This window comes from Neovison vison, chromosome 11 (assembly GCF_020171115.1).
Source record: "Neovison vison isolate M4711 chromosome 11, ASM_NN_V1, whole genome shotgun sequence".
NCBI classification, from domain to species: Eukaryota; Metazoa; Chordata; class Mammalia; order Carnivora; family Mustelidae; genus Neogale; species Neogale vison.
In genome coordinates, this window is record NC_058101.1 from 135,141,702 (window position 1) to 135,213,790 (window position 72,089).

General features: G+C 41.4%; 1 protein-coding gene across 1 annotated transcript; it reads right to left on the reverse strand.

The window, feature by feature from the left end:
* Positions 1-1,873: 1,873 nt before the first annotated feature.
* On the reverse strand, positions 1,874-30,871 carry TMEM192 (transmembrane protein 192). The gene is made up of 6 exons (XM_044224795.1): positions 30,643-30,871; positions 23,858-24,004; positions 16,246-16,510; positions 10,994-11,128; positions 4,057-4,159; positions 1,874-3,744 (listed from the first exon to the last, which is right to left on the reverse strand). Exons 1-6 carry the CDS (start codon positions 30,667-30,669, stop codon positions 3,606-3,608), a joined length of 816 nt encoding a protein of 271 aa, XP_044080730.1. The 5' UTR covers positions 30,670-30,871; the 3' UTR covers positions 1,874-3,605.
* Positions 30,872-72,089: the final 41,218 nt, after the last annotated feature.

Genomic DNA, 72,089 nt, shown 5'->3' on the forward strand with positions numbered 1-72,089 from the left:
CAAACAGAAACTGAGGACTATCCTGGTATATAAAGGAGTATTATGTTTGTTAAGAAAAAAACTATCCCAGAAGAAAAATAAGCAAAAGACCTGATCCATATATATCACAAAGGCCTGATAAAAGGCCAGAGAAATAGGGAGGAAAATGCTCAATGTCATTAGTATTGAAAGGAAATTCAAGGAAATGTAATGAGAAACAATGATGTATTTTAATCCATCAGATGGGCTAGAATGAAATAGACTGATAATACCTACAATGGGTGAGAACACAGGACTGCAAAGCAGTATTGGTACAATTCCTTGGCAGTGGGATTTCAAATTATTTTTTTCCTTATAATTTTCAACAGTGCTCTTCTAAAAAACGAGCTTTTAGCTTTTAAGTCATGATGCTACTGTCATCTGAAATCCCCAAGTTATAGAAATACATATTATACATATATACATTGACTTTCAATGTAACTGTGCCTGCCCTAGTTCAGAGCCAACTCTTTCTGCCACCTAGCTTTCCTCCTCCTTGTACTGTAATTGGATCCTCCTGAAAATAAAACCCACTCTGTAACTTCCTTGCTTGAAACTCTTCAGTGGATCCCATTTCAGGGGACCCCTCACATAGCATCAGGGCACCCTCCTAGATCTGAGACTATCCAGGTCTCCTCCCATGTCCTCCCTCATACTTTTTTTTTTTAAAGATTTTATTTACTTATTTGACAGAGATCACAAGTAGGCAGACAGGCAGGCAGAGAGCTAGGAAGGGAAGCAGGCTCCCTGTTGAGCAGAGAGCGGATGTGGGGCTGGTTCCCAGGATGCTGGGATCATGACCTGAGCTGAAGGCAGAGGCTTTAACCCACAGAGCCATCCAGGTGCCCCACTCCCTCATTCTTTTGGTTCAGACTTGACACAGTGCTGGTAACCTTTGTAGCTGCCTTGCTTGACTCATTGATTTGCCTGGAGTTCCTACAGTCCCTTCCCTACTATGGTACTGGAAGTTCCAGTTCCTTGGGCTGACAGCCATTATTTCACTTAGCACAGAGCCTAGAAATCCTAGTCCCCTCCTTCTTCCTTACAAACCAGGGTCATCTTAATTTTTTATCTGCTGTACTAGCACACCACCTGCCTGGTGAATAGCATTTAAAATGCTTTGTTCATTACTCTGTTTTCCTGGTTTTGATACCTTGTTTCATTTTTCTTATTGTTTGATATTTTCATTATTGAGTTTAGAAAAGTCTTTGTGGTTCTATAGACAGCAAGCAGAATCTGAGTATGCCAAAGTTCATCCTATAAACACTAGAAACTGACTATAGACTCCAAGTGAACTTAAAACTAAGAATCATCTCCTACTGGTGTTTTCCTTATTTATTTATTAATTTATTTTAAAAAAGATTTTATTTATTTATTTGACGGAGATCACAAGTAGGCAGAGAGACAGGCGGTGGTTGGGGAGTCTGCTCCCCACTGAGCAGAGAGCCCAATGCAGGCCTCAATTCTAGGACCTGAGCCAAAGGCAGAGGCTTAACCCACTGAGCCACCTAGGTACCCTGGTGTTTTCCTTTTTAAAAGGAAAATAGCTGAAGGCTGTTGTGGGGAGGTCATTGAGAGGACATGACTGCCAGTTCACCCACGAACTGGACTTGGGCCATCAGAGGCTGCTCACCCCCTCCCCTGTCCTTGGAATGTATGTTCTGCCCACCGCTGGCACAATGGGAGCTGGCCTAAGGACACAGATTTGAGACAGCGGTATGCTGTTGACAGCTCTGGATGGTCTACGTGACTGAACCCAGTTAAGGCCTCCTTATACACTTTGAAGATTCTGGCGGGCGGATGCAGGGATCTGCTCACCTTGTGGGCACCCCAGACAAGCCTTGTAACAAACAAGTCAGTTTCTTTGTTTATTAAGCAGTCTGGAGGGGTCTGCCCTTTCTTTGGTCTCTCCCAGCCCTCCATGTACAAGGGCCAGTTTCAGATTATACCCAGGAAAGCTCTCGAGGAGTTTGCAGACCAACAAAAGCAGTTTACAGATTCTTCCAGAACACAGAGACAGATTTCCGGAGAAGGCAATGGCTTTGAGATATACTTATTAAAAAGGAAGGAAAGAGAAAAAAAAAAAAAGAAGAAGGGAGAAAATAAGTTAGGAAACTTGGATATGATCTGAATTTTTAAAAATGCTATTTGGCTTTAGTTTGTGAATGTTGCCATTTTGGGGCCTCAAGGGGACTGACTATGGGTGACACACCATCATTTTTCTCTTGACAGAGAACTTTTAGAATGTCCCAGCAGTGACTAGATCTAAAGGAAACTGGTGTTCGTCCTCCTAAGTACCTGGATGTGATGAAATCAATACAGCCCCTGCCAAATAGTTGTGTATAGTGTATGGATTTTCAAATGAGATCTTGATTATTCAGTTAATGGACCAACACACATGATTGCAAATGGCCCCTCCCCTCAATTAAGCTTTCTAGGGCAGAGCATAAAGATGCCAATGCAAATGGATGAATTAAAGGGGCAAACTAGGAAAACTGGGGAAATAATGCCCTTTACTCATAAAAATGCTTCATTTCACCTGGAGAATTAGATATGATTAATATCTATATGTAAGCTTATGTGACATTTTAGTCTCATAATTTTAAAGTATAATCCAAGGTGGGCCTAGCTGGCTCATTTGGAAGAGCATGTGACTCTTGATCTCTGGGTTGTGAGTTCGAGCCTCACATTGGGTGTAGAGATTATTCAAATAAATAAAACTTAAGAAAGCATAATTCAAGGCTAAAAAAGATGTTTTTTGGATCAACTTAAAGCCAAAGAACATACCTTTCTTGATCTAATCAAGGTATAGTCAATACTGAAACACATGGCAACTTCTTGAAGAGGGATTAAAATAAGGGGAATGTTCTCAAGTTTTCTCTGAAGTATTTCCGCTATTGCCAGTGGAAGGTGCTGCTGACGTAACAAGCAACACTGGTCAGTCTGACACTGGTCCAGGTGATCTTGATTATCTTATTTCTGGAGAATGGAAAACTCTGGGAGTTTGCATAGTCAACCACCTACTGAGACTGGTCGTATAAAGAGGATGTTCTCCCTAAGAGCTACAGAGGCCAAGCTGTCATCCCCACAAGCACACAAGCACTTCGAGTACATGATGAGGCTCTGCAGGGGAAAACAACATTAACCACAAAAAAATAATGACTTCTCTCATCAGTTTAAGAGTGGAGAAAACTTACTTGATCAAACCCTTGTTTCAACTAGATCATCGCGTCAGATTACCTCCATATACATAGCCAAATTATTACCGGGTTCTAATCTTGGGCAGGAAGAGTCGTTTAAACTACACCTTTGATGTTAGGATAAACCAGACAGTTAAACAACTTCAAAATGTGCAAAAACAGACGTTCTCCTCGAGATATCCAGGCTCTATGAAATACTTTTCAAGTGACCCAAAAGTCTCACCTACTAAAGAGCCATGCAGGTGAGAGCAATATTAAAGTTTCCAACCAAAACTGTCAAATGTTATCTGGCAAAAACTGGCATTCCTGAGAAGAGCTTGTCAGGTCATCGATCAGTCTTAGATTCCTCTGCATTCCTCTGCAACCACTCTCGGGACCTTGAGCAGCTCACAGGTGACCAGGCGGAGAGTCAAGGTCAGAGGAAGTGAAAGTCAACAAGCGCTTACTCAACAGGGCATTGTGTCGCTTCAGGTAGGCAATTATGTCTCCTTGCTTTTCAACGATCTCTTCTAGGCTTGAAATAGGCCTGCGAAGAATCAACATATTCACCAATACTCGCTGTCTCTTTCCAAATGGGTCCCCTCCCAGTTTCCAGTACAGCATATTGTATCTGGGACTTTTTCTTAAGATGCTGTAAGCCAAGGTAATATTCCAAAATGAGGTTCTTTCATCAGACTTGGTTTTATCCAGGGGAATGGGAGCAAGCAAATCAAACTTAAATCTAAGGCACATATGCATAATCATAAATTCCAAGCATAAGAATGTTTCCTAGATTTTCAAGGCAGGGGAGCCTCATAATTCTCTTTCTCTAGTCTTTCATTCCCCACCCGAAGCTTACCTGAATCCAGTCTCCGAGGTAATATTGCTGGGGTAAGCATAGATTTTTTCTTCTTCAAGTACATCAGGTTGTGGTTTGGCTTTATTAAATTTTCGAATTTTCACTGAAATAATAAAGTCATTATAGTCAGGTTACCTAATTATGAAAAAAACCTTTTACGTCCATTTTTTCAAATTATAATAATTGGCTATGCTTTTCAAGTAAGTTAATATGGACGAAAATGCTTCATAAAGTGAAAAAACAGGTTTGTTTATTGAAAATCTGTGAGCAGGCCTGAACTAAACACTGGACTACAGAGAGTGTCATTATTACTGGTCATAATAACAGCTATGATTTTTTGGAAAATTTAAAAGAGAGAAGGCACAGGTGAACTATTGTGCATGGACAGCCTCATCCAGTTCTCAGAACTACCCCCTGAAGCAGATGCCCTTATGACCTCTACTTTCTACAATAAAGTGAAGCCCAGAGAAGTTAAATAAGTAGCCAGGTTTCCAGTCCAGGAACCATGACTTTTTTCCAACCACCTCCACTGTTGATACTATCCTATAGAAAGAGCTACTAGTTCAGGGAAAAATACAGATCATCAGTCTACATTCCAAGACAGTATGAAAAGAACCAAAATCGAAACTTGCATGAGGAGCTTGTGGCAGCCCTGGAAAGCAGCCCCTTAATTCAGCAGAACTGGGATGGGAGGGATGATCATGGAGGAGGATGGAAGGGCTTGAGTCCAGTCTTGGGGGAAACAGGAAAACTAACTGCATGGACTAGGGGAGGAGAGAAGAAGGGTGATTTAGGTGTGGGAAGAGCCTGAACAAATACTTAGACCTTGAGAAGGGGTGTGTGTGTGTGTGTATGAGGGGGTGGAAAGGTAGGCAGGCAAGACATGAGTGACTGCCAAGGCATTGATATTTTGTCCTGAGAGTAAATGGGAGTCACTGAAAGGAGCTCACCATCACCCCTGAAGGGCAGGGATGAATAGGGCCAACTCATGGTAGACCTTTTCTTTTCTTTCCTTTTTTTTTTTTTTAAAGATTTTTTTATTTATTTGACAGAGAGAGATCACAAGTAGGCAGAAAGGCAGGCAGAGAGAGACAGATGGTGGGGCTCGATCCCATGACCCTGATACCATAACCTGAGCCGAAGGCAGAGGCCTAACCCATTGAGCCACCCAGGCACCCCTCATGGAAGGTCTTTTATGCCACACCAAGACTTCAGAAAACTCTGAACAGGGAAATTGTTAATGATAAGAGTTACTTCTGAATACAATTACATTGGCAGAAGGAAGGAATACAAAGTTAAGAGAACAAGGAAGGGACAGCAGTAGCAAGCCTATTGGAATTATCCACACAGGATGTGATGAGTGTCTAATTGAGGCAGTGACAGTGACAGAGGGGAGGAGACAGATATGGGAGACAGGTCAACTGAACAGGATTGATGACTGAGGGAGGGGAGAGAGTAAGGGGGAAGAAAGGATCCAGGATGACAAAAAGGTTTTGAATTGAGCAGGAGCTGCAGGCTGATGCTCTTAGCTGAGGGAGGGGAGGAGGGACGGGATAGGGGAAGGTTTGGAAGAAGAGGCAGATGTTCAGGTCACTTCTGTCTTGGTACACTGGAACACCAGGATGGAAATGATCACTGAGCAGATGAATATAAAGGTCTGGGTGGCTCTCTTCACCTGAGTACTGTCTACTAGTGTGGGGACAGTAACTTTCAGTAGGTAGAGAAAAAGGATGTGGGAAAGCTGACACCCACTAATAGTAAAGAGATGGGAAGAATCTGTTAAAAGGAATGAAAATGAATCTCTAGAGAGGGAGGAGAACCGGGAAAGAGCAGTCACTGCCAGGAAGGTGAAGACATGGAGAGGACCCAGGGGACGCAGCAGTTTGGAGGCCACCGATGAACTTGGCAGCTTGTGAGGGTAAGTGATGTTATGGACTGAATCGTGTTCCCTGAAAATTGACATGCTGAAGCCCTCACCCCGAAGTAATGGTCTTTGGAGATAGGGCCTCCAGTGAGGTATTTAACATTAAATGAGGTAATAAGGGTGGGGCCCTGATCGGACAGGAGAAATACCAGGATGTGCTTGCACAGAGCACAGGGCCATGTGAAGACACCCACAGAAGGCAGCTCAGGAAGGGAGGCTCAGGAGAAACCAAGCCTGTCCATGCCTTGACCTTGGACTGGCCAGCCTCCAGAAGTGTAAGAAAATGAATCTGTGTGGCTTCAGCCACCTAGTCCAGGTACTGCAAGGGGGGGAAGTCAGTGGCAAAGAGGCGCAGAAGCAGACAGGGTGAAGGCCACTCCATCTCTCAGGGGTGACAGCAATTGGGGCAGTTTGCAACCTGGACAGCAGTTAACTGGGCTGGGCTCTCCCCTTCCTGAACAATAACTCTGGGACCAGGCTGACATGAGTTGTCTCCCCCAGAGATGGCAACCAGGGGGGAGAAAGCCAGGGGAGAAGGAGGCAGTGACTGTCAACCCCGAATGAACATTAGAATTACACCAAATAGATGAGAGTATCTGCCATGGGAATGGGCCGGTGGGGGGACAGGTCAGACCCCGGCATTACATTTTGTAAAAGCTCCACATGTCATTCTTTCCTTTTTCATAACAAGTTTTCAGATATAATTCACGTATCATGCATTCACCCATTGGAAGTATACAAGTCAATGGTTCAGTATTTCAGAGCACTAGGCAATCACCTCCACAGTCAATTTTAGAACACATTCATACCCCCAAAGAGAAACCCAGTATCCATTAGTGGTCATTCTCCATTTGCCCCCTGCCCTCTGGCTCTAGGTAACTGCTCATCTATTTCCTCTCTCTGTACATGTGCCTGTTCTGGGCATTGCATATCCATGGGCTCGTACATAGACTGTCTTCGCAATGACTGGTTCTACTTAGCATAATGTTTTCAAGGTTCATCCACATTGCAGCACATACTAGTACATCAGTCCATGTAGTCATTCCATTTTAGGGCTGAGTAATATTCTGTTGTATAGACTGAACACATTTTGTTTATCTATCCATCAGTTTATCCTAACATCAATTAGATGTTTTCCCCTTTGGGCTATTATAAGCAGCACTTCTTTGAACAACTGTGTATGTGTTTTTGTGGAAATGTCTTGGATATATATGCAGAGTCATGAGACACTGTTTCTCCTTTTGTGGAGCTTCCAGGCTCCTCATGTGATTCGAATGTGCACTTTCAGCTGAGAATTAGGCTCAAGAAGTTGGAGTGAAGAGGTTAAAAGTGAGAAAGTTGTGTGTGGGGGGGCTAGTGGCTCAGTCAGTTAAGCAGCTGTCTTCGGCTCAGGTCATGATCCCAGGGTCCTTGGATTGAGTCCCACATCCGGCTCCCTGCCGCAGGGAGTCTACCTCTCCCTCTGCCTGCTGCTCCCCGTGCTTGTGCTCTCTCTCTCACTCTTATTCTATCTCAAATAAATAGATTAAATAAAATTTAAAAAGTGAGAAAGTTGGGAGATGTGCAGAGGGTCCACCAGGAAGGACCAGGAGGAAGCACACAGTATGCCGCCAGAAGAACCAAGCGTGTACCTAGATGCCTTTGACTTTCAGGTACAGCAAGGAAGTTGGAAATGAGAAGCACCTTCTGGCTTTGAATGGCACTGGCACAAAATCTGATGTGCTCTAGCTTGCAGGTTAGAGGAGACAGACTGAGTCACGGAGCTCCCTCCAACAGGTCAGGGAGAGCACTCAACAGAGCAGACTAGGGAGCCCCATTGAGGCAGGCAGAAAACCAGAAAAACCAAAGGCTTGAAGCTAGTGAGGGGTAAGCTTCCAGGAGGTAAACTGTGTCCAAGGTCATCCAGTAAAGATGAAGGCTGAGAACTGAACCTGTTATGTGACATCTACCAGTGAATCTGAGCTGTTCAGTGTTTACATCTTAGTTTTCTAAAATGGTATTTCCCCCAAATAATCCCTGAATAAAGAAAGAAGCTTAGAAAAAAATGTAAGTTTCTTGAACTGGGGGACAGGAAATAACAGCTAGATAGTATTAAAGTAAAAGGGGACAGAAATAAAAGACACACCACAGTCTGACAAAATAAAAAGGTCTTGGGCACCTGGGTGGCTCAGTAGGTTAAGGTCTGCCTTCCATTCAGGTCATGATCCCAGGGTCCTGGGATGGAGCCCCACACTGAGCCCTGCATCAAGCCTCGCACTGGGCTCGGTAAGCCTGCTTCTCCTTCTCTCTCTGCTGCTCCCCCTGCTGTGTTCTCTCTCTTGGGTCAAATAAAAAAATAAAACCTTAAAAAAAAAAAAAAACCCTACAGTATATTTAAGGAAACATTGTAATTTAGTAAGTTAAGCTTACTCTTGAGGATGAGGTAAAACACTCATACTTTAATCTTCTAAAAAAAATTAAGTATTTGCAGAAACCCTAAGTTTATAATTAAAATTATCATAAACCTTTCCTATCTAAACCATCTATTTACTTTGAGAGTGTGAATTACCAATTATCAGGTTTTCTTACAGTAGGAAGCATATTCATTTGAGATTTAACAAGATAGTTTTTTTTTTAAAACATTTCATTTATTTATTTGACAGAGAGAGAGATCACAAGTAGGCAGAGAGGCAGGCAGAGAGGGGGAAGCAGGCTCCCCGCTGAGCAGATACCGACGTGGAACTTGATCCCAGGACCCTGAGATCATAACCCGAGCTGAAGGCACAGGCTTAACCCACTGAGCCACCCAGGCACCCCAACAAGATAGTTTTTTAATGGTGTTTTTATTCAGATAAAAATTTAAAAATTAATATAAGTAAAGAAGAAATATGCTACAAAGTCTTTGAGTATAGAATAAAGCAATTCTTTTTAATTAGAAGGCAATATATTAAAATAAATGGAAAAGAATAAAATAAAACCCTTTTTGTTTAATTTCAGGTGTCATGTAACTATTTGTGTCCAACTGTAAAAATGAGTTCCTGTCAGGATTCTTGGAATATCTGTTTTCTTTAACTCTTAAACACTCTCAGGATTTTGTTTTGTTTTTTTATCTCTTAGATGTCCTATTTATAATTAATTATAGATGCTACAGCAAATCCTTTAAAATCCTTTAAAAATAGTACAGTAAGTCCTAGAGAAATAAATCTTGGACTACATTTTAACAGTATTAGTTTCCCTTATTTACATGATTGACATTCACATGATCTTTGGAATATTGTTGTTACCTCCTTCTATGTCACAGAGCATTCTATAGATCTTTACTACAAAAAGGCCTGCACCCCTTGTAGTAAATAAAAGTTGTAGAGTACTAAATAACAGAGTAAGTGAATTCTCTATTCAGACCTAAACTATAACCTTATTTATAGCATCTGACAGACATATAGACTGGAACTGATCTCAATCAAAAAGGTAATTCAGTATTCATTTGTCATATGGATCACTCTACTGAAATAGCAAGCTGTTTCTTATATATTGAAAAACTAATCTTACTTTAAAACTAGTCTCATTCTGGGGGCCTGGGTGGCTCAGTTGGTTAAGGGACTGCCTTTAGCTCAGGTCATGATCCTGGAGTCCCAGGATCAAGTCCTGCATTGGATTCCCTGCTCAGCCGGAAGCCTGCTTCTCTTTCTGTCTGCCCCACCCTCCTTTTGTGTGATTTCTCTCTCTCTCTCAAATAAATAAATAAAATCTTAAAAAAACAAAACAAAACTAGTTTCATTCTTTTCTAGCAAGTTAAGTGGGTGATATACATTTATTTTTTTAAAAAGAGGTACAAAACGTAATCCTATCCATAATTTGGCTCATTGTTAGCTAATAATTATAGAAACATTTATAAAGATCAATCAATAATGTGACATTCACATTTACAAAGTAGTAATACCATTCATATTCTAAATAATCTCCTGTTGGCCTAAGGAGATGCACAGAAAAAAAAAAAATCAGTAAAGTGAAACATAAGCTGAGACCTGTGTGACTTTGCCCTTCTTGGCAAAAAGAAATGACCTTTTTTCAAAATGAATACACAAGATATTTTATTATCACAAAATAACTGTTAAGCAGTGCCAGAAAATTAGCTACTATTTTGGACAGATTTTACTGCATGTCAATATTGCAGCAGGAATGAAACCTAGATTTTTCCAGGGCTTGCATTTTTTTCTGTTAAAAATATTCTTCCAACTGTTTTTCACATTAATATATCTAAAGCTTTTTTTTTTTTTTTTTTAAGATTGTTTATTTTAGAGGAAGAGTACGCGCAGGGGGAGAGAGAGAGAGAGAGAGAATCCTCTAGCAGATGATTCCCCACTGAGCACAGAGCCTGATGTGGGGCTTGATCCCAGGATTCTGAAATCCTAACCTGAGCTGAAATCAAGAATCAGCCACTTAACCAACTGAGCCACGCAGGCACCCCTCTAAAGTAAAGCTTCCTTTAATTTTAACCCCTGAGAGTTCTGAGAAAGAGAGAGAGACACAGAGAGACAAATAGATCAATCCTCAGACAGCTCTAAATTTAGAAAATGAATTCCTAAATGGTTTATCCTAAAGCAAGTCTAGGCTAAATGCAGTTTTGCACACATAATTTATTTACTCACTTATTTTGTATTTTGTCATTTTGAATTTAAATGCCAGACTTACATCTCAGTTGCCTTTGAAGAAGCAAATGTCTGTGGGTCTTTTCAATTTTTTTGTTTTTGGTCTTTTTTAAAGATAAGGTGTCACTTGACTTGACAAAAATTAGGTTTTTGTATTGTTTTGTTTTGTTTTTGACAAAAATTAGTTTATGACACAAATTTAGAAGCATCACTGGTGTGTCGCTGTTGGTTTTCCATGTGATCAGCAATGAAAAGTACAGGTGCTCAACAGGCTCCCAGCCGCTAGGAAAACCTTGCCGCAAAGATAATGGCCACGCTTCCCATGATCAGGGATGAAACGACCAGTTAATGGTCTTTGGCCCAGCAGTCTCGCTGTAATTCTCACCTGTGTAAATGAGCAGACAGGTCAGGGAACAGATCAGTTCCAGGCCCAGGATGGCCAGGATGAGGTCAAGATACAGCCTGCTGGGCTCCGGGAAGGAGTGCTGCACGCACAGCACGAGGAGGAGAGCTGTGCTGCCTGCAGAGGACAGAGAAGTGCAGGGTTAGCAGAGCCCAGATGGGGTCCACAAGGCAGGCGCACACCCAGGCCCTGTTATATGGAGCAGTGAAGGGAGCATTGGTAAAAACCCCGAACTGCTGCTTTCTAGAGGGAAAAACCCCCAATGCAACTAAGAGTTAATGATGCCCCCCCAATACAATTACATAAGAATCTGGATTTTCTTAAAAACCAAGTTATGATTTTTTGTTCTCTACAATTATTAATAATGACATTGCATGAAGTCCCATATGCATTTAAAAAGGGATGCAGGGGGCGCCTGGGTGGGTCAGTGGGTTAAGCTGCTGCCTTCAGCTCAGGTCATGATCTCAGGGTCCTGGGATCGAGTCCCGCATCGGGCTCTCTGCTCGGCAGGGAGCCTGCTTCCTCCTCTCTCTCTGCCTACTTGTGATCTCTGTCTGTCAAATAAATAAATAAAATCTTTAAAAAAAAAGGGGGGGGGATGCAGGGATGCCTGGGTGGCTCAGCTGGTTGAGCGTTTGACTCTTGATTTTGGATCAGGTCATGGTCTCAGGGTCATGGGATCCAGCCTCTTGTTGGGCTTCGCGCTCAGTAGGGAGTCTGCTTGTCCCTCACCCTCTGCTCCTCCCCCTACTCTCTCTTTCTCAAATAAATAAATACATAAGGATGAAGTTTCTGGAAATTTGCATTACGCCAGTTCTTCTGAACCCAGAGGCACTTGAGGGCCATGGTTGCCCATCCTGGTCACATAATGTACCAGCAGAAAACTGCACAGAAGTTAAGAATGTTGCAGTTATGTGGACCACCTGGCTGGACATCTGGGACATGCTGCTGACTATGGACAAATGACCTGACACAGCTGCTCCTCAACTTCTTTGTCTGAAAAATGGGAACAACAGTACCTTCCTCACAGTGCTCTTGTGAGGAATGAATGAAATTAATACGTGAAAAATACTTAGAATGGTGCTTGGACACTATATGATAAATATGAACTGTTCCCCCCCCAACACACACACTTAGCATATCTATTATTTGGTTTTAAAGATCATTAGCCTTGTTTTGTATTTTCATTTTGAAGAATACAGCGCAGAAGAAAAGTAAACTTCTGGAGCAAAGAGGCTGGGTCTTGGCATCATGTAAGGTATGACTGTGAGTTTGCCACAGGGACTTGCTTGGAGGAAGGGTTGTAGGGCATTGTGCCTGGGATTTTTAAAGATTACACAAAACCAAAATCAGTAGTAGTAGTTTTATTATTTATTTATTTATTTAAAAAAAAGATTTATTTATTTATTTATTTGACAGAGAGAGAGAGAGAGGGAGAGATCACAAGTAGGCAGAGAGGCAGGCAGAGAGAGAGAGGAAGGGAAGCAGGCTCCCTGCTGAGCAGAGAGCCCGACGTGGGACTCGATCCCAGGACCCTGAGATCACGACCCGAGCCGAAGGCAGCGGCTTAACCCACTGAGCCACCCAGGCGCCCCAGTAGTTTTATTTTTAAAGAGTTTCTTTATTTGGGGACGCCTGGGTGGCTCAGTTGGTTGGACAACTGCCTTCGGCTCAGGGTGTGATCCTGGAGTCCCGGGATCGAGTCCCACATCAGGCTCCCAGCTCCATGGGGAGTCTGCTTCGCTCTCTGACCTTCTCCTCGCTCATGCTCTCTCTCACTGTCTCTCTCTCTCAAATAAATAAATAAAATCTTTAAAAAAAAAAAAAAAGAGTTTCTTTATTTGTCAGAGGGAGAGAGCACACACAAGCAGGGGGAATGGCAGGCAGAGGGAGAAACACGCCCTGCCGAGCAGGGAGCCCCGGCGGGACTTGATCCCCAAACCCTGGGATCATGACCTGAGCTGAAGGCAGAAGCTTATACCTACTAGGTACTGTTAGTTCACTTCCTCCTGCAACAGAGTTTGTGTGGGAAATATTATTTCCCCGATTTTATAGAGAAAAGGTATCAGGATGAAGTTAATCACTAGCCCACAATACTATCACATGCCACAGAAACAATGGTCACACTCATCTGAATAGCTGGATGTTCTACACCCTCATGGATTTACCTCTTTATTCTTCATATAAGATAAAATACTTAAAAGTAGAAACAAGGTCAATACCTGCCCCAATCTCTTTGATCTTCTGGGTCCTTATATGAGCAACATAAAAGTCATGCCATCTGCAATTAAAAGTAAGGGTCTAATTGCTTAGAAATATTAAAGGTCATATGTTAGCAAGAATTTGAAAGTGAGCAGAAAGGTAAGGATCAAACAACCCTTGGTGGGCCTCAAAAGTACTATTTCCAGAGCAATCACTTAAGAGACTGAACATTACTTTGGTTATAATGCATATACGATCTTGGGGGCACCTGGGTGGCTCAGTGGGTTGGGCCGCTGCCTTTGGCTCAGGTCATGATCTCAGAGTCCTGGGATTGAGCCCCACATCGGGCTCTCTGCTCAGCGGGGAGCCTGCTTCCTCCTCTCTTTCTGCCTGCCTCTCTGCCTGCTTGTGATCTCCGTCTTTCAAATAAATAAAATCTTTTTAAAAAAAAAGGCATATATGGTCTTTAAGTTAATGGGTTTTTGCTTTTATCTTCAGTGGGTGGGAGGAAAGGTTACAGTGACATCTTCTGGCCAAAATCAAGTATTACATATTAGCGCAGAACATAACAAGCCAAGCTCTTCCTCAAGGAAGAGGTAAAAATGTACCCCCTCCACCCCACAGTGAGTCAAAAACAGCCATCTCTATAAAATGCTTCTCTGTTATCACATGGCCCTGCAGCTGCCACTGAGAACATCACAGAGTAGAGAACTCGCACCTGCCCTTTAAGAAAATGTATTAATAGAACACAGAAGAAAAAAAAATTTAAATTCTGTAGAGCTGTTTTTCTGGGGGAAAAAATTATCTTCAAATCTGGTTTCAAAATGTATAAGTATTTATTCTGGACTCAATCCGAAAACAAGGTTCTCTAAAAAGGAAGGAGCTTTGAACACCAAGGCAAAAATGCCTAAAGAAGTTCAATTTAATTCCATTCAGCCTTTTTAAGATGTTTGCAAAATCAACAAAGTGCGTACTAATGCAGCTAAGTCCTGTGCAAACTTTCCAACCTTTTGTTTTCCATTTTGGATAATGCATTTTATTATATCACAGTCTCTCACTAAAAGAAACACTGAACTTCATTTAAAGTAAAGCCAGTTTCTTCCTCTCACCCTACAAGTATCAAATAGCAACAGCAGCTTATCTTCTTGAGATGATTAACACGGCTCATACCAGAAGGGGGGAAAAGCCTACATCATGCACAGGCAGATACATGGACAAAATGTTCACAATGCGGGCCAGGAAATGTCACCCCAAAATATGCTTTTGGGCATAAGGATTATTTTTTTCTTAAGATTTTACTTATTTGAGAGAGAGAGAAGTAAGGGGAGCGGCAGAGGGAGAAGCAGACTCCCCACTGAGCAGGGAGCCCGACTTGGGGCTTGATCCCAGGATCTCAAGATCATGACCTGAGCTAAAGGCAGACGCTTAACCGACTCAGCCACCCCGACATAAGGGTTATTTTAAGCTGATTAGTTTTAAGAAACAGCAGACACGGGTGAATCCCAGAAAGCTGATGGAAGTTACCTTTCTAAAAAAATTTTATTTACTTATTTGAGAGAGAATAAGAGAGCATTATTCTCTCAGGGGGAGCAGCAGAGAGGGAGCAGCAGAGGGAGAGGGGGAACACCAGAGGGAGAGGGAGAAGCAGGCTCTGCATCAAGCAGGGAGGCCAATGTGTGGCTCCATCCCAGGACCCCAGGATCATGACCTGAGCTGAAGGCTGACACTTAACTGACTGAGCCACCCAGGTGCCCTGGAAGATACCCTTTTGTAAGAGACAGTTACAAAGGAAAACTAGTTTGTAAGCATGTCCTCCTTTCTGTACCAGGAAGAGAAGGAAGGCTTAGAAACTATTATCCACAGAGAAGGCAGACTTAAATCTGCATAATAATCTTACCGTTGTTTCCAGAGCTTTTACTGCTCACCCTCCCATTATTCCTCCCACTGCCTCACCACAATGTCTATGGTCTCTCTGGCTAGAGATGGTATTAAAGGTGGTGGCGTGGCCCCTTTTAGAGAGTTACTCGGTTTTCTTGGGTCTCTCCCATGAAACACAGGAGGTATGCACGTTGTTGGGTTTTTTTTTTTTTAATATTTTATTTATTTATTTGACAGAGATCACAACTAGGCAGAGAGGCAGGCAGAGAGAGAGAGGAGGAAGCAGGCTCCCCACTGAGCAGAAAGCACCATGTGGGGCTCCATCCCAGAACCCTGAGATCATGACCTGAGCAGAAGGCAGAGGCTTTAACCCACTGAGCCACCCAGGTGCCCCAGGAGGTATGCATGTTAATAAATTTATTTTTTCTTGTTAACTTTTTATTATAGTGGGGTCTCAACCAAAAATCTTCCTAGAAGAGGGAAATTTTTTCACACCCCCACCATGGTAACAAACACAGATGTGAAAGGAAAATTAAGACTATACTGCGGCGCCTGGGTGGCTCAGTCAGTTGAGGGTCTGCCTTCAGCTCAGGTCATGATCCTAGGGTCCTGGAATTGAGCCCTACCTTGGGCTCTCTGTTCAGGGTGGAGCCTGCTTTTTATTCTTCATCTGCCTGCCCCTCCTCCTGCTTGTGTTTCTCTCTCTCTCTCTGTCAAATAAATAAGTAAAATCTTTTTTTTTTTAAAGATTTTTTAAAAAATTTATTTGACACAGAGAGAGAGAGATCACAAGTAGGCAGAGCAGTAGGCAGAGAGGGGGAAGCAGGCTCTCTGCTGAGCAGAGAGCCTGATGTGGGGCTCTCTCCCGGGACCCTGAGATCATGACCTGAGCCGAAGGCAGAGCCTTAACACACTGAGCCACCCAGGTGCCCCTAAATAAGTAAAATCTTAAAAAAAAAAAAAAGAAAAGAAAATTAAGACCATATTATTAAAAAAGCTTCAAGACAATAAGCTGATCTTATTTTAGTGGCCAACACACATCACTCTCACAAACATGAGAGACTATATTTGATTATAAAGTCAAACCCCCCATTTGCCTTCTGCTGGCAATTCCACCACACAAGCAAGCCATAGACAAGCTGAGCCAGACTCACCGGTTGAGTGTATCATCAGTGCAAGTCCTTTAAGATGCCTCGTAGCTAGGTAGATCATGTTATAGCCTCGGTTTCTGACTTTGTTGTGGTGATACTGGATGTAGCGTTCAAGAAGGAAATGCAGAATCCACAAAATAACTTTTCCAAGGATTATGACTGTCTGAACCTTCAGTGGGTTGGTATAGTTTCCGGGGCACTTGTCCTCAATTGGATTAGGGTAAGAACAAAGCACACCTGTTAAAAATGCTAAAATGACAAATACAACCTGGTGGAAATGAAAGCAGTAGGATTAATATTCAATATTTAGAATTAAGAAATGATATTTACCACCCAAGCACATAGTCATACCTATGACTTTTGTGATCCTATTTTTATAAATGAATTTACAAACTTTTTTTCCCCATTTTACAAATGTTTTAAACAGAAAATTTGGAGAAAAATTTGCAGAAAATTTAGAAACAAATCACAAATAAGAGAAGTCACCCCAAATCCCACCTAACAGAGATGAGTACTTAAACAATTTCTTGCCCACTTCTCTTTTATTGAAAAGAGTAAAAGCAGTTAATTTAGTGCTTCAGAGGTAATTAATCAAAATCATGGCTTAAAAAACCTTATTTCTAGCTTCAGTTTTAAGAGAACAAAAACAAGTATGCAATTAGATCGACAAAAAATTAAAAGACTGGTGCCAAAATACAGGCAAACAGAAATTCTCATATATTCTCATATATTGCCGGTCTGGGAATAGATGTGGAAAAAGAATCTGGAAGCATCTTTTTTTTTTTTTTTTTTAAAAGATTTTATTTATTTATTTGACAGAGAGAAATCACAAGTAGATGGAGAGGCAGGCAGAGAGAGAGAGAGAGGGAAGCAGGCTCCCTGCTGAGCAGAGAGCCCGATGCGGGACTCGATCCCAGGACCCTGAGATCATGACCTGAGCCGAAGGCAGTGGCTTAACCCACTGAGCCACCCAGGCGCCCCTGGAAGCATCTTGATCTGTCCTAAGAGCTCTACTCATCAGAAGTAACAGCCCCAGTTCAGACAGCTCTATGACTACCAATATTTATTACAGCATTCTCTATTATTTGCAATTTGCTGAAAATTGCCCAAGGATATGTGTTCATCCATAGCAGAATGCTTGAGTAAATTAAAATACATCTACTCGTAAAACAGAGTAGTATTGAGCTATTAAAGAATTAACTAAATCTTCCTGTATTAATTTGGATGGGTGTCTGTACGTTAGGATTAAAAGAAGTAAGTTATAGAGTAGTAGTTCAAAGTGAGGTTTATAGACCAGCACAATCAGCATCACAAGGGAGCTAGTCAGAAATGCAAATTCTCAGGCCCCACCCAAAACCAGGAGAATCTGGAAATGTCACCAAGCTATCTAGTTTAACAAGCCTGCTGGGGAGTCTGACACAGGCTCAAGTGTGAGCAACACTTGGGCAGAGTGATAAATACAGTATTATCCAACTGGGGGGCGTGGGGAAGAAATAGGGGAAATCCTTTAAAATACATATGAATGTGTGTGTATGTGTGTATGTTAAGCAGGCTCCATGCCCAGGGTGGAGCCCAACACAGGGCTGAACTCAGGACCCTGAGATCAAGACCTGAGCTGAGATCAACAGTCGGTCGGTCACTTAACCGACAGAGCCTCCCAGGCACCCCTCTTTTTGTACGAACTGAATGAAAGGCACTGAGATATACCCATTTATTAACTCAGAGAAAAGGGCTGAAGCAGATAAAAGAGAAGATAGGATTTTATCTTTGTACGCTTTGGTAATGTTTTATTTGTTTGATAAGGAAGTTATTTTGTAATTTTAAAAATCAAATAAAGAAAAATGTATCCTTGGTATTCATCCCAAACACCAATAGTAGGCCATCCTAGCATATAATAAATCTACTTAAAATATATATGATTTGTCTATGGGATTTGTCAAGAGCAGTCATATTTGCTAGGGCAACTCAAGATGCCTATTACCATAAAGGAAAAAACTGAAAGGTTGAGAAATTCCCTATACAGGAAAACACTGTACATTGAAGCAGGCTGATCCATTTTTTATAAAGTAGCATATAGACATTTTGCTTGTTTAAATTTTTACTTAAATTTCAGTTAATTAATGTATACGGAGTGGAAATTTAATGTTCATTTCAGGTGTACAATATAGTAATTCAACAACTGTACACAACCCAGTGCTCATGGCAAGCACCTCCTTCATCCCCATCACCTACTTCTCCCATCCCCCCCATCAGTCTGTTCTCTGTAATTAAGAGTCTCTTTTTTGGTTTGTCTTTTTTTTTCCCTTTGCTCATTTGTTTTGTTAAATTCCACATGAGTGAAATCACATGGCATTTGTCTTTCTCTATTTTGCTTAGCATTAATACTCTCCAGCTCCATCCATTTATCATTGCAAATGGTAAGATTTCCTTCTTTTTTATGGCTGGGTAATATTCTGTTGTATATATATATATATCACCTCTTATTTATCCATTAATCAGCTGATGGACACTTGGGATTGTTTTCATAATTTGGTTATTGTAAATAATACTGCTATAAACAACAGGGAGCATGTATCCCTCTGAATTCATGTTTTTGCATTCTTTGGGTAAATACCTAATAGTGCGACTGTGGGTAGCTCTATTTTTAACTTTTGGTTGAACCTCTGCACTGTTTTCCAGATTGGTTGCACCAGTTTGCATTCCCACCAACAATGCTGATGGGTTTCTTTTTCTCCACATCCTTGCCAACATCTGTTGTTTCTTGTGTTGTTGATTTTACCCATTTTGACAGGTGTGAGGAAATATCTCATGTAGCTTTGATTTGCATGTCCCTGATGATAAGTGATGTTAGGTATACTTTCATGTGTCTATTGGCCATGTGGATGTCTTCTTTGGAGAAATATGTGTTCATGTCTTCTGCCCATTTTTTAATTGGATTGTTTTTTGGGTGTTGAGTTTTTAAGTTCTTTGTATGTTTTGGATACTAACCCTTTATTAGATTTGTCATTGGCAAATATCTTCTCCCATTCTGTAGGTTGCCTTTTAGTTTTGTTGTTTGTTTCCTTCGCTGTGCAGAAGCGTTTTATTTTGATGTAGTCCCAATAGTTTAACTTGTTTCTCTTGCCTCAGGAGACTTTTCTAGAAAAAGTTGCTATGGCTAATGGCAGAGAAATTACTGCCTGTATTTTCCTCAAGTTTTGTGGCTTCAGGTCTCACATTTAGGTCTTTCATCCAGTTTGAGTTTATTTTTGTGTATGGTAAAAGAGAATGATGTAGTTTAATTCTTTTGCATGTTGCTGTCCAGTTTCCCTGCACTGTTTATTGAAGAGACTGTCTTTTTCCCATTGGATATTCTTTCCTGCTTTGTTGAAGATTAACTGACCAAGTAATTGAGGGTTCATTTCTGGGTTTTCTATTCTGTTCCATTGACCTATGTGTCTATTTTTGTGCCAGTACCATGCTGTCTTGATCACTACAGCTTTGTCCTAGAACTTGAAGTCAGGAATTGTGATGCCTCCAGCTTTGCTTTTCTTTTTCAAGGTTGCTGTGGCTATTTGGGGTCTTCTGTGGCTCCATACAAATTTTAGGATTGTTTGTTCTAGTTCTCTGAAAAAAGCTGTTGGTATTTTGGTATTTGATAGGGATTGAATTAAATGTGTAGACTGCTCTGGGCAGTATAGGCATTTTAACAGTATTTTTTTCTTTGAATCCAGGAGTGTGGAATGATTTTCCATTTCTTTATGTCATCTTCCAATTCTTCTTTATAGTTTTCAGAGTATAGGTCTTTTACCTCTATGGTTAGGTTTATTCCTAGGTAGCTTTTGGGTTTGGGTGCAATTGTAAATAGGACTGATTCCTTGGTTTCTCTTTCCACTGCTTCATGATTAGGTGTATAGATATGCAAAAGATTTCTGCACATTGATTTCGTATCCCATGACTTTACTGAATTTGTTATTAACTCTAGCAGTTTTTTGGTGGATCTTTCAGGCTTTCTATGTGTAGTCTTATGTCATGTACAAACTGAAAGTTTTACTCCTTCCTTGCTGATTCGGATGCCTTTCTTTCTTTTTGTTGTCGGATTGCTGAGGCTGGGACTTCTAGTACTATGTTGAATAAAAGTGGTGAGAGTGGACAGCCCTTGTTGTTCTTGGCTGTAAAGAAAAAGCACAGGACGCCTAGGTAGTTCAGGTTAAGCGTCTGCCTTCGGCTCAGGTCATGATCCCACGATCCTGGGATCGAGCCCCACATCGGGCTTCTTGCTCAGTGGGGAGTCTGCTCCCTCTGCCTCTGCTGCTCCCCCTGCTTGTGCTCTCTCTCTCTCTCTAACAAATAAATAAATAAAATCTTTAAGAGAAAGCTCAGTTTTTTTTTTCCCATTTAGGATGATGCTAGCTGTGGGTTTTTCACAGATGGCCTTTATTATGTTGAGGTATGTTTCTTCTAAACGTATTTTGTTGAGGGTTGCCTATGAATGGATATTGTACTCCGTCAAATTTTTTTCCTGATCCATTGAAATGACGGCATGGTTCTTATCCTTTTTAAAATAATTAATGTGATGAATCATGTTGATTGATTTACAAGTATTGAACCACCTTTGCAACCCAGGAATAAATCCCACTTGATTGCGGTAAATGATTTTTTTAAATGTTTTGTTGGATTTGGTTTGCTAGTATTTTGTTGAGAATTTTTGTGTCTATGTTCATCAGAGATGTTTGCCTATGGTTCTTTTTCTATGGTGTCTTTATCTGGTTTGGGTATCAGGGTGATGCTGGTATTTTTCTTGCTTTTTAACACAAGATTTTCTCAGTCCTAAAATGAGGGCAATCGATCCCATAGTATCATAGGCAGGCATTTTAAAGATTTTTTTTTTTTTAATTTATTTGACAGAGAGAGAGAGAGAGAGAGAGATCATAAGTAGACAGAGAGGCAGGCAGAGAAAGAGGAGGAGCCAGGCTCCCTGCTGAACAGAAAGCCTGATGTGGGGCTCAATCCCAGGACCCTGAGATCATGACCTGAGCTGAAGGCAGAGCTGAGCTTAACCCACTGAGCCACCCAGATGCCCCTGTAGGCAGGCATTTTAATATAAAAAGGTTTTTCAAAGTCATGTGTGTGTATGTTTGTGTGTATGTGAGGGTATAAATACATAGAGAGTATGTTACACAAATTAAAGATACGTTATTTAAAAAAAAGAAGAAAACAGGCCATAATCCAGGGATCAAGAGGCCACCTCTTCAGTCGATAATCCGGGGATTGGGAAGCCCTGGTAGAACCAGGCCACACTTAACTACATCTACACAAGGAAAAAGGATGCTTCTCTCTCCTCAGGGTATTCAGTTGTGAATTCAAGTCTACATGGTGTGTGTCACTGGAGCAGCGGCTGAATGAGTCAATGAACCACATTCATTCTTCTCATAAAGACTTGGGATCACTTAGAACTCCTGACTTTTCACACTGTAGCAAAGAATAACTACATCCCCTCGTGCTTCAGATCTCAGTGACCAAAATGGAGATGACAGACTGGATACAGAGCCATCGATAAGCTTACACCAAGACCGTTCGCATGTACAGGTGTTTTGCTTGTTTGTTTTTCCATTTAGGGGTTTCTTTTTGTGTGCATGTGATGTTGAATTTATTTACTTCTTTATTCTAGTTGATATAACTGGCATATGCCATTGTGTCAGTTTAAAGAGGACAACTTGGCTTTTGGTTTGTTTTTTCTTTCTTTTTTTAAAAACCTTTTATTTTAGTTTTAGTAATCTCAACAGCCAATGTGGGGCTCAGACCCATGACCCCGAGATCAAGAGTCACACCCTCCTCCAACTGAGACAGCCAGGTGCCCCTACAACTGGTTGATTTGATACATTTATGTGTTGCAATATAATTACTTTCCCAGTGTTAGCTAACACCTCTATTACTTCACATCATGACCGCTTCCTTTTTGTGGTGACAACAATTAAGATATCTAATCTCTTGGCAACTCTGAAGTTCATAATATGTAAAATATGACTGACTGTAGAAACTAGGCTATGCATTTGATCGCCAGGACTTTTTTCTCTCTTTTTTTTTTTTTTTTTTTTTTAAAGATTTTATTTATTTATTTGACAGAGAGAAATCACAAGTAGGCAGAGAGGCAGGCAGAGAGAGAGAGAGGGAAGCAGGCTCCCTGCTGAGCAGAGAGCCCGATGCGGGACTCGATCCCAGGACTCTGAGATCATGACCTGAGCCGAAGGCAGCGGCTTAACCCACTGAGCCACCCAGGCGCCCCCTTTTTTCTCTTTTTAAAGTGATAGAATTTTTTAAAGCAAGGATGCAGAAAAAGCTCTCAGGAGAGAGAGGGGTCCTGACAGGGTTGCCCTCTCCAGAACTTATTTATCTACTAGTTGCAACACGTACATCTTTAGTGTTCTGCTGCAACTGGACTTCTCTCCTTAACATTATTTTCTAAGTGTAGATAAATTGATAAATTTCTGTGTCAAAATATATAGATTCATCTACTTTTTTTTTATTTTAGTAACTGAAAAACACATGCATATGGTAAAAAGACATTTCAAATAGTACAAAAGGCAAATAGTAAAATGTATCAGGTATGCCTTCTACTGAGGACCTCAGACCTCCACCACAGTGACACCTAGTGTTAAAGGATCTTGTGAATGCTTCTAGAAATTTTCTGTTTATACATGGGAATAAACATACACACCAGCCCTCTCAATTATCTTTTAAAATGTGCAAATGGGAATATTCCATGCAAACCCGAATGTAAACCTGTGTTTGTGAATTCTCAACAATGTAAGCATGAAGGCTAGTCTAATTAATATATACACATCCACCCTGGTTTTTTTTTCCAACAGTTGCAGAGCATTCCTTCATATGGATGGGAAATACAAAGTGTCCTCTGAATGGTGGTAGTTGCAATATCTTGATATTACAGACATTACTATTATTAACAATATCCTTACACATGTGCAAATATATTTATAATAAATTCTTTGAAGTAGAGATATAATAAAAAAGTATGTACATTTTAAATGTTGTAGATGTAGGGGCAACTGGGTGGTTCAGTGGATTAAAGCCTCTGCCTTCAGCTCAGGTTGTGATCCCAGGGTCCTGGGATCTAGTCCCACATCAGGCTCTCTGCCTGGCAGGGAGCCTGCTTCCTCCTCTCTGTCTGCCTTTCTGCCTACTTGTGATCTTTTTCTGTCAAATAAATAAATAAAATCTTTTAAAAAAAAAAAGTTGGTAGATGTAGCCAAACTGCCCTCTGAAGATCATACACACACACATATTATTATTATTACATTTTATTATACATAAGAGCTTGTATATATATATGTGTGTACATATATATATATATATATATATTTTTTTTTTTTTTTTAAGATTTATTCATCTGACAGAGAGACAGAGAGCATAGCAGGGGCAGCAGCAGAGGGAAAGGGAGAAGCAGGCTCCTTGCTGAGCAGGGAGCCCGACACAGGGCTGGATCCCAGGACCCTGGGATCATGACCTAAGCTGAAGGCAAACGCTTACCTAACTGAGCCACCCAGGCATCCTGAGCTTATATATATATATTTTAAGAACATCACCTCTGTATGGATTATTGTCCCAGCCAACTTACATGAATTAATAAGAGAAGATTTGCTATGATGACCGTAGGAAGAGGGTGGAATCTGGGTCTAAACTGAGCATGTAATGAATGGTGTAGAAGATGCTGGGTGTCCAGAAGAGGGTCATCTTCAATACTTTGGGTGAGATCCAAGGAACCCTGAGGTACGGAAAAACAGAAGCAATCTTTTAATCCCCATTTTCCAGATTATGTTTCTAAGACAAATCTACTAAATTCTAAAGCATTAAAAACCATTATACAAGTTAGAGGCAAGAAAAATACCTTCCTTACATAAAGTGAGTTTAAAAATAACATAAACTTCTAGGTAACTACTGTATACATGTTGGTGAAAACAAGTGTTATAAGAGGTTGAGGAAATCTTACTTCAATTATCTTCAAGTGAGGTATTACATAATGAGATTAAAGCAAACAATGTTTTCTTTAACTCCTCAAACTTAGATATTGATTTATTTAACATTACTTAGATTATTGATGAAATAATTACATATGGTTGCAATTCTTAAACTACAACCTGATGCTCCACAAAATTTTGGAAAGTTGGTGGAGGCTTTATTAAACTTTCAGTTATGATAGAAATGTTTTAGAGAAGGAACAGATCACCATGATAGAGCTTCCAGGAGACTTTAGTTGACAGATACCAGAGTCTCAATGAAAACAACTTGCAAAGTTCCAGAAGTAGCTGATGGCATTGAGCTGCAACCTAAAAATTCAGTCTGACTTATTTAAAGGTGCTGTCTCGGCAGGAACAGTACTACCAGATCTCTGGCTCATATAACAATCTCTTAATCTAAGACCCTTGCTGAAAACTATTATATATAAGATACTATAAGATGAAAAAATTATAAAATACAGTCCCTGTCTGTGGATAAAGGTATACAGGATGAAATAATATTGTAAGTGAGCTAACTGAACAAAAATAGGATGGAAATAAAGATTTCATCGGAAAAAGGGAAGCCTGAGAATAGCATTTGGAAACAGATAAGGGCTCTTTGGAAGGGGTAGAGTGAGACAAATGGTATAGGGATGGTTTCTGGGCACCAGATTACAAAGATAAAAATAATAATCTGGAGCCTAATTCAGATCTGGGGCGGGCTTCTCAGTTTCCAAACTCAGGCATTCAGTGCTGCTTTGCAAATTTTTTTTTCATTCAGTGCCTACATACAGCTTCCTGTTTAGTTTGCTGTAACTTCCGGTATGATTCTGATTATTTCTGTTCTTTTCCACACTCCTCTACCTCTAGCTCTCTCTCAGTCAGCAGAAAGATGTCCCAGTCTTCACAGAGCTTCCTCTGGCTACCATCTGCGCATCCTTCCAGGTTCTGCTGGGTCAATTCCTACACATAACCTTCCTGGGCTGCCAAGCATCTAGATCACGCCACACCTCCACGCCCTCCCACATAGTTTGGTGCTTGCCTCCTCTATCATACTATCCTGTGACAGTCCTACCTCTTACCTATCCTCCCAAGTGGATTACATGAAACCCACAAACTCCCCACCACATATTTGTCTTTGTAATCTTAACGCCCAACAGGGACTGGGGGTTAGCACCCACGGAACAGATGATGAATGAATGATTGTTCCAATCCTACCTCAGCAGTGTTCCTAAATCAGTCAGGGTGTTGTCAAAGACCTGGACTAAGCAGGAGAGGTTATCGGGAGCTGTGGGGAGAATCAGCTCTGACCAGATGCAAAGGCAGTAAGTATTATGCTTACAGGTAAGCTCCTAAGGAAACTGCCCCATTCAGATACCAGTTGTCCTGCTTCCTTAGCGGTGAGGGAGTTACTTCATCTCTGTGCCTGTTTCTCATCTCAGGAAACACAGTGCTAATAGCAACTGCTTCATAGCTTTGGCGGGGGCGGGGGAGATCAGACAAGTTACTATTCATAAAAGGGCTGGAACACTGGCTGGCACAGACGTGACAGTCAGTATCAGCCACTGCTGTCTCTACCACTTGCTCTTCCCTTGCTCCCCATGGAACGCATTACCACTCTGGCCCCTCAATCTCATCTTGCTCTCCATTCTTCACTATTCTTGCTAGGTCCCATCATTTCTCATGGCCTTTGCCTTCCAGTCTCCAGACCTTAGCAACGTCTTGCTGCAGTCCATGTCTTCTAAAATGAACATTTACGTTTCTCTCCCCCAAAACTTGAGTCCCTCCCCATTCTCCTCTGGACAAAATCCAAATTCTTAGTCTGGCTCTCTGTGTTAGAATCCCTTCCCAAGCTATTTTTTGGGTCTTGCCTTTCGTTACTTCTCGCTCCTTCCTGATGCTGACTGCTCATGCACCCGTCTCTCACAAATCTCTTTCAGTCCCTATGCCTTTACTTACTTTGGCCCACGTGTCAAGGGCTTATCTTAGCAAGAACACTGGCTTCGCTGATCCTCAACATTGTTCCTACTGCCCTGTCAGCCAACACTGTACTTCTCATGTCCCCAAGTCTGACCTGGATCTCTTTTATATCTTCTGTATGCCTTTTTACCCCTTTGAACACACAGAAAACAGATATAATAATTTTTCAATGTTCCTGTTTGCTATTTTTAGCATGTCATTTCTGAATCATTTCAACTGACTTATATGTCATGTTTTCCTGCCTTTTGCATGCTTGGTAATTTTTTTCAACTTATTAAGATCCAGTTGACATATGGCTTTGTGTAAGTTTAAAGTGCACCAGGAGTTAATATGACACACTTATATATATTGCAAAATGATTCCCACTGAAGCATTACCTAACACCTTCACTACATTACATAATCATCAGTGCCTGATAATTTTGGATTGGATGAAAGACTTCCCAACTTAATTGCTTTGGGTGTGGGACAGTTTTGTGTTCCTATAGTCTTGAGTTTTTGTTTTTTTCTGGAACACAGTTAAATTACTTGGAAACAGTTTGGTCTTTTTGGCCTTGCTTTTTTTTATTTATTGTGGGACCACAGCCATGTTTATTTATTTATTGTGGGACCACAGCCATGTTTAGTCTAAGGCTAGTTTTTCCCCACTATGAAGGTAAGACCTCTGTGAGACCTAGTACCCTGTGAATTACTGAGTTTCCACTTGGACTGGTGGACTAGCCACGATGCCTGGCCCTGTGTGAGCGCTCAGTTCCGCTTCCTCTAGTCATTTCAGGTGGTTCTTTTCCAGGCCGTGGGCAATGTCCTCACAGGCCCATACTGAGCAGGACTCTGCTGACTCCCTGAGGGGCACTCTGCACGTTTTCAGTTCTCCTCTCCAGGTACTGCCACGTGAACTCTCGTTGCCTCAGTCTCCCCAGACTCTCAGCTCCATCTCCTCAACTCAGGGAGCCTGCTGACCTCTGCCGGGCTCCCTTTCCTGTCACAGCCCTCAGCCTCTCTCAAGAGGGTCAGCTGGGGCAGTCACATGACTCACTCCATCCCCCTCCTCTTGGAAAGCACTGGCTTTCACTGCCCAACGTTCAATAGCTCAAAAAAATGTTGTTTCCAATATTGCATGTAGTTTTTTGGTTACTTCAGGCAGAAGAATGAATCCAGTCCCTGTTATACCATGCTGGCTAGGAACAGAAGTCCCTACTGCATTCTCACACATGTCTATTACAACTTCCAATGCTAACCACGGGACAGCAAAGTTGTTGGAAAAGTGTGCTTCACATGGGCAAAGACACTGTTCTGTATCTTCATTATACCTTTAGCATCTAACATAGAGTACAGGCTCAGTATGTGTGTGGAGTGAACAAAACGTTGCCCAACTTCTTGAACACCTGGGGCCTGAGAGTTTCAACAAAGCAGGCCTTAAGACCTTAACTCTAAGACTACTATCCATTTATCTCCCATTTACCTCCCTTGCATGCCCCTCCTCCCCTAGCCTAAATGACCTTTCTAGACGGCCCCACAAATATCCTTCTTATTTTTTTCAGAATCCATACAAGCCTTAAGTTCTCTATAAAACTTGTTATGCAGGGGCTCCTGGATGATTCAGTCGGTTGAGTGTCAGACTCTTGATTTCGCCTCAGGTCATGATCTCAGGGTTGAGATGGAGCCCCAGTCAGGCTCCGAGTTGGGTGTGAGCCTGCTTAAGATTCAATCTCTCCCCTACCCCCTCTAAAAAACAAAAACAAAGAAACAACTTGACCTGCCAACTGTTTTCTTTCTACTTCACAACCGCTATAAAATGTACTGCTCATAATATTCATTTGGAATAGTTCTTTTTTTTTTTTAAAGAGTTTATTTATTTATTTGACAGACAGAGATCACAAGTAGGCAGAGAGTCAGGCAGAGAGAGAGAGAAGGAAGCAGGCTTCCTGCTGAGCAGAGAGCCTGATGCGAGGCTCAATCCCAGGACCCTGGGATCATGACCTGAGCCGAAGGCAGAGGCTTAACCCACTGAGCCACTATTCCACTGGTGCCCTGGAATAGTTCTTTTTTCTTTAAGATTTTATTTATTTACTTGAGAGCTCAAGCAGGAGTGAGCAAGAATGAGCATGTACAGGGGTGGAGGGGCAGAGGGAGAGGGAGAAGCAGACTTCCTGCTGAGCAAGGAGCCCCATGTGGGGCTCAATCCCAGGACCCCAGGATCATGACCGAGCTGAAGGCAGCCGCTTAACCCACCCAGCCACCAAGGCTGTATTGTATTTTTTCCTTATGAGTGCTATCTTGTATTTTTCCCTCTTTAATGTATATATATTGTTTCTCCTGATTACACTGAACAGGTTGGAGATGATAATATGGTTTCTTCTCTACGTCACTTATTAGACTCAGTAAATAAAACACATTTGAAGGCTATAACCAATCCCCTGTCTAGTGGATTCTACAGGAAATGTGTAACAATGCCTCATCACTCTCAGATGGCAACTCACCATCTCCATGTGAAAGGTAAAATGAAGATAACTCCTGGAATCCATGTAATTTCTTCGCTTACACTATTAAGAACTACATCATGACCTGGACAAGATATCTGCTGTTTTGCCCACATGGATCTCTTTCCTCTTCTTTTGTGATAATAACTGGATCTCCTCTGGGGACTCAACTGTCTACCTCTCCATTAAGTCCCAATGGGAACATCCTTCAGTACTTTTCACCCTCCTCTGGGAAGGTGGAACCTCTGGTCTCTGATAGAACCTAAGGGGGGCCCGACAATTCAATTCTTTCTTTGAGCGACAAACCAAAGGGAGACTAGGCACATTCCGTCCAGGGCACACTCTGAAAGGACCCCTGTCCCTTAGATCCCTTGTGCCGCCCTTGACTGGAGTCCTTTCAGAGGCGTAGGTGTTCACTCACTCTGATCATTTCAAAGAAACTCCTTTCTTCCTTAAATCAGTCAGAGTTGGTTTCATAGCTTGCAAACAGTGAACCCTAAATGAAAAGCCTTTGCCTCTGTTAACTCTTTTAAGTGTCTAGGCCTATGGCATACACCATATTTTTAGCTTTTTACTGTATGGTAGATATCATAGCCAGAAATTACCCCAAACAGGCAACTTGCTCAGATCTAAAGTGATTTAGATATGTAACTGTTGGTGGAACAGATTTCTAGAATTGTACTCGTCCTAAAACTAAAAGCTATAGATTCAAAAATCTGGGGGCAACTTAGCATCAACCAAGAAGCATTTACTGCACACATTTTCCTGATTTTTTTCCATACACTGTCAGCTTACAAATGTCACCCTTAAAAATTCAGAAACAATGATTTATTTCTTCAAAACTAACTGTATGTGAATGTCAAATCTACCTTCAATGTCTTACAGTTTTATGTTTTTTCAACTGAAAAAAAAAATGGTAGGTTTTAGCTTTATCATTAGAAATTGTTTGGATCTTAGTTAAGATACTTTAAGTGTGATTGTTACTTACATAAGAATCTAAACTCTTGTAAGGCCTGGGACTGCTATGTGTCTTGCCTAATGCCCCTAATTCAATGACAGGATCACAGTAATATTCCTATTTATGTATTAATCCAAATTAATGCTTTAATGTAACTGTCAACTTTGCATTTCTCAAGGATAAATTGTATTACCTGTCAATGAGGCAAAGCAGTAAATTCTGGGCACAATTACATGTTTTCCCTAAGAAAGCTTCAATATATTTAAGTCAAGATTTCACTTTGTACTATACAGACTGTAAACTAGGCCTATGGTTTGTTTGTGTGTGTTTTTTTTTTTTTTTAGTAATCTGGTTTGGACCCATGAAGTAAGGCAATTTAAAAAATCCTCCATGACTATCACGCTTGCAGTCAAAACACCACAACACTGTTTTTCTCCAGTGCGGGTTTCTGAGCAATGACAGCGACGAGTCGGCCCGTGGGACGGCGGCGGCCTGACTGCGTGTCACAGCCGCTCCAGGTCCACAGCGCTCTAAAGCCCACGCAGAGAACCCACGAGCAGGGAGACTGACGCCCCTGCGCCCCAGGACACGTGAGCGCAGCCCAGCCGCCCGCGCAGAGAAGCGCCCGAGGGACGGCTGTCAGGCCAGACGCGCATCACGTGAAGCTCCCAGTTCCGGGATCAAAGACGCGCTCCGCACGTGAGCTGGGCTCCCATCAGGGACCCCCGCATCCGCGCACCCACCGCCCAGCAGCCCACCCGGCCTCCACCCGGGAACAGAAGCCCAGAGCCGGCAGGTCGCGGACCCCACTGCCTCCTGGGGTATCGTCCCAGGATCCCGCGCCCCGGGCCAGCCCTGCACAGGAAGCGCCGCCTCCAGCCACGGCCGCTACGGTGAAGGGTGGCTTCCCCTGGCAGTCTCCGCCCCGCGCGCCCAGCAAGGGAAGAAAGGGGTTCCGGGACCAGCCTCCCTCACTTCCGCGCACTCACGTCCTCCATCCTGCCCCTCGTAGCCATTTCCCGAAGCCTGAGGCCGAAGCCCCGGCCAGCCGGGCCTCTCCACCTGCTCCCCGCGCCGCCGGCCTAGAAAATTAACACCTTCTAACCCAAGGCCTCCCCCACTTCAGACACACCCCCTCCTGCTCCCGCTCCGCCTCCGTCTTCCCCCGAGCCCCGCCTCCTCACTCGCGATTGGCCAAGACGTGGGGGCGTGTCCCGCCCTGAGATACAGGCCTGTAGGCCTCCCGCAGCTGCGCTGACCGCCTGGCTTCCGGGGGTTTCCGGCAATCTCTGCTCAGGTCGGGTGGTGGCCAGAGCTTCGGTGTTAAAGGTTGCATTCCGAATCCAAGAATCTAACTGTTTTTGCCGCCACTTGTTTCTTTTTAAAAACATTAACTTTTCTCAGTCTTCCTTAGTTTGTGTTTGGAGGCACAGCTTCATGCATGAGTAGAGCCAGCTATAGAATCCTACCGCTGCCATTTATAGCTGGAAACTCCACCAGTAGAGTGATAGGAACAGAATAAAGATTCTAATCTACATGACATATTTACACATTTCACTAATGGGAAATGAAGCAGTTCAGGATTTTTAGGGCTTTTGTTTCTTTTTAATGTAATAAATAAATAAAAAATTTCTGAAAATCCATGATTTTTTTTAATTTTAATTTTTTAAAAGATTTTATTTATTTATTTGACAGGCAGAGATCACAAGCAGGCAGAGAGGCAGGCAGAGAGAGAGGAGGAAGCAGGCTCCCCGCTGAGCAGACAGCCCGATGCAGGGCTAGATCCCAGGACACTGGGATCATGACCCGAGCCGAAGGCAGAGGCTTTAACCCCCTGAGCCACCCAGGCGCCCCTTGAAAATCCATGATTATTTTAAAGATTTTATTTATTTATTTGATAGACAGAGATTACAAGTAGGCCGAGAAGCAGGCAGAGAGAGGAGGAAGCAGGCTCCCTGGTGAGCAGAGAGCCTGATGCGGAGCTCGATCCAAGAACCCTGGGATCAAACCCTTTGACCTGAGCCAAAGGCAGAGGCTTTAACCCACTGAGCCACCCAGGCGTCCCAAAATCCATGATTTTTACGTTGTAAAAATGTAGAGAAAGTTTAAAAAAAATTGTGTTAAACATCAGTTCCTGATCTGACTCAGCTACTAGTGGGAATATGTACACTTTCATACTTTCTAATGCTTATTTGTGCATTGCATATGGTGTAATCCTGTTTATGACATTGGAAATAAAATTACTTAAGTATCAGCCAAGGAAAAGGTGATACAAGACTCCACCTAATCTTTACAGGAAATTTAAAAATTCTAAAATTACAGGAAATTTTAAAATTTCCTGAGGTTCTATAAATTATTATTATTATTATTATTTTGACAGAGAGAGCATGAGAAGGGGGAGGGTCAGAGGGAGAATCAGACTCCCCGCTGAGCAGGGAGCCCCACATGGGACTCCATCCCTGGACTTCAGGATTATAACCTGAGCCAAAGGAAGTCCGTTAACCAACTGAGCCACCCAGGCACCCTCTATAAATTGTTTTCCAAGAGCCATTTCCAGGCATTCCTATTCCTTCAACATTTGGTCTTGAAAATTTTCAAACCTAGGGAAGTGTTTTAAAACTAGTGCGGTGAACATCCATGTGACCCTCACATCCATTCATCAGTTCATATTATACCACAGCCGCTGTGAGTGTTTGTGCATGTGTGCTCTAATGTTCACGCACATGTTAAGGGAATCATTTGAAAATACTTAGAGTACAGTATGAAAATTCATTCCAAATACTTCATTGACTGAAAATAAGGGCACTTTCCTATTTCACCACAATATCATTATCACAACTAAGAAACCAATAGTAGCTCCATGTTTGCTAATAAACAATCCATGGCAAAAATTATCCAAAATTTCCCCAAAATGTTTTTTTAATTTTTAAAAATCTTTTTAAAAGACTTATTCATGGGGGCACCTGGGTGACTCAGTGGGTTAAACCTCTCTCTACCTTTGGCTCAGGTCATGATCCTGGGGTCCTGGTATCGAGCACTGCATCGGGCTCTCTGCTCAGCAGGGAGCCTTCTTCCCCTCTCTCTCTGCCTGCTTCTCTGCCTACTTGTGATCTCTCTCTCTCTGTGTCAAATAAATAAATAAAATCTTAAAAAAAAAATAAAAGTCTTACTTATTTTAGAGAGTGAAAGAGAGAGTGAGCACAATCAGGGGTAGGGGCAGAGGGAGAGAGAGAGAATCTCAAGGCGATTGCCCTCACTTCTCCTCCTGTGCCTTCATCTTAGGAGGCAGAGATCATGACCTGAGCCAAGACTCAGAAGCTCAACCAACTGATCCACTGAGGGGCTCTTTAAGATATCTTTTTTAGTTCTTTTCCATCATCTAAAATTCAGTCAAGATTCACACGTTGTTTTTAGTTATAAAAAGAGGTATAAGTAAGGTATATTTATAAATATACCTTTATTTATAATATTTATAAATATTATAAAGTATAAAATTATTTTATTATTTTTAAAGATTTTATTTATTTATTTGACAGAGAGAGAGAGAACGTGCTAACACACAAGCTGGGGGAGCAGCCGCGGGAAAGGGAGAAACAGGCTCCCTACCGAGCAAGGAGCCCAATTCCAGGCTCAATCCCAGGACCCTGGAATCATGATCTAAGCCAAAGGCAGTTGCCTAATAGCCTGAGCCACCCAGGCACCCCAGTATACTTTAATAAGTACATTATACTGGTTAAGACCAAGACTCTGGAATTAGTCATGAAGACTTGAATTCTGTCTTACTAGGGGTATGATCTTGGGCACCTTACTTAAATTCTCTAGGAGTCGGTTTCTTATTTGTAAAAATGGAAATATTACTAGATCCAATTTTGGAGGGATTTTTGATTAAATGAAATAATGCATGTAATGCTCTTGTTACAGTGCTATCTCTAAGCACTCAAAATGTTAGCCACTTTTTTGTGTCAGTCAGGTTTATTGAAACATTATTAACATATACAGTCCCTGTTTTAATAGTATACTAAAATAGTACATTATTCAAATAGTTCAGTATGTCTTTTTTTCCTGGAGGTTGAAAATTTTCAAAATAAAAATAGTAGTGTGGGGGGGAAGATGATGGTGCACTTGGTCAGCTAAAAGGCTTTAGGGTAGGAATAATCTGTGATTACCCTGTGTAAACCAGAAGGGAGCAATGGTGCCAGGAAATAGAATTCTGAACGTTGCAAGACTTTATAGGAGTGGGTTGGTAGAGGAGAGAGGTTGTCAGTCCAGGAGCTGTGCTTCAGTGGGAGGCTGTGACGCCCAAGGATTAGAAAGAGCAGGAGAAAAGGTTGTCCTATGGAATGACAAGGGTGACTGTTTATTTATTTTTTAAAGATTTTATTTATTTGGGGCACCTGGGTGGCTCAGTGGTTAAGCCTCTGCCTTCCGCTCAGGTCATGATCTCAGGGTTGTGGGATCGAGCCCCGCATCGGGCTCTCTGCTCAGCAGGGAGCCTGCTTCCCTTCCCCTCTCTCTCTGCCTGCCTCTCTGCCTACTTGTGATCTCTGTCTGTCAAATAAATAAAATCTTTTAAAAAAAAAGATTTTATTTATTTATTTGTTAGAGAGATAGAGAGCACAAGCAGGGGAAGCGGCTGGCGGAGAGAGAGGAAGAAACAGGCTCCCTGCTGAGGGAGGAGCCCAATGCTAGACTTGATCGCAGCACCATCTGAGCTGAAGGCAGATGCTCAACTGACTGATCCACCCTGGTGTCCTTAGGAAGAAGATGTGTCTTTGCCTCATCATTTTCTTTAGGCCTAGCCATGCAAGCATAGTTATGTTTACTATGCCCAGGTCAAAAGTTAGAGATAAAGAAAATCATATGATTGCCACTAAAAGACCTTGATATTCATATTCAGGGGATATAAACAGGAACAATAGGTTAGGTGCAGGAATACAGTTCTGTGGATCTCTTTCCAAAAATTCAAAAAGGATTTATTATAGTACTCAGGCACAGATGACATGTATGGGGAATGAAAATTAAGTCATTATCAGGAAAGATTATTAAAATGTCCATATAATGTTCTAGTGTTGATCAAAGTAATTTAAATAAGCAAAACCCCGTAAAGAAATGATATTTATAAAGATACGTGACTTTTCATTGTGGCATGATTGAAATATTTTTAGTGAAAGTTCTTGTGTTTGTTCACCTTGAGGAATAAGAAGATAGGAAGAAACTGTTTTTCTGCCAAACAGGTGGCCTTTTGATTCAGGTCTGAAGCTTTATCTTTCCTATAAGTGTTATCACCTTCAACATTATTTCGAGCAGTGCTTAGCCCAGTCACAGATATTGAAGTGTTAATAATATCCTTTTTTTTTAACGTCAGTGTAAAATGTGTCCTTAATTCACTTTATAGTGTTGCTAATACAACTTCCCTTATTCATCCGACCATAGTAGCATGTAGCATGTAAACAATAGTTGCTCAATTAATATTTATTATTGATTTTAAAGTGAGATCCCATTAGCTACTAATACTGATTTTAATTTGTCTTTTTAATCAAATTTTAGATTGAGCCAATCCTAGCTAGACTTTTCTATGATTCTCTTAAGCTTCCCCGTTCTTCTGTCAGGAATACACTTATCCCAAGCTCTGGCTTTGGATAATGCTTTCTAGCTAAGTCTCTCTTAGATACCCAGAGAGATGCTGCTGACAATTTCCCTTTCAATGAACAGACAGAAAAGTAAGTCAACAGTTATTTTAGTGTATCAAATTATTTTTGCTTATATACTTTTCCTGGAATTTTTTTTTTTTTATCTAGAAAGGAATTTAAGGATACTGTGAGCACTCAGAAATATTCTGCAGCTTCTATTTATTTGTTCCATAAATATGTGGGCCTTTGAGAGCACCAGGTCCCACAAATAGATCCAATTGTAACTAAACATTTCAAATTTGGATGAAAAAGGTATATTAGAGGTCCTCAGAACCTATGAAATTTCAGATTTGTTACCCATCACCTCCTCCCACATTATTGGTTTGTATTCTCCTAAAGTTCTTGTACTGACATTTAAAAACACACTTGTTTCTGAAGGCAGAAAAGTTTATTTTGGTTTCACTGACTAATTCGGGAGTGGGAGAACAAATTTGCTAAAACTTCCAAAAATGATTTATTTTTGGATAGATATCAAATATATGAAGTTTTAGACCAAAAAAAATTGTTTTCATTTAAAGTTTTAGAAAAACAGGGGTGCCTGGGTGGCTCAGCTGCTTAAGCATCTGCCTTCAGTTGAGTTCATGGTCTTGGGGTCCTGGGATTGAGCCCTGAGTTGAGCTTGCTGCTCAGCGTGAAGTCTGCTTCTCCTTCTCCTTTTGCCCCTCTCCCCCACTGTGCTCTCTCGCTCTCTCTCTCGAATGAATAAATATAATCTTATAAAAAATAAATTCTTAGAGAAACATTTACAGAAACCCAGGATGAAAATGTAACCTTCATGAAAGTGTAACCTTCATTTATAACCTTCATGAAAATCAAGGCCACTACTTAGTAATTCTAGAGCTAACCCATCTGATCTCTCCTCCCTTCTGGTTCTACTCTAATGCTAAGTGCCAGGTTCTGTAATCCAGCCAGGTTAGTTTTCTGCATTTTCATGAAGGATTTCATTATTTCAGAATAAGCTTTTTGCAGTGATATCCCGCTTAATGAAGCTGTAAGATGTAAAATTTTGGTTTTTTTTTTTTTAGATTTTACTTATTTATTTGTCAGAGAGATAGCACAAGCAGGGGAAGCAGCAGGCAGAGGGTGAGGGAGAAGCAGGCTCCCCGCTGAGCAAGGAGCCTGATGCAGGGCTAGACTCCAGGACCCTGGGATCATGACCTGAGCCAAATGCAGATGCTTAACTACCTGAGCCATCCAGGCGCCCCTAAAAACTTTGTTTTAAAATACAATTCATAATTCTGTGTGCTGAAGTTTGAAGCACATTTGAAAATGTCCCCCCAATAACTTATAAAATAATTACGTTGATTTTTCCAATATTTAGAAAACCTCATAGCTTCTAAGTCTCTGAAGTTGTTTTGAACCAAGGTGAAATAAGCTAGGATACACAGGGATCTGTTGTTTATAACACCTTAGTTAATGTAAGACATGGACTTATTCTTTAGAGTAAATGAAAATTAAGTTACTTAGAGTGTTAAAAAGGAGAGAAAACAAAAAACAAAAGCAAATAATATGTAAATTTATACATGGGTCGTATATGTCCTGTCTTTCCTTAAGAAGGATCCTAGGTGCAGTGTTTATGTGGGCATGACAACTTACAAAATTTTACAAAAATTTTCAAGTTTACATTTGAAAACAACATACTATTTTGGTCCTTATGACGGTCCTCAGAGCTGGGATTGTGTAATATTATTACTTGCATTTTACAGTTGAAAAAATTGGTAAGAGAATTTAAATGACTTGCCCAAGGTCACTTGTTAATAATAGACAGAACTGGAGTTTGATTTTATGTTTGGTACTCTCTTATTCATTTTTTCATTCATCAATAAGTACTTATTAAAGAACTCCAATATGGGACACTGGTAGGCCCTGTAGGAAACTAAAACAATCAGTAGGTTCTATGTTTCTTTTTTTCTATTCCTTGCTTTCTGGCTAGTCTTTGTAAATGCCGATCTCAGATTTTGCCTATCCTCTTGTCTTTAAAATGAGCCTCCATAGGGACTGAGTAAATTATATTCATGAGTTCCCATTGGGTCTCAGCTTTCTCCTAACTATGCTCTCTCTCTCTCTCTCTAATTATTTATTTATTTGACGGAGAGAGATCATAAGTAGGCAGAGAGGCAGGCAGAGAGAGAGGGGAAAACAGGCTCTCTGCTGAGCAGAGAGCCCAATGCGGGGCTCAGTTCCAGGACCCTCAAATCATGACCTGAGTCAAAGGCAGAGGCTTAGCCCACTGAGCCACACAGGCAGCCCCTAACTATGCTCTCTAACTATGTTCTGGTCTCCAGCCTCAGCCCAGTTCTCTGGTATCTTCTGTCAACCCTTTCCTATTTCCGCTTTCTAGTCTTGGACCCAAGTGTTGAAAGGGATTGCTGGACATTCTGATGTGTGTTTAAAGTAGACCAGGAGCAAAAATAAACTTTTTTAAAAAATATTTTATTTATTTATTTGACAGACAGATCACAAGTAGGCAGAGAGGCAGGCAGAGAGAGAGAAGGAAGCAGACTCCCCGCTGAGCAGAAAGCCTGATGTGGGCCTCGATCTCAGGACCCCGGGATCATGACCTGAGCTGAAGGCAGAGGCTTTAACCCACTGAGCCACCCAGGCACCCCCAAAAATAAACTTTTGGAGAATGAAGAAATAATTTCTTTATGGATGAAGTGGCAACTGAGTTGGGTTTCACAGAGAAAACTAGAAAGAGAGGGAGACTTGGACGGAAGGGCATGAGTAAAGAACCCAAATTAGAAGCTATAGTCTTCCACACTGAGCTGAGAAGGAGCTCCCTATTTTGGCTCTGATTCAATTCTGAAAGATAAGTAATCTTCACTCTCTTTTAGGAAACTTACTCTCAGAGTCTGTCTTTGCCTATATAACTCTTGTGGGGGTGAAAAGATCTTACTCCTTCTTCTTTTTCTAAAAGATTTTATTTATTTGAGAGAAAGAGAGGGAGAGCATGAGTAGAGAGGGTGGGGCAGAGAGAGAAGGAGGCTCCCCACTAAGCAGGGAGCCCAATGCAGGGCTCTATCCCAGGACCCGGGGATCGTGACCTGAGCTGAAGGCAAATACTTAACCAGTTGAACCATTCAGGTACCCCTGCCTTACTCCTTTTTCAACTTGAACTTTATATTTCTTTTATAAGTATAACTTATAAAATATCTTTATAAGTTGATGGATTATTTAGTGAATGATACTGGGGAAAGCAGCTAGCCACTTGGAAGAAAATAAAGCTGGATCACTCCCATAGTTTTTTGTTTTTGTTTTGTTTTGTTTTAAGATTTTATTTATTTATTTGACACAGAGAGATCACAAGTAGGCAAAGCAGCAGGCAGAGACAGAGGAGAAGCAGACTCCCTGCTGAGCAGAGAGCGCAACGCGGGGCTTGATCCCAGGACCCTGAGATCATGACCTGAGCCGAAGGCAGAGGCTTTAACCCACTGAGCCACCCAGGCTCCCCACTCCCATAGTTCTTAAGCCAAAATAAATTCCTAATAGCTCAAAGATTCAAACTTAAAAATAAATTAACAAAAATTCTAGGGGAAAACATACTGTAACATAGTCTACAAGAAAAGGAGGAATTTCCATGCATGACCCCAAAGCCAGGAGCACTAAAGAAAAAAGTGCAATAAATTTGACTACATAAAGTTTCAAACTTCTGTATGGGAAAGAAGAAGACAACTTAAAATTAAAATATAAATGTCAAATGCCAAGTAAATGGAAACAACCCAAATATCTATTGTTTGTAGAATAGTTAAGTGAATTATGTATCCATACCTAGATATTATCCAACAATTTTTATTTTTTTTAAGTTTTTATTTAAGTTCCAATTAGTTAACAAGCAGTGTAATATCAGTTTCAGGTGTACAATAGAGTGATTCAACACTTCCATAGGACGCATGCTCATCACAAGTGCACTCCTTAATCCTTGTCATCTATTTCACCCATCCCCCACTAACCTCCCCTCTTTCAATCATCAGTTTGTTCTCTACAAACTGGTCATGATAGCTAGGTCATGATCCCAGGGTCCTGGGATGGAGCCCCAAGTCAGGCTCTCTGCTCATTTTGTCTGTTTCTTGGTTTTCCTCTCTCTCTCTTTTTTCCCCCTTTGCTTATTTGTTTTGTTTCTTAAGTTCCATGTATGAGTGAAATCATACGGTATTTGTCTTTCTCTGACTGACTTATTTTGCGTAGCATAATGCTCTCTAACTCCATCCGCGTTGCTGCAAATAGCAAGATTTCATTCTTTTTTATGGAGGAGTAATATTCCATCTTCTTTATCCATTCATCAGTGGATGGACACTTTGGCTGTTTCATAGTTTGGCTATTGTAGATAATGCTGCTATGAACATTGGGGAGCAGGTATCGCCCCCAAATTGGTATTTTTGTATTCCTTGGGGAAATACCTAGTAGGGCAATTGCTAGATCTTAGGGTAGTTCTATTTTTTAACTTTTGGAGGAACTTCTATTCTGTTTTCCAGAGTGGCTGCACCAGTTTGCATTCCCACCAACAGTGCAGTTCGTTCCTTTTTCTCCACATCCCCACCAACACCTGTCGTTTCTTGTGTTGTTGATTATAGCCATTCTGAAAGGTATGAGATGATAGCTCATTGTATTGATTTGCATTTCCCTGATAATCAGCGATGTTGAGCATCTTCTCATGGGTCTGTTGGACACCAGTGTTTCTTCTTTGGAAAAGTGCCTATTCATGTCTTCTGCCCATTTTTTACCTGGATTATTAGTTTTTTGGGTGTTGAATTTTATAAGTTATTTATAGATTTTGGATACAAATCTTTTTTTTAATTTTAAATTCAATTAATTAACATATAGTGTACTATTAGTTTCAGAAGTAGAGTTCAGTGATTTCATCAGTCTTTTTTTTTTAAGATTTTATTTATTTATTTGACAGAGAGAGAGATCACAAGTAGGCGGAGAGGCAGAGGTGGGGGGAAGCAGGCTCCCTGCTGAGCAGAGAGTCCGATGTGGGGCTCGACCCCAGGACCCTGAGATCATGACCTGAGCTGAAGGCAGAGGCTTTAACCCACTGAGCCACCCAGGTGTCCCCATCAGTCTTATATAATAACCAGTGCTCATTACATCATGTGCCCTCTTAAATGTCTATCACCCAGCAACCACATTCCCCTACCCCTCACCCCTCCGGCAAACCTCAGTTTGTTTCCTATGATTAAGAGTCTTTTATGGCTTGTCTCCCTCTCTGATTTCATCTTGTTTTATTTTTCCTTCCCTTTCCCTATGATCCTCTGTTTTGTTTCTTAAATTCCACATATGAGTGAGATCGTATGATTATTGTCTTTCTCTAATTGACTTATTTCACTTAGCATAATGCCCTCTAGTCCCATTCAAGTCATTGCAAATGGCAAGATTTCACTTTTTTGATAGCTGAATAATATTCTATTCTGTATATCTACCACATCTTCTTTATCTTTTTATCTGTTGATGAATATCTAGCCTCTTTTCATAGTTTGGCTATTGTGAACATTGCTGCTCTAAACATTGAGGTGCAGGTTCCCCTTTGGTATCATCCAACAATTTTTAAAATAAGATAGCTCTATATATGTTGGCAAAAAGAGGCTCTGTAATATAGTGTGTCATAAAAGTAGTAGTAGTAGCAAAATAATAGTCATGCTATATTTAACAATTTTTAAATTATTATTAACATATAATGTATTATTTGTTTTGGGGTGTAGATGTGTGATTCATCAGTCTTATACAATACACAATGCTCACCACAACACATACCCTCCCTGATGTCCATCACCCAGCCACCCATGCTATTTTTTTTTAATGAAAAAAGAATACACATATAAAAAAAGATATTTTGATATGCAAATATATGCTATGAAAGTACACAGAGCTAGAGAAATTAGGCAAGAAAAATAAAAGGCATTTGAACTGGGAAGAAAAGGGGCGCCTGGGTGGCTCAGTAGGTTAAGGCCTCTGCCTTTGGCTCAGGTCATGATCCCAGGGTCCTGGGATGGAGCCCCGAGTCAGGCTCTCTGCTCAGTGGGGCCTCCTTCCCTTCCTCTCTCTGCCTGCCTCTCTGCCTACTTGTGATCTCTGTCTGTCAAATAAATAAATAAAATCTTAAAAAAATAAACTGGGAAGAAAAAACTAAAACTACCTCTATTCTTAAAAGACATGATGTTGGGGTGCCTGGGTGACTCAGTCATTAAAAGTCTGCCTTCCTCTCAGGTCATGATCCCAAGGTCCTGGGATCGAGCTCCACATTGGGCTCCCTGCTCAGTGGGAAGCCTAATTCTTCCTCTCGCACTCCCCTGCTTGTGTTCCCTCTCTCGCTATGTCTCTCTCTGTCAAATAAATAAATAAAATCATTTTAAAAAAGAAGACATAATGTTATATCTAAAAAATTTTAAAGAATCTACAAAAATACTGTTAGAATTAATAAGCAAATTCATGGAAGATTCAGGATATAAAGTCAATTCAAAAAATGAGTTGCATCTTTATATACAATCAACAAACACTACAAAAAAGGAGTTAAGGAAAGTAATTCCATTTACAAAAGCAACAGAAAACATAAAACACTTAGGAATATTTATTTATTTATGAGAGAGAGTGAACATTGGGGAGGGGCAGAAGGAGAGGGATAGTCTTTTTTTTTTCAATTTTTTATAAACATATATTTTTATCCCCAGGGGTACAGGTCTGTGAATCGCCAGGTTTACACACTTCACAGCACTCACCAAAGCACATAACCTCCCCAATGTCCATAACCCCACCCCCCTTCTCCCAACCCCCCTCCCCCCAGCAACCCTCAGTTTGTTTTGTGAGATTAAGAGTCACTTATGGTTGGGGCGCCTGGGTGGCTCAGTGGGTTAAGCCACTGCCTTCGGCTCAGGTCATGATCTCAGGGTCCTGGGATCAAGTCCCGCATCGGGCTCTCTGCTCAGCGGGGAGCCTGCTTCCTCCTCTCTCTCTCTGCCTACCTCTCTGCCTACTTGTGATCTCTCTCTGTCAAATAAATAAATAAAATCTTTAAAAAAAAAAAGTTTCACTTATGGTTTGTCTCCCTCCAAATCCCATCTTGTTTCATTGATTCTTCTCCTACCCACTTAAGCCCCCATGTTGCATCACCACTTCCTCATATCAGGGAGATCATATGATAGTTGTCTTTCTCTGCTTGACTTATTTCGCTAAGCATGATATGCTCTAGTTCCATCCCTGTTGTCGCAAATGGCAAGATTTCATTTCTTTTGATGGCTGCATAGTATTCCATTGTGTATATATACCACATCTACTTGATCCATTCATCTGTTGATGGACATCTAGGTTCTTTCCATAGCTTGGCTATTGTGGACATTGCTGCTATAAACATTCCGGTGCACGTGCCCCTTTGGATCACTACGTTTGTATCTTTAGGGTAAATACCCAGTAGTGCAATTGCTGGGTCACAGGGCAGTTCTATTTTCAACATTTTGAGGAACCTCCATGCTGTTTTCCAGAGTGGTTGCACCAGCTTGCATTCCCACCAACAGTGTAGGAGGGTTCCCCTTTCTCCGCATCCTCGCCAGCATCTGTCATTTCCTGACCTGTTGATTTTAGCCATTCTGACTGGTGTGAGGTGATATCTCATTGTGGTTTTGATTTGTATTTCCCTGATGCCAAGTGATATGGAGCACGTTTTCATGTGTCTGTTGGCCATCTGGATGTCTTCTTTGCAGAAATGTCTGTTCATGTCCTCTGCCCATTTCTTGATTGGATTATTTGTTCTTTGGGTGTTGAGTTTGCTAAGTTCTTTATAGATTTTGGACACTAGTCCTTTATCTGATATGTCATTTGCAAATATCTTCTCCCATTCTGTCAGTTGTCTTTTGATTTTGTTAACTGTTTCCTTTGCTGTGCAAAAGCTTTTGATCTTGATGAAATCCCAGTAGTTCATTTTTACCCTTGCTTCCCTTGCCTTTGGCGATGTTCCTAGGAAGATGCTGCTGCGGCTGAGGTCAAAGAGGTTGCTGCCTGTGTTCTCCTCAAGGATTTTGATGGATTCCTTTCTCACATTGAGGCCCTTCATCCATTTTGAGTCTATTTTCGTGTGTGGTGTAAGGAAATGGTCCAATTTCATTTTTCTGCATGTGGCTGTCCAATTTTCCCAACACCATTTATTGAAGAGGCTGTCTTTTTTCCATTGGACATTCTTTCCTGCTTTGTCGAAGATTAGTTGACCATAGAGTTGAGGGTCTATTTCTGGGCTCTCTATTCTGTTCCATTGATCTATGTGTCTGTTTTTGTGCTAATACCATGCTGTCTTGATGATGACAGCTTTGTAATAGAGCTTGAAGTCCGGAATTGTGATGCCACCAACTTTAGCTTTCTTTTTCAATATTCCTTTGGCTATTCGAGGTCTTTTCTGGTTCCATATAAATTTTAGAATTATTTGTTCCATTTCTTTGAAAAAGATGGATGGTACTTTGATAGGAATTGCATTAAATGTGTAGATTGCTTTAGGTAGCATAGACATTTTCACAATATTTATTCTTCCAATCCAGGAGCATGGAACATTTTTCCATTTTTTTGTGTCTTCCTCAATTTCTTTCATGAGTACTTTATAGTTTTCTGAGTATAGATTCTGTCCCTCTTTGGTTAGGTTTATTCCTAGGTATCTTATGGTTTTGGGTGCAATTGTAAATGGGATTGACTCCTTAATTTCTCTTTCTTCTGTCTTGTTGTTGGTTTAGAGAAATGCAACTGATTTCTGTGCATTGATTTTATATCCTGACACTTTACTGAATTCCTGTACAAGTTCTAGCAGTTTTGGAGTGGAGTCTTTTGGGTTTTCCACATATAGTATCATATCATCTGCGAAGAGTGAATGTTTGACTTCTTCTTTGCCGATTTGGATGCCTTTAATTTCCTTTTGTTGTCTGATTGCTGAGGCTAGGACTTCTAGTACTATGTTGAATAGCAGTGGTGATAGTGGACATCCCTGCTGTGTTCCTGACCTTAGCGGAAAAGCTTTCAGTTAAAAACCCTCCTCATAGTTCATGTCTGAAACAGTGTCAGCTTTTGAAGTTTATATATGTATTTATATGTAATGATTTATATATATAAAGATTTATTTATTTGAGAGAGAGTGTGTGTGGCCATGCAAGTAGGGGGAGGGGTAGAGAGAGAATCTTTAAGCAGATTCCCTGCTGATCACAGAGCCTGGGGGGTGAGGTGGGTGGGGGAGTTGTGGGGGGGGTCTTCTGGGTCTCAGGACCCATGAGATCATGACCTGAGCTGAAACCAAGAGTCATCTCTGGCTTATCAGAAATAATGTCTACCCACTCAACACACTCACAAAAGTTAGCAACATGCCACTCCCTCTTCCTTCCCTAACACAACCTTTCTCCAGACACTTGAAAGTAATAACCCTGAATTTTTTAAAAACTATCATTCTTTCTTTAAATTACTCTAACCGATGTTTATCCTTTATTGAGTGAGAAATGAACAAATTTTAAGCCAGGTGTTCACAGTTTAGAGGGCTAAAAAGACGACAAAAATCTTTCTCATCTCTTTAGATACAAGCACATGCCATTTTTCTATCTGACTCCCAATATTTTATTTATTTATAGCATACATGCATGCAGGATATGGCCAGAGGGAGAAAGATAATTTTTTTAAAAAAAGATTTTATTTATTTATTTGACAGAGAGAGATCACAAGTGGGCAGAGAGGTTAGGCAGAGGGAGGGGGGAAGCAGGCTCCTTGCTGAGCAGAGAGCCTGATGTGGGACTCTATTCCAGGACCCTGAGATCATGACCTGAGGGGAAGGCAGAGGTTTAACCCACTGAGCCACCCAGGTGCCCCTGAGAAAGAATCAGGATTCATGCCCAGTGTGGAGCCCGACTGGGGCTTAAGCTCATAACCCTGAAATCATGACCTGAGCTGAAACTTAAAGTTGGACACTTAACCGGCTGAGCCATCTCGAGGTCTCTATTTTATTTATTTATTTTTTAAAGTAATCTCTCTGCCCAGTGTGGGGCTTGAACTCACAACCCCAAGTTCAAGAGCCACATGATCTCCCAACTGAGACAGGCGCTCCTGTCTGACTCCCAATAATAATTATTCCCTGTAATCACTAAAAGTTGCCTGGATATGCCTTACTTCCCCCATTCCAGCCCCTACTAAGCCTCGGACATCCTAAGTCAGAATCCATCACACACAGCCCAGAAGTGAGTATGCAACAAATGGTGGCTGAATTGACCTTACTCAAGGAGAAAGGCAAGGCAAGGCATAAAAAGAAAATCCTAAAGGCGGTGTCAGAATCTCTTAAATAGCCTGGGGGGCGGGTTGGGAGGGCTAGGAGAGAGCAGCGTGGCTAATTCCCGGACCACTGCCCTATAGCGCTCCTCAAGCCTGAGATCATGAGTAGAATGTTTTCATCTCAAATTTTAGGGCCTGAGACAAAGTATCTACGCGGCACATTTTCTTTGATCACAAATTACATGCAACATACGTATCTCTGCCTTGCACCCCTAAATGCTTAGAAGTCATCTTACTGTTATAAGGTATCCTTTTATTCTGAGCACCCTTTCCCACGTCAGCCTGCCCTCCTCCCACAATGTGGTCTGGAGAGAGAGCCTCAGAGCTGGAAAACTCCGTTTGAATTTCAGCTCCACAACAGACCCCTGTGTACCTCCTTTTCCTTATCTACAAATAAAGCGCGTGTCGAATCTGTACATGGACTTGGCTCATATGAGGAACTCACGGCATTTTCGCTTCCTTCGCGTCTCCTTCCCTACTGCCCGCAATTCTCCATGTGTGAACTGCCGGAGAGCAGGGGCCTGTGCACACAGTTCTCTCTGCGGATATCCAGCACAGCACGGCATGTAATTAAGTACTTAATAAATGCTTGTTGATTAACTTCAGCAGCATCATAGTGGACGAGAAACACTTTGCGCAATCATCCTGATTAGATGTTTTTCCTTGGCAGAAATTCAGATGGCGCCAATGATAAATTCAGTCTTGTTTTAGCAAATCGCGTAGTGATACTTCATTCCTCCCCGGGACGGGATGGTCATTCTCACACGTGTCTCACGACTCTGTTTGCCATTGGATAGTCGCTGTCTAGAATCGACGGCCTGCCTTCTGGTCAATAACGTGGTTACCAAACACAGAGGCAAAGAGATTGAGAAGCCGGGGACTAGTCAGAGAGACTGAGGAAGTGGTTTATCTTGTGTTACTGTCACCCACCCCTTCACAGTCAGGACCAGATGCGGCTCTCGAAAGGAGCCCAGACGTTAGCTGGGGTCTCCTTGCCCTTCTGCCTTCATGAATCACTACAGGAAACCAACTGACACCAGGTGCTTGTGGATTCTATAGGATTTTCTGAGGATTTGGTGAAGGTAAAGTTTTCTGCTGTCCTACTGGTTCAGTCCATTTCCTCTGTTCTACATTTTCGTCCTTTTCAGGAGCAAAAAATATTTTTTCTTGCTTCATGCATATCTGCTTAGCTTACATCGTTTGTTGCCTGAGCAGGACCTTGATGCCCTAGGCTCCTCTCCAAGATGCTTATCAAAGAATTTCTTCCAAACACACTTAGAATTCTCCCTGGGATATATTCTGTGGTATGAAATCTTCTCCATCTCATGGCCCCTTCCTCCTTCCTCTTCTGCTCCACATCGCATCCCTTGCACTGCTCTCTAAGAGTAAGCAGTGAGGTTTGGGCAGGATGATATGTCCATCCCAGTGCTTCTAGGACAGCAAACTATCCAAAATTTTAAGAAAAACCGTCTTGCTTCTTAATAGCTAAAAAATGCAGTTGTAGGCTTTCCAAACCACACAGACATCTAGAGGTGCAGTTCTCAACCAGCCCACTAAGCAGCACTGTGCCTCTATTTGTAAGATGGAGACCTGGGACTCACGTATGCTTTTCCTTATCAAATGGGACTGGCTAAGCCCGTAATGGGTTTCTGGCTGAACACTTAAAGATAGATATTTGAGGGCATCTGGGTGGCTCAGTCAGTTAAGGGTATGACTTGGACTGGGATCATGATCCCAGGGTCCTAGGATCCAGTCCCCCATTGGGCTCCCAGCTCAGCAGGAAGCCTGCTTCTCCCTCCACCCTGCCCCTCCCCTTGCACTCTCTTTCAGGCCTGCCCTTGCCCTCTCTCTCTCTCTCTCTCTCAAATAAATAAATAATCTTTTTTTAAAAAGATATTATTTATTTATTTGACAGACAGAGATCACAAGTAGCCAGAGAGGCAGGCAGAGAGAGAGAGAGAGAGAGGAGGAAGCAGGCTCCCTGCTGAGCAGAGAGCCTGATGGGAGGCTCAATCCCAGGACCCTGAGACTGTGACCCAAGCCGAAGGCAAAGGTTTAACCCTCTGAGCCACCCAGGTGTCCCTAAATAAATAATCTTTAATCAAAGATATCTGTTTCCTTTTAGTGACATATATGAAGAGGCTCCGAAGTAGATACTAAAAAAGTAAAGTGAACTATGATTTGAATAGTGATTAGTGTGCACCAAGCATTGTGTTAGGAGGTTGACATTCCTGAATATCTGAAGAGAGAATTTTAATGTGTGAGACGCTACTCACACACCTCCACTATGATCATCATCATCATCATCACTAAGGCCAGACTCTTTCTACACTGATCCGTGGCAGTATGATACTCTCTTCTTCGCACAGGCTGCAGGAGCATGAAGCCAGATAATATAACCAAATTTCTTTGTGAGTTTGGGAAGACACATTCTGGGTGTCTTTTATTTTCCTTTCTCACGAAGGATAGCAGGGAGGGTGCCTGGGAGGCTCAATCCCCTAAGTATCTCCCATCAGCTCAGGTCATAATCACAGGGTCCTAGCATGGAGCCCCCAGTGGGCTCCTTGCTCAGCAGGGAGCCTGCTTCTCCCTCTCCCTCAGCCCCTCTGCCCTGCTTGTGCTTTCTTTCTCTCTCTCTCTTGCTGTCAAATACATAAATAAGATCTTTAGGAAAAAAAAAAAAAGGAAGGAAAGCATGGAAAGGAGATTAGTATTTATTAAATGTCCACTATATAAGAGGTACAATGTTGCTATTTTATAAATGTTATCTCATTAAGCCTCATAACCTTATGAGGCAAGTATGCTTATTTTACAGAAAAGGAAACCAAGGTTCAGATAAGCCAGATGACATGACCAAAGTCACAGAGCTACATCAAAGTGTAAGTTAAAATACATGTGACACTGAAGTCATGGTTTTCACAATACACACACTACACATACAATAATACATACAATAACAACAAAGGGAAGGCAAATGTTTCTAATAAGAGAAAATGTTTTCAGTTTTCTGAAGTTATTTTAAAATTATAATATTAGGAAATAATAAGTTTGTTGCATTGTCTAGAAATCAATGTTACACATTATTTATTTATTTATTTTTAAAAGAGTTTATTTATTTGGCAGATGGAGATCACAAGCAGGCAGAGAGAGGGAGGAAGGGTCCCCGCTGAGCAGAGAGCCCAGTGCGGGGCTCGATTCCAGGATCCCGGGATCACGACCTGAGCCGAAGTCAGAGGCTTTAACCCACTGAGCCACCCAGGTGCCCCCATTCTTTATTTTTTTTAAACCATGTTTTTTAATGTTGCCTTTATAGAAATCTTAGATGATTGAGGGTTTTAAACTAAATGCAATATAAAACGGTTTCATTGTGGGGCACCTGGGTGGCTCAGTGGGTCAGGCATCCGACTCCTGGTTTCAGCTCAAGTCATGATCTCAGGGTCATTAGGTCAAGCCCTGTATGGGTTTCTGCTTCCAGCATTGAGTCTTCTGGGGAATTCTCTCCCTCTATTCCTCCCCCCTGCCTTTTCTCTTTCTCAAATAAGTTTATAAATAAAATCTTTTCAATATATTTTTTTAAGATTTTATTTATTTATTTGACAGACAGAGATCACAAGTAGTAGGCAGAGAGGAAGACAGAGAGAGAGGAGCAAGCAGGCTACCCACAGAGCAGAGAGCCGAATGTGGGACTCGATCCCAGGACCCCGGGATCATGACCCAAGCTGAAGGCAGAGGCTTTTAACCCTCTGAGCCACCCAGGTGCCCCTTCAATATTTTATTTATTTTGAGAGAGAGAGAGAGCATGAACGGGAGGTTGGGGGAGGAGCAGACAAAGAGGGAGAGGCAGGCTTCCTGGAGAGCAGGGAACTGATGTGGGGCTTGATCCCAGGACCTGAACTGAATGCAGTCGCTTAACTAACTGAGCCACCCAGGTGCCCCTAACTTTATAAATAAAATCTTTTAAAAGACCTTTTTCATTATAGACTTTGAGTTCCCATTAATTCTTATAACTTTCCAGCAGATATTATATTCAAATGGACTCTGTAAATTTTAGGAATCCTCATTTTTTTCTTGAGAGGAAGATTAAATAACCTTTATGTACTAACATAGCAGCATACTGAAGGTAGAGGAATGATTTTGATTCTCTGCTTTTGGTTGTCTTAGCCCATCAAGAGAAAGTTAAGGGGGAAATGAAAGTTGTTTCCTAGAAAGAGAATCTATTAGAATATTTCTTTTTTCCCTGGTACTACTTTTGGGTACCTGAAGGACTTGGGGGTATCTGATGACTGTTGCAGGCAACCTAAGCACTTTTGGTGACTTTTCAAGTACATACCTCCACTGACTAAATTACAGTGATGAAACCAATCAAAAGCAAATTTTCTTGGAATGTAGGTACTGTAAATTTTCTCTTTTCTTCAGCTGTTTATAAACATCTTTTAAGATTTCCTACCTTCTGGGGCGCCTGGGTGGCTCAGTGGGTTGGGCCGCTGCCTTCGGCTCAGGTCGTGATCTCAGGATCCTAGGATCGAGTCCCACATCGGGCTCTCTGCTCAGCAGGGAGCCTGCTTCCCTCTCTCTCTCTCTGCCTGCCTCTCTGCCTACTTGTGATGTCTCTCTGTCAAATAAATAAATAAAAAATCTTTAAAAAAAAAAAAAAAGATTTCCTACCTTCTGTTTCTGAAAGGGGGAAACAAAGGACCTGATTTGCAAGTGTTGGAAACTTGATGTTCAGATTTAGATTTTGGTGTAGTCTCACAGTATCTTTGGTCTGGAAAAGAAGGCTTAGCTCATTATTGTTAGTTACTCCAATTCACTGGGGGCATTTTCTTTAACTTTATTTTAAAATTTAATTTCAATTAATTAACTTATAATTATGTATATTATATATAATTATATAATTAATTATAACTTATAATTAACTTATAGATTTCAGAGGTAGAGGTCAGTGAATCATCAGTCTTATATTATACCCAGTGCTCATTATATCACGTGCCCTCCTTAATGTCCATTATCCAGTTATCCCATCTCCCTACCCTCTACCCCTCCAGCAACCCTCAGTTTGTTCCTATAGTTAAGAGTCTCTTCTGGTTTATCTCCCTCTCTGATTTTGTCTTGTTTTATTTTCTCCTCTTTTCCCCTATGATCCTCTGTTTTGTTTCTCCAGTTTCACATAGGAATGAGATCATATGATAATTGTCTTTCTCTGTTTGACTCATTTCACTTAACATAATATCCTCTAGTTCCATCCACACTGTTGCAAATGGCAAGATTCCATTTTGATGGCTGCATAGTATTCCACAACAGGCGCATTTTCTAATAAGATTGCAAAAAAGGGGATGATTTGTTTTCATGCAACAAATATTTTGGGGCTCTTATTTCTGCAAGGCATATTGCTAAATGCTACATGAGGTAATGTATTAGTTGGCAGACAAAGTATCACAGACTGGGTGGTTTAAACAATAGAAACTTCTTGTCTCACAATTATGGAGAAATCCATGATGTTAGCAGGGTTTATATCTCTGAAGATTTTCTCCTTAGTGTAGGTGACTTAGATGGCTGTCTTCTCCCCTGCCCTCATATGATCTTTCTTCTCTGCATATATATTTCTTTTTTTTTTAAAAAAAGATTTTATTTATTTATTTGATAGAGAAATAGAGAGCACAAGTAGGCAGAGTAGCAGGCAAAGGGAGAGGGAGATGCAGACTCCCTGCCAAGCAGGGAGCCCAATTCACTGGGCCTAATCCCAGGACCCTGGGATCATGCATGACCTGAGCCGAAGGCAGAGGCTTAATTGACTGAGCCACCCAGGCACCCCTGTACATACATTTCTGTGTCCAAATTTTTTCTTCTTCAAAGGACATCAGTTATATTGGATTAATTACCTTTAAAAAAAGATTTAAGTTATTTGAGAGAGGGAAAGAAAGAGAAAGCACAAGCGGGTGGAGGGGGAGAGGGAGAAGCAAACCCTAAACCCCGAGCAAGGAGTCCTATGTGGGCCTCAGTCCCAGGACCCTGGGATCATGACCCAAGCTGAAGGTAGATGCTTAACAACTGAACCACCAAGGTGCCTCTAAGCACCTTTAAAAAAATTTATTTTATTTTATTTTTTTTATTTGACAGAGAAAGAGAGATCACAGGTAGGCAGAGAGAGAGGGGAAAGCAGGCTCCCTGCTGAGCAGAGAGCCGGATGTGGGGCTCAATCCCAGGACCCTGGGACCATGACCTGAGCTGAAGGCAGAGGTTTAACCCACTGAGCCACCTGGGTGCCCTCCAATCACCTTTTTAAAAAAGAACTTATCTTTAAATACAACTACATTCTGAGGTATTGAGAGTTAGGACTTCATATGTATTTTGGGGGGCACATGATTCAGCCCATTACAGGAAGAGAGTGAGAAAGAAAAAATACTCACAGAATTTCCAATCTAGTGAGAGGCAAAGAAATAAACAGGAGATGATGATTCAGTGTGAAAAATACTATAACAGAAAGAAATACAGTGATTTGGAAGTGAGTCTTCTAGTGGAAAGTGATATCCAAACTAACACTTGAAGTATGAGTAAGGGCTGGCCAGGCAAAGGGTAGTTAGAGGATGGCGGTGGTGGAGGGGGAGGTTGTCAGCGGAATGTTGTGGGGAAGGAGAATGTTCTAGGCTGAGAGAACAGCCCACAAATGGTTCAGAAGGAAGGAAAAGAATAGACAGTTTGAACAACTAAAAGTAGTAGTGTGACTGGAGAAAAAGAATAAAAGCTACAGTGTTTTTTTAAAATATCTTATTTATTTATTTGACAGAGACAGAGAAAGAGAGAGCACAGTTAGGCAGAGCAGCAGGCAGAGAGAGAGAGGGAGAAGCAGGCTCTCCACTGAGCAGGGAGCTCAATGTGGGGCTCAATCCCAGGACCCTGAGATCATGACCTGAACCAAAGGCAGACACTTAATTGACTGAGCCACCCAGGCACCCCTAAAAGCCATAGTGCTAATTCAGTGTTTGTTACATGCTAGGCACTATGCCAAGGAGTTTGCATACATTACCTAAGTTTATTCTCTCAACAGCTTTATGAACTAGGTACCATTCCTATTCTGATGTTACAGATAAGAAGCTGAAGCACAGAGAGGTCACGTAAATTGCTCAAGGTCACACATCTAAGTGAGTGACAGAACAGCCAATTAGTCTAACGTCAGAGATAGCATGTTGAATTTCTGGTGCCAGGTTGGGTGAGGTTGTGTGTCGCTGGAAAAGCAGCAAAGGGAAAATGACTCAAGGGTGAGATTTGAGAGGAGTTGAAGGGAGCTAAAAAAAGAGCTTTGAGCGGTAGGTGCTGGATCTGTAAGGACCTTGTCACCCAAGTAATGAGTTGAGACTTTGTTCTACAGGTGTTGGAGACCCACTGGAGGATTTAAAACAAGTGAAAAATTTCATATAGAATGATCATTCTGGATTTTCTGTGATAAATAGCTTTTGTATATGTGTGCATGGGGAACTGGGATGTGGATGGGGGTATGGCAGCAAACCTGACAGTGTACTCAGAGAAATTAGGTACGAGTCGGGCAGAAATCCAAATCAGATCATTGGTGGTTGATCAACTTGGGGATGGAACACTATTTTGGATAGGGGTGGCAGTGGGTAAAAGGATAATCAGGCATCTGGCTAGAGCCATTGATGGTGTCGATCATGAAGAGAAGGATCCTAAGAAGAGAAGTAGTTTTGGGGAGAGGGGCGATGACTTGATTTTGGGTTCCCTATGGGGTAAGCAAGCAGAAGTGTTGAGTATGTAATTGGATGTATACTTCTGAAGCTAAAGGAGAGAGATCTGGGCCAAAGATTTACATTCAGGAGTTATCAGCATATAGAGGGTAACTAAAGGTACTGAAAAAGAGGAGATGACAAGAAAGAATGTTTGGAATGAAAAAAGATACAAGATAAAAGCTTAGGAATGGCAACACTTAAAAAAATGGACATGGAATAAATGGGGCAGCCAGGAACTGTGCTGTCGAGAGGGTAAGATAAAGTAAGCTGAGTCCACGTAAGAGAGTGTTTTAAGAAGGGATTTGTCTACATGGCTCAGTGCTGTTGAGAGTTAAAATTCAGAGAACCAGGCCACATCTATTCTGTAGCAATGAAAAGGTGTGAGTGACATTGGCAAGAGCAATCCAATGTAGTTGTGTGAGTGAAGCCGTATCACTTGCGGTGTCAAATAATCACAAGATGGAGAATTGGAAACAGATGAATGGGACAACTGCTTTAAGAAGTCTGATTTTGAGGGACAATAGAGATATGGATGCTAGGCTTAAGTCGAGTTCTGTGTCATTTTAAGAGGAAGGTAGGGGAAGAATCAATAGAGAGAGAAAGAGGCTGAGGATATAGGAAATGGAGGGACAAATGATAGAGAAAGATCCTCGAGGTTAGAAAAAAGGGGAAAGGCAACCTGTAACTTGAATGTAGGAAAGGTGCCTAAGAGATTATGCTAGACTGTTACATTGGTGACTTCAGTGGGCCATACCACTCTTGTGTAGTCCCTTCCTGCACTGACTCTTAGCTTAGATATGTGGTTTGTTTTGGCCAGTGGTACATTAACAAGTGCGATGCAAACGGAGGCTTTATAAATATTTGTATATTGGGGCTTCTGTTCTTGGAGTACTTCCATTTGAAACATTAAGCCATAACATAAAGAGGTCCAGCTATCTTTCTAGAAAGAAAGCAGAAAGAGAGCCATCTGATCAGCCCCCAAGCTGTTCTAGCCATTCCATCTGAGGTGTCGGGCATGTGAGTGGAGCTATTTTGGATTTTCAGCCCCATTCAAGCCTCCAGATGGCTGCATCCAACACTGCATGGAGAAGAAGTACTCAGTGAAGTCCAGGTCAGGTTGCAGAATTGTGAGCAAATAGTTGTTATTTTGGGGCACCTGGGTGGCTCAGGCATTAGGCACCTGTCTCCGGCTCAGGTCATGATTCCAGGGTCCTGGGATCAAGCCCCCCACAGGCTCCTTGTTTGGCAGGAGGCCTGCTTCTCCCTCTCCCACTCCCCTGGCTTGTGTTCCCTCTTTCACTGTGTGTCTCTCTCTCTGTCAAATACATAAAATCTTTAAAACAACAACAACAACAATAATAAACAAATAGTTGTTTTTTTAAACCACCAAATTTTAGGTTGATGCAACAGACAACTGAAATGGAGATCTATATGGGAGATTATGCTTCTGGTTTAGGAAACTAAAACACCAAACCTCCTGCAGACAACAATTATGAAGTCTGGAAAAAAATTAAAAAAAAAAAACCAAACCCAAAAAACAACAAAACCTACCTGTAAAGAGCGGACAAAAGCAGTATTTTTTTTTAAGATTTTATTTATTTATTTGACAGACAGAGATCACACGTAGGCAGAGAGAGAGGAGGAAGCAGGCTCCCTGCTGAGCAGAGAGCGCCATGCAGGGCTCGATCCCAGGACCCTAAGATCATGACCTGAGCCGAAGGCAGAGGCTTTAACCCACTGAGCTACCCACGCACCCAAGCAATATGTTTTTGATAAAAGTTGAAACTTGAAGGGTGCCTGGGTTGCTCAGTCGATTAAGCATCTGCCTTTGGCTCAGGTTATGATTCCGGGGTCCTGGAATCAGGTCCTGCATCGGGCTCCCTGATCACCAGGGAGTGTACGTCTCCCTCTCCCTCTGCCTGCTGCTCCCCCTGCTGTTCTCTCTCTCTCTTCTGACATACAAATAAAATCTTAAAAAAAAAAAAAAAACTTGAAAGAAGAGACTGTGTCCGCATGAGTTTCCTATTTCCTTGCACCTTCTCCCTGACTGAGTTCAGGTCACAGTCATTTCAGGGCAAATAGCAGCTAAAACACCAATAGAAAGCTAGCCATCTTTCTGATGGGAAGAATAAGTGTGGGGCAAATAGGGGGAACACAGAGCATGAGGGAGGAATCCCAGAAAGGGAAGAGCTAGAGAACGGAGCCCCAACTTTTGCATATAAATTTTGCCCAAGACTCCGGCTGACTCCCAAAGTATACAAGGTATCAGACTGCAAGCAGTAGAGCTAAAGATAAAAGAACAGAACGGAACCGAGACTTGAGGTGCCACTCACCACAGGTGAGACAGAGTCTGCAGTTTGAGTCTAACCAAATTCATTACCGGCTACAACAAAACTGACAATATTGTTAAGAGAAATATAATAAAATCCAGTGTCTCTGCAACATCCTACAACAATCTCTAGGATACAATCTAAAATTACGTGATATACAAAGTACCAGAAAACTGTTGGTCACTCTCAAGGGAAAGGCAATCCATAGAGGTCAACTATGACAGGACTCAGATGTTGGAATTAAAAGGACTTTAGTTTTTCATTTTCTATTTGTTTACTTATTTATTTTATTTATTTATTTGACAGAGAGACACACAACAAGAGAGGGAACACAAGCAGGAGCAGTGGGAGAGTGAGAGGCAGGCTTCCCAGTGAGGGGAAGCCTGATGTGGGGATTGATCCCAGGACCCTGGGATCATGACCTGAGCCACAGGCAGATGCTTAATGACTGAGCCACCCAGGTGCCCCATATTTATTTTTTAAATTATTTTATTTATTGGGGTGCCGGGGTGGTACAGTGGGTTAAGCCTCTGCCTTCGGCTCAGGTCATGATCTCGGGGTCCTGGGATCAAGCCCTGCAGGTGCTGAGATCTCAGAGATCCCAGATCTCTGCTCAGCGGGGAGCCTGCTTCCTCCTCTCTCTCTGCCTGCCTCTCTGCCTACTCGTGATCTCTCTCTCTGTGTCAATAAATAGATAAAAATCTTTAAAAATATATTATTTATTTATTCATGAGAGACACAGAGAGAGAGAGGACGTAGGCTCCCTGCCCAACGCGGGCCTCGATCCTGGGACCCTGGGACCATGATCTGAGCAGAAGCAGACGCTTATTAGACTGAGCCATTCAGGGGCACCTAAAAAGACTTTAAAGCAACTGTTAACCTAGATCTGGATGGGATTTGCAAGGTAAGAGAAGGAAGTCAGGGAGAAAGAGGGACAAATGGCATAGTCAGACAAGCTCTTCCCTTCCTCTGTCAGGCTCACAGAAAACATTTGATTGTTCTTTCAGTCTGGGCAAGGGTAAGTATCTTGGCAAGGGTGGTGTGTATTTTCTCGAGAAAGCCTCTATTAATAGAAAAGTTATGGTCTCAAGGAAGAGGAAAATGGATGAAATTTGAACAGGTATTATGTGTTGGGAGGAGGGGAAATGTGAAGCAGCAGCAAGATACGGAATCTGAAGAGCCAAACTATATCCTGGTTTAAAACAATCAATTGATTATATAAATTTAGGCATATCATTTAACCTTTTTTTGAGCCTCAGGTTTTCTCCTTTGCAAAATGGGTATATTAATAACATGTTCCAAAATATTGTTGTACAGATCAACCAGATAAGTACAATGTATGTTTATTTTGTAAAGTATTGTGTGTTAGACATGTTAGCTAAACACAGCACTCTAAATTTAGTGTGAGATATAAGAAGATAAGGGTTATTTATTTATTTATTTATTTAAAGATTTATTTATTTGACAGAAAGAAATCACAACTAGACAGAGAGGCAGGCAAAGAGAGAGAGAGGGAGCTCCCTGCTGAGCAGAGAGCCCGATGCGGGACTCAATCCTAGGACCCTGAGATCATGACCTGAGCCGAAGGCAGCGGCTTAACTCACTGAGCCACCCAGGCGCCCTTGGGTTTTTTATTTTGAAGAACATTTGGGAATAACAAACAATAACACAGAAATGAAATATGGGGCACCGGGGTGGCTCAGTCAGTTAAGTGTCTGACCCTTGGTTTTGGCTCAGGTTATGATCTCAGGGTCATGGTATGGAGCCCTGTGTCAGTCTCCGCGCTCAGCACACAATAGTCGGCTTGAGATTTTTTTTTTGGCTTGAGATTTTTCACCCTTTGCTCCTTCCCCTGCTCGTGCTCTCTATTTCTCTCTCTCAAGTAAATAGATAAATAAAATCTTTAAAATAAATAAAATAAAGTAACAATGGTTTTGACAGTGTTTTCTGTTGGACCATTTAAGGGAATGTTCCTTTTTTTCAACTATACATTCAATTACAGAAATAAAATTTAGTATTGAGAAATGCAGTTAACTTTAGGTGTATTTTCTAAGAAAAATGTGCGTCTTTTTTGCATATAAAAAGGTCTGACTTCAAACCATTTCATGTATACTCTATTTTTTTCACACGTTCTGATAGGGTGCTATGATTTCAGTGTCTCCATGTATTTCCTGATAAAATTGCAGCTTGTGAACACATTACCTACCTCCTTCTCTTCATCCATATTTTAAAACCATTCAGTGAGCAAAAGGGAGTGAATTTATTTTAAGCACAATTTTACCAACTATCTGTTTAATCTAAGAACATACATACTTAACCCAAGAAATTTCTTTTGCAAAGTGGTAAAATGTCAAGATACTCATTGACATTTCTCTAAGGATGTCCGCTTCTTGAACACTGAGATAATCCTGAGGAGTGGCAATAAAGTATGATACATCTCTACTTCTGTGGTATGGCCCAGGCATCACTTAACATGCCCTTTTTATTGGCCCCAGTTGCAGTAATATGAATGTCTGAAATTTTGCCACCAGAAAATGGCATAACATTTTGTCCCTTGTTGAAATTAAACTATTTCTAAAAGGAGAATGTGCAAAATTTCCATCTTAATTTGTAGCTTGATATGAGTTTAATCTTTGCTTGAGAACATGGTGGGAGGAGGAGGAAAAAAACAAAGGTATCTCTCTTCTACAGCACAGACTCATGTATTTGAAATACATGAGTCTATTAAACGCTGTCAGTTGAATGTCTAAAGGGCATCTCACACTTAAAATCTCAAAAAGTGAATTCTTTTTTTTTTAAAAGATTTTATTTATTTATTTGACAGAGATCACAAGTAGGCAGAGAGGCAGACAGAGAGAGAGGGGTGGGGAGCAGGCTCCCTGCTGAGCAGAGAGCCCGATGTGGGGCTCAATCCCAGGACCCCAGGATCATGACCTGAGCCAAAGGCAGAGGCTTTAACCCACTGAGCCACCCAGGCGCCCCTATTTTTATTTTCTGAGGAAACTCCAGTACTGTTTTCCAGAGTGGTTGCACCAGTTTGCATTCCCACCAAGAGTGTGAGAGGGTTCCTTTTTCTCCACATCCACGTCAACACCTATTGTTTCTTTTGTTGTTGATTCTAGACAGATGGAAGGTGATATCTCATTGGAGTTTTTTTTTTTTTTAAAGATTTTATTTATTTAACAGAGAGAAATCTCAAGTAGACGGAGAGGCAGGCAGAGAGAGAGAGAGAGGGAAGCAGGCTCTCCGCTGAGCAGAGAGCCCGATGCGGGACTCGATCCCAGGACCCTGAGATCATGACCTGAGCCGAAGGCAGCGGCTTAACCCACTGAGCCACCCAGGCGCCCTCATTGGAGTTTTGATTTGCATGTCCCTGTTGATCAGTGATGATGAGCATCTTCTCATGTGTCTGTTGGACATCCAGATATCTTTTTTGGAGAAATGTCCTTTCATGTCTTCTGCCCATTTTTAAAAATTGGATTATTTGCTTTATTTTATTGTTGAGTTTTATAAATTCTTTTTTTATTTTGGATACTAGCTTTTTATTGATATGTCATTTGCAAATACCTTCTCCCATTTTGTAGGTTGCCTTTTAGTTTTGTTGATTGTTTTCTTCATTGTGCAGAAGTTGTTTTATTTTGCTGTAGTCCTAATAGTTTATTTTTGCTTTTGTTTCCCTTGCCTGAGGAGACGTGTTTAGATAAAAGTTGCTATGGCCAATGTCAGAGACATTACTGCCTGTGCAGACATTACTATTTCTAGGATTTTTATGGCTTCAGATCTCACATTTAGGTTTTTAACCCATTTTGAGTTTATTTTTGTGTATACAAAATATAACACAGTGGTCCCATTTCATTCTTTTGCATTTGGCTGTCCAGTTTCCCCAGCACTGTTTATTGAAGAGACCATCTTTTTCCCATTGGATATTATTTATTGCTTTGTTGTAGAGTAATTGACCATATAATTGTGGGTTCATTTCTGGGTTTTCTATTCCATTCCATTGATCTATGTGTCTATTTTTGTGCCAGTACCATACTGTTTTGATTACTACAGCTTTGTAATGTAATTTGAAGTCTAGAATTGTGATGCCTCTAACTATGCTTTTCTTTTTAAAAGCTACTTTGGCCAAAATTAGCAAGACAGGAAACAACATGTGTTGGAGAGGATGTGGAGAAAGGGGAACCCTCCTCCACTGTTGGTGGAAATGTAAGTTGGTGTAGCCTCTTTGGAGAACAGTGTGGAGATTCCTCAAGAAATTAAAAATAGAGCTTCCCTATGACCCTGCAATTGCACTACTGGGTATTTATCCCAAAGATACAGATGTAGTGAAAAGAAGGGCCATCTGTACCCCAATGTTTATAGCAGCAATGGCCACGGTCGCCAAACTGTGGAAAGAACCAAGATGCCCTTCAGCGGATGAATGGATAAGGAAGATGTGGTCCATATACACTATGGAGTATTATGCCTCCATCAGAAAGGATGAATACCCAACTTTTGTAGCAACATGGACGGGACTGGAAGAGATTATGCTGAGTGAAATAAGTCAAGCAGAGAGAGTCAATTATCATATGGTTTCACCTATTTGTGGAGCATAACAACTAACATGGAGGACAAGGGGAGATGGAGAGGAGAAGGGAGTTGAGGGAAATTGGAAGGGGAGGTGTACCATGAGAGACTATGGACTCTGAAAAGCAATCTGAGGGTTTTGAAGGGGCAGGGGATGGGAAGTTGGGGGAACCAGGTGGAGGGTATTAGAGAGGGCACAGATGGCATGGAGCACTGGGGGTGGTGCAAAAACAATGAATACTGTTATGCTGAAAAGAAATAAAAAAATTTTTTTAAAAAGCTGCTTTGGCTATTTGAGGTCTTTTGTAGTTCCATATAAATTGTAGCATAATTTGTTCTAGCTCTGTGAAAAATGCTGTTGGTATTTTTGTAGGGATTGTATTAAATGTGTAGATTGCTTTGGATAGTATAAACATGTAAACAATATTTGTTCTTCTGATCCATGAGCATGGAGTGTCTTTCAATTTCTTTCATCGATGTTTTACAATTTCAGAGTAGGCCTTTGACCTCTTTGATTGATTTTATTCCTAGGTATCTTATAATTTGAGGTACAATTTGTTTATAAATGAGATTGTTTTCTTAATTTCCCTATTTGTTGCTTCATTATTAGTGTACAGAAAGGCAACAGAGTTGTGCACATTAGTTTTGTATCCTGTGACTTTACCAAATTCATTTATCGGTTTCACTAGTCTTTTGGTAAAGTCTTTGGGATTTTCTTTTTTTTTCAAAGATTTTTTATTTATTTATTTGAGAGAGAGGCAGTGAGAGAGAGCATGAACGAGGAGATGGTCAGAGGGAGAAGCAGACTTCCCGTGGAGCTGGGAGCCAGATGCGGGACTTGATCCCGGGACTCCGGGATCATGACCTGAGCCGAAAGCAGTAGTCCAATCAACTGAGCCACCCAGGCATCACTGGGATTTTCTTTATAGAGTATCTTGTCATCTGCAAATAGTGAAAGTTTTACTTCTTCCTTACCAATCTGACTTTTGTTGTTGTTTTTGTTTAATTGCTGTGGCTAGAACTTGCAGTATGCTGTTGAATGCAAATGGTGAGAGTGAACATCCTTGTCTTGTTCCTGACTTTAGGAAGAAAGCTCTCAGTTTTTCCTCATTTCCTCATTTTGTAAATGGAGATACTAACATTACCTATTTCATAGGGTTGTGGCAATCTTTAAATAAGCATGTATAAAATGCTTAGAACAATCCTGGTACATAGTTAGTACTCAGTAAAGTTTGGCTGTTTAGAACAATTCTATCTTAGTACCTAATCATAGCAACTGCATTTGTTGGTCTTCTGTCTAGCAGTTACTAATTTCATTTACTTGTCCATGGCTCATAGGCATTTGTTTACATGGGCAAAGATAAAAGCTAGGTCACGGGAACCTGGGTGGCTCAGTTGGTTAGGCATCTGCCTTTGGCTCACTTAGGTCATGATCTCAGGGTCCTGGGATCAAGCCCCACCTTGGACTCTCCACTCAGCGGGGAGCTTGCTTCTCCCTCTCCCTCTATAGCTCCCCAGGCTTGTGCTCTCTCTCGCTCTCTCTCTCTTTCACTCAGATTAAAAAAAAAAAGAAAGATAAAGTTTAGATCAAATTTATCCTAAAACATTTTGATGAGAAAATAACATTACCTAAACTCTCTAGGTACGTATTGGGTTGCAAAGTCATTACTCACTCCTATACCTATAAGTTCACTTTGATTTTGGATGGGAATATTGATGCAATTTTATTTTTTTTTGAGGGTTCTTTGCACCTAATAGGTATGTAAGTATTTATTTTTAATCTTTAATATTTTATTACATTATGTTAGTCACCATACAGTACATCATTAGTTTTTGTTATAGTGTTCCATGATTCATTGTTTGTGTATAACACCCAGTGCTCCATGCAATATGTGTCCTCCTTAATACCCATCATCAGGCTCACCCATTCCCCACCCCCTTCCCTCTAAAATCCTCAGTTTGTTTCTCAGAGTTCATAATCTTTCATGGTTCATCTCCCCCTCCAATTTTCCTTCATTTTTCCCTTCCTTCTCTTAATGTCCTCCGTGCTATTCCTTATGTTCCACAAATAACTGAAACCATATAATAGTTGACTTCCTCAGGTTGACTTATTCCACTCAGCATAATGTACTCCAGTCCCGTCAATGTTGATACAAAAGCTGGGTATTCATCCTTTCTGATGGAGGCACAATACTCCATTGTATATATGGACCACATCTTCTTTATCCATTCATCTGTTGAAGGACACCTCTGCTCTTTCCAGTTTGGCTATTGTGGGCATTGCTGCTATGAACATTGGGGTGCATATATGGCCTTTCTTTTCACTATATCTGTATCTTTGGAGTAAATACCTAGTAGTGCAATTGCTGGGTCATAGGGTAGCTCTACTTTAAATTTTTTTAAAAAAGATTTTATTTATTTATTTGACAGAGATCACAAGTAGGCAGAGAGGCAGGCAGAGAGAGAGAGGGGGAAGCAGGCTCCCCGCTGAGCAGAAAGCCCGATGCGGGACTTGATCCCAGGATGCCAGGATCATGACCTGAGCCGAAGGCAGAGGCCTTAACCCACGGAGCCACACAGGTGCCCCTATTTTTAATTTTTTGATCACCCTCCACACTATTTTCTAAAGTGGCTGTACCAACTTGCATTCCCACCAACAGTGTAAGAGCGTTCGCCTTTCTTTTTTTTTTTTTTTTAAGATTTTATTTATTTATTTGACAGACAGAGATCACACGTAGGCAGAGAGAGAGGAGGAAGCAGGCTCCCTGCTGAGCAGAGAGCGCCATGCAGGGCTCGATCCCAGGACCCTAAGATCATGACCTGAGCCGAAGGCAGAGGCTTTAACCCACTGAGCTACCCACGCACCCAAGCAATATGTTTTTGATAAAAGTTGAAACTTGAAGGGTGCCTGGGTTGCTCAGTCGATTAAGCATCTGCCTTTGGCTCAGGTTATGATTCCGGGGTCCTGGAATCAGGTCCTGCATCGGGCTCCCTGATCACCAGGGAGTGTACGTCTCCCTCTCCCTCTGCCTGCTGCTCCCCCTGCTGTTCTCTCTCTCTCTTCTGACATACAAATAAAATCTTAAAAAAAAAAAAAAAACTTGAAAGAAGAGACTGTGTCCGCATGAGTTTCCTATTTCCTTGCACCTTCTCCCTGACTGAGTTCAGGTCACAGTCATTTCAGGGCAAATAGCAGCTAAAACACCAATAGAAAGCTAGCCATCTTTCTGATGGGAAGAATAAGTGTGGGGCAAATAGGGGGAACACAGAGCATGAGGGAGGAATCCCAGAAAGGGAAGAGCTAGAGAACAGAGCCCCAACTTTTGCATATAAATTTTGCCCAAGACTCCGGCTGACTCCCAAAGTATACAAGGTATCAGACTGCAAGCAGTAGAGCTAAAGATAAAAGAACAGAACGGAACCGAGACTTGAGGTGCCACTCACCACAGGTGAGACAGAGTCTGCAGTTTGAGTCTAACCAAATTCATTACCGGCTACAACAAAACTGACAATATTGTTAAGAGAAATATAATAAAATCCAGTGTCTCTGCAACATCCTACAACAATCTCTAGGATACAATCTAAAATTACGTGATATACAAAGTACCAGAAAACTGTTGGTCACTCTCAAGGGAAAGGCAATCCATAGAGGTCAACTATGACAGGACTCAGATGTTGGAATTAAAAGGACTTTAGTTTTTCATTTTCTATTTGTTTACTTATTTATTTTATTTATTTATTTGACAGAGAGACACACAACAAGAGAGGGAACACAAGCAGGAGCAGTGGGAGAGTGAGAGGCAGGCTTCCCAGTGAGGGGAAGCCTGATGTGGGGATTGATCCCAGGACCCTGGGATCATGACCTGAGCCACAGGCAGATGCTTAATGACTGAGCCACCCAGGTGCCCCATATTTATTTTTTAAATTATTTTATTTATTGGGGTGCCGGGGTGGTACAGTGGGTTAAGCCTCTGCCTTCGGCTCAGGTCATGATCTCGGGGTCCTGGGATCAAGCCCTGCAGGTGCTGAGATCTCAGAGATCCCAGATCTCTGCTCAGCGGGGAGCCTGCTTCCTCCTCTCTCTCTGCCTGCCTCTCTGCCTACTCGTGATCTCTCTCTCTGTGTCAATAAATAGATAAAAATCTTTAAAAATATATTATTTATTTATTCATGAGAGACACAGAGAGAGAGAGGACGTAGGCTCCCTGCCCAACGCGGGCCTCGATCCTGGGACCCTGGGACCATGATCTGAGCAGAAGCAGACGCTTATTAGACTGAGCCATTCAGGGGCACCTAAAAAGACTTTAAAGCAACTGTTAACCTAGATCTGGATGGGATTTGCAAGGTAAGAGAAGGAAGTCAGGGAGAAAGAGGGACAAATGGCATAGTCAGACAAGCTCTTCCCTTCCTCTGTCAGGCTCACAGAAAACATTTGATTGTTCTTTCAGTCTGGGCAAGGGTAAGTATCTTGGCAAGGGTGGTGTGTATTTTCTCGAGAAAGCCTCTATTAATAGAAAAGTTATGGTCTCAAGGAAGAGGAAAATGGATGAAATTTGAACAGGTATTATGTGTTGGGAGGAGGGGAAATGTGAAGCAGCAGCAAGATACGGAATCTGAAGAGCCAAACTATATCCTGGTTTAAAACAATCAATTGATTATATAAATTTAGGCATATCATTTAACCTTTTTTTGAGCCTCAGGTTTTCTCCTTTGCAAAATGGGTATATTAATAACATGTTCCAAAATATTGTTGTACAGATCAACCAGATAAGTACAATGTATGTTTATTTTGTAAAGTATTGTGTGTTAGACATGTTAGCTAAACACAGCACTCTAAATTTAGTGTGAGATATAAGAAGATAAGGGTTATTTATTTATTTATTTATTTAAAGATTTATTTATTTGACAGAAAGAAATCACAACTAGACAGAGAGGCAGGCAAAGAGAGAGAGAGGGAGCTCCCTGCTGAGCAGAGAGCCCGATGCGGGACTCAATCCTAGGACCCTGAGATCATGACCTGAGCCGAAGGCAGCGGCTTAACTCACTGAGCCACCCAGGCGCCCTTGGGTTTTTTATTTTGAAGAACATTTGGGAATAACAAACAATAACACAGAAATGAAATATGGGGCACCGGGGTGGCTCAGTCAGTTAAGTGTCTGACCCTTGGTTTTGGCTCAGGTTATGATCTCAGGGTCATGGTATGGAGCCCTGTGTCAGTCTCCGCGCTCAGCACACAATAGTCGGCTTGAGATTTTTCACCCTTTGCTCCTTCCCCTGCTCGTGCTCTCTATTTCTCTCTCTCAAGTAAATAGATAAATAAAATCTTTAAAATAAATAAAATAAAGTAACAATGGTTTTGACAGTGTTTTCTGTTGGACCATTTAAGGGAATGTTCCTTTTTTTCAACTATACATTCAATTACAGAAATAAAATTTAGTATTGAGAAATGCAGTTAACTTTAGGTGTATTTTCTAAGAAAAATGTGCGTCTTTTTTGCATATAAAAAGGTCTGACTTCAAACCATTTCATGTATACTCTATTTTTTTCACACGTTCTGATAGGGTGCTATGATTTCAGTGTCTCCATGTATTTCCTGATAAAATTGCAGCTTGTGAACACATTACCTACCTCCTTCTCTTCATCCATATTTTAAAACCATTCAGTGAGCAAAAGGGAGTGAATTTATTTTAAGCACAATTTTACCAACTATCTGTTTAATCTAAGAACATACATACTTAACCCAAGAAATTTCTTTTGCAAAGTGGTAAAATGTCAAGATACTCATTGACATTTCTCTAAGGATGTCCGCTTCTTGAACACTGAGATAATCCTGAGGAGTGGCAATAAAGTATGATACATCTCTACTTCTGTGGTATGGCCCAGGCATCACTTAACATGCCCTTTTTATTGGCCCCAGTTGCAGTAATATGAATGTCTGAAATTTTGCCACCAGAAAATGGCATAACATTTTGTCCCTTGTTGAAATTAAACTATTTCTAAAAGGAGAATGTGCAAAATTTCCATCTTAATTTGTAGCTTGATATGAGTTTAATCTTTGCTTGAGAACATGGTGGGAGGAGGAGGAAAAAAACAAAGGTATCTCTCTTCTACAGCACAGACTCATGTATTTGAAATACATGAGTCTATTAAACGCTGTCAGTTGAATGTCTAAAGGGCATCTCACACTTAAAATCTCAAAAAGTGAATTCTTTTTTTTTTAAAAGATTTTATTTATTTATTTGACAGAGATCACAAGTAGGCAGAGAGGCAGACAGAGAGAGAGGGGTGGGGAGCAGGCTCCCTGCTGAGCAGAGAGCCCGATGTGGGGCTCAATCCCAGGACCCCAGGATCATGACCTGAGCCAAAGGCAGAGGCTTTAACCCACTGAGCCACCCAGGCGCCCCTATTTTTATTTTCTGAGGAAACTCCAGTACTGTTTTCCAGAGTGGTTGCACCAGTTTGCATTCCCACCAAGAGTGTGAGAGGGTTCCTTTTTCTCCACATCCACGTCAACACCTATTGTTTCTTTTGTTGTTGATTCTAGACAGATGGAAGGTGATATCTCATTGGAGTTTTTTTTTTTTTTTAAAGATTTTATTTATTTAACAGAGAGAAATCTCAAGTAGACGGAGAGGCAGGCAGAGAGAGAGAGAGAGGGAAGCAGGCTCTCCGCTGAGCAGAGAGCCCGATGCGGGACTCGATCCCAGGACCCTGAGATCATGACCTGAGCCGAAGGCAGCGGCTTAACCCACTGAGCCACCCAGGCGCCCTCATTGGAGTTTTGATTTGCATGTCCCTGTTGATCAGTGATGATGAGCATCTTCTCATGTGTCTGTTGGACATCCAGATATCTTTTTTGGAGAAATGTCCTTTCATGTCTTCTGCCCATTTTTAAAAATTGGATTATTTGCTTTATTTTATTGTTGAGTTTTATAAATTCTTTTTTTATTTTGGATACTAGCTTTTTATTGATATGTCATTTGCAAATACCTTCTCCCATTTTGTAGGTTGCCTTTTAGTTTTGTTGATTGTTTTCTTCATTGTGCAGAAGTTGTTTTATTTTGCTGTAGTCCTAATAGTTTATTTTTGCTTTTGTTTCCCTTGCCTGAGGAGACGTGTTTAGATAAAAGTTGCTATGGCCAATGTCAGAGACATTACTGCCTGTGCAGACATTACTATTTCTAGGATTTTTATGGCTTCAGATCTCACATTTAGGTTTTTAACCCATTTTGAGTCTATTTTTGTGTATACAAAATATAACACAGTGGTCCCATTTCATTCTTTTGCATTTGGCTGTCCAGTTTCCCCAGCACTGTTTATTGAAGAGACCATCTTTTTCCCATTGGATATTATTTATTGCTTTGTTGTAGAGTAATTGACCATATAATTGTGGGTTCATTTCTGGGTTTTCTATTCCATTCCATTGATCTATGTGTCTATTTTTGTGCCAGTACCATACTGTTTTGATTACTACAGCTTTGTAATGTAATTTGAAGTCTAGAATTGTGATGCCTCTAACTATGCTTTTCTTTTTAAAAGCTACTTTGGCCAAAATTAGCAAGACAGGAAACAACATGTGTTGGAGAGGATGTGGAGAAAGGGGAACCCTCCTCCACTGTTGGTGGAAATGTAAGTTGGTGTAGCCTCTTTGGAGAACAGTGTGGAGATTCCTCAAGAAATTAAAAATAGAGCTTCCCTATGACCCTGCAATTGCACTACTGGGTATTTATCCCAAAGATACAGATGTAGTGAAAAGAAGGGCCATCTGTACCCCAATGTTTATAGCAGCAATGGCCACGGTCGCCAAACTGTGGAAAGAACCAAGATGCCCTTCAGCGGATGAATGGATAAGGAAGATGTGGTCCATATACACTATGGAGTATTATGCCTCCATCAGAAAGGATGAATACCCAACTTTTGTAGCAACATGGACGGGACTGGAAGAGATTATGCTGAGTGAAATAAGTCAAGCAGAGAGAGTCAATTATCATATGGTTTCACCTATTTGTGGAGCATAACAACTAACATGGAGGACAAGGGGAGATGGAGAGGAGAAGGGAGTTGAGGGAAATTGGAAGGGGAGGTGTACCATGAGAGACTATGGACTCTGAAAAGCAATCTGAGGGTTTTGAAGGGGCAGGGGATGGGAAGTTGGGGGAACCAGGTGGAGGGTATTAGAGAGGGCACAGATGGCATGGAGCACTGGGGGTGGTGCAAAAACAATGAATACTGTTATGCTGAAAAGAAATAAAAAAATTTTTTTAAAAAGCTGCTTTGGCTATTTGAGGTCTTTTGTAGTTCCATATAAATTGTAGCATAATTTGTTCTAGCTCTGTGAAAAATGCTGTTGGTATTTTTGTAGGGATTGTATTAAATGTGTAGATTGCTTTGGATAGTATAAACATGTAAACAATATTTGTTCTTCTGATCCATGAGCATGGAGTGTCTTTCAATTTCTTTCATCGATGTTTTACAATTTCAGAGTAGGCCTTTGACCTCTTTGATTGATTTTATTCCTAGGTATCTTATAATTTGAGGTACAATTTGTTTATAAATGAGATTGTTTTCTTAATTTCCCTATTTGTTGCTTCATTATTAGTGTACAGAAAGGCAACAGAGTTGTGCACATTAGTTTTGTATCCTGTGACTTTACCAAATTCATTTATCGGTTTCACTAGTCTTTTGGTAAAGTCTTTGGGATTTTCTTTTTTTTTCAAAGATTTTTTATTTATTTATTTGAGAGAGAGGCAGTGAGAGAGAGCATGAACGAGGAGATGGTCAGAGGGAGAAGCAGACTTCCCGTGGAGCTGGGAGCCAGATGCGGGACTTGATCCCGGGACTCCGGGATCATGACCTGAGCCGAAAGCAGTAGTCCAATCAACTGAGCCACCCAGGCATCACTGGGATTTTCTTTATAGAGTATCTTGTCATCTGCAAATAGTGAAAGTTTTACTTCTTCCTTACCAATCTGACTTTTGTTGTTGTTTTTGTTTAATTGCTGTGGCTAGAACTTGCAGTATGCTGTTGAATGCAAATGGTGAGAGTGAACATCCTTGTCTTGTTCCTGACTTTAGGAAGAAAGCTCTCAGTTTTTCCTCATTTCCTCATTTTGTAAATGGAGATACTAACATTACCTATTTCATAGGGTTGTGGCAATCTTTAAATAAGCATGTATAAAATGCTTAGAACAATCCTGGTACATAGTTAGTACTCAGTAAAGTTTGGCTGTTTAGAACAATTCTATCTTAGTACCTAATCATAGCAACTGCATTTGTTGGTCTTCTGTCTAGCAGTTACTAATTTCATTTACTTGTCCATGGCTCATAGGCATTTGTTTACATGGGCAAAGATAAAAGCTAGGTCACGGGAACCTGGGTGGCTCAGTTGGTTAGGCATCTGCCTTTGGCTCACTTAGGTCATGATCTCAGGGTCCTGGGATCAAGCCCCACCTTGGACTCTCCACTCAGCGGGGAGCTTGCTTCTCCCTCTCCCTCTATAGCTCCCCAGGCTTGTGCTCTCTCTCGCTCTCTCTCTCTTTCACTCAGATTAAAAAAAAAAAGAAAGATAAAGTTTAGATCAAATTTATCCTAAAACATTTTGATGAGAAAATAACATTACCTAAACTCTCTAGGTACGTATTGGGTTGCAAAGTCATTACTCACTCCTATACCTATAAGTTCACTTTGATTTTGGATGGGAATATTGATGCAATTTTATTTTTTTTTGAGGGTTCTTTGCACCTAATAGGTATGTAAGTATTTATTTTTAATCTTTAATATTTTATTACATTATGTTAGTCACCATACAGTACATCATTAGTTTTTGTTATAGTGTTCCATGATTCATTGTTTGTGTATAACACCCAGTGCTCCATGCAATATGTGTCCTCCTTAATACCCATCATCAGGCTCACCCATTCCCCACCCCCTTCCCTCTAAAATCCTCAGTTTGTTTCTCAGAGTTCATAATCTTTCATGGTTCATCTCCCCCTCCAATTTTCCTTCATTTTTCCCTTCCTTCTCTTAATGTCCTCCGTGCTATTCCTTATGTTCCACAAATAACTGAAACCATATAATAGTTGACTTCCTCAGGTTGACTTATTCCACTCAGCATAATGTACTCCAGTCCCGTCAATGTTGATACAAAAGCTGGGTATTCATCCTTTCTGATGGAGGCACAATACTCCATTGTATATATGGACCACATCTTCTTTATCCATTCATCTGTTGAAGGACACCTCTGCTCTTTCCAGTTTGGCTATTGTGGGCATTGCTGCTATGAACATTGGGGTGCATATATGGCCTTTCTTTTCACTATATCTGTATCTTTGGAGTAAATACCTAGTAGTGCAATTGCTGGGTCATAGGGTAGCTCTACTTTAAATTTTTTTAAAAAAGATTTTATTTATTTATTTGACAGAGATCACAAGTAGGCAGAGAGGCAGGCAGAGAGAGAGAGGGGGAAGCAGGCTCCCCGCTGAGCAGAAAGCCCGATGCGGGACTTGATCCCAGGATGCCAGGATCATGACCTGAGCCGAAGGCAGAGGCCTTAACCCACGGAGCCACACAGGTGCCCCTATTTTTAATTTTTTGATCACCCTCCACACTATTTTCTAAAGTGGCTGTACCAACTTGCATTCCCACCAACAGTGTAAGAGCGTTCGCCTTTCTTTTTTTTTTTTTTTTTAAGATTTTATTTATTTATTTGACAGACAGAGATCACAAGTAGGCAGAGAAGCAGGCAGAGAGAGAGGAGGAAGCAGGCTCCCTGCTAAGCAGAGAGCCCGATGCAGGGCTCGATCCCAGAACCCTGGGATCATGACCTGAGCCGAAGGCAGAGGCTTTAAACCATTGAGCCACCCAGGCGCCCCCCCACCTTTATTTTTTTTTTTTAATTTTTTTTTTTAAAGATTTTATTTGTTTATCTGACAGACAGAGATCACAAGTAGACAGAGAGGCAGGCAGAGAGAGAGAGAGAGAGGGAAGCAGGCTCCCCGCTGAGCAGAGAGCCCGACGCGGGACTCGATCCCAGGACCCTGAGATCATGACCTGAGCCGAAGGCAGCGGCCTAACCCACTGAGCCACCCAGGCGCCCCTATTTTTTTTAATTTTTAAAAAAGGTTTTATTTATTTATTTGACAGAAATCACAAGTAGGCAGAGAGGCAGGCAGAGAGAGAGGGGGAAGCAGGCTCCCTGCCGAGCAGAGAGCCTGATGTGGGGCTTCATCTCAGGACTCTGAGATCATGACCTGAGCCAAAGACAGACGCTTAACCCACTGAGCCACCCAGGATCCCCAAGAGTTCCCCTTTCTCCACAGCCTCTCCAACAGTTTTTGTTTCTTACCTTGTCAATTTTTGCCATTCTTTTTTTTTTTTTTTAAGATTTTTATTTATTTATTTGACAGAGAGAGATCACAAGTAGGCAGAGAGGCAGGCAGAGAGAGAGGGGGAAGCAGGCTCCCCGCTGAGCAGAGAGCCCGATGTGGGGCTCGATCCCAGGACCCTGAGATCATGACCTGAGCCAAAGACAGAGGCTTAACCCACTGAGCCACCCAGGCACCCTCTTCTGCCCATTTTTTGATGTGATTATCTGTTTTGTGTGTGTTACATTTGAGAAGTTCTTTATAACCTTATATATCAGCCCTTTGTCTGTAGTGTCATTTGCAAATACCTTCTACCATCCTGTGTAGCCTCTTTGTTTTGTTGATTGTTTCCTTTGCTGTGCAGAAGCTTTTGATCTAAGTCCCAAAAGTTCATTTTCACTTTTGTTTCCCTTGCTTTTGGAGACATGTCTTGAAAGAAGTTGCTGTGGCTGATGTTGAAGAGGTTACTGCCTA

Bases quoted from the DNA above. Each gene is read 5' to 3' on its own strand.
- TMEM192 (XM_044224795.1), bottom strand. From the start codon at position 30,669: ATGGCTACGAGGGGCAGGATGGAGGAC. The intron at 24,005-30,642 runs GTGAGTGCGCGG...TCCGTACCTCAG, and splicing joins CGAGGGGCAGGATGGAGGAC to GGTTCCTTGGATCTCACCCA. The intron at 11,129-16,245 runs GTGAGTCTGGCT...TGTCCTCTGCAG, and splicing joins ACTGATGATACACTCAACCG to GCAGCACAGCTCTCCTCCTC.